General features: G+C 46.3%; 4 protein-coding genes across 10 annotated transcripts; 2 read left to right on the forward strand and 2 right to left on the reverse strand.

Moving 5' to 3' along the window:
• Positions 1 to 3968: 3968 nt before the first annotated feature.
• Positions 3969 to 21889, reverse strand: P3h1 (prolyl 3-hydroxylase 1). 2 transcript variants are annotated; one of them, XM_048351049.1, is made up of 15 exons: positions 21373 to 21889; positions 16655 to 16807; positions 15789 to 15978; positions 15462 to 15593; positions 13518 to 13657; positions 11350 to 11439; positions 10771 to 10823; positions 10478 to 10599; positions 8726 to 8853; positions 8499 to 8594; positions 7871 to 8021; positions 5569 to 5686; positions 5208 to 5283; positions 4816 to 4956; positions 3969 to 4392 (listed from the first exon to the last, which is right to left on the reverse strand). In XM_048351049.1, the coding sequence occupies exons 1-15, from the start codon at positions 21835 to 21837 to the stop codon at positions 4255 to 4257; spliced, it is 2193 nt and encodes a 730-aa protein (XP_048207006.1). In that variant the 5' UTR covers positions 21838 to 21889; the 3' UTR covers positions 3969 to 4254. The 2 variants fall into 2 exon arrangements, with proteins under 2 accessions (XP_048207006.1, XP_048207007.1); XM_048351050.1 differs by lacking the exons at positions 3969 to 4392; positions 5569 to 5686.
• Positions 21890 to 22090: 201 nt separating this feature from the next.
• C7H1orf50 (chromosome 7 C1orf50 homolog) lies at positions 22091 to 32839 on the forward strand. 2 transcript variants are annotated; one of them, XM_048351054.1, is made up of 5 exons: positions 22091 to 22198; positions 22292 to 22407; positions 28324 to 28410; positions 31563 to 31694; positions 32155 to 32839. In XM_048351054.1, exons 1-5 carry the CDS (start codon positions 22135 to 22137, stop codon positions 32338 to 32340), a joined length of 585 nt encoding a protein of 194 aa, XP_048207011.1. In that variant the 5' UTR covers positions 22091 to 22134; the 3' UTR covers positions 32341 to 32839. The 2 variants fall into 2 exon arrangements, with proteins under 2 accessions (XP_048207011.1, XP_048207012.1); XM_048351055.1 differs by having other exon boundaries at positions 22104 to 22189.
• Positions 32840 to 36739: 3900 nt separating this feature from the next.
• Positions 36740 to 50285, forward strand: Tmem269 (transmembrane protein 269). Of its 2 annotated transcripts, none has more exons than XM_048351056.1 (6): positions 36740 to 37176; positions 40823 to 40961; positions 44485 to 44582; positions 45240 to 45383; positions 45965 to 46165; positions 49946 to 50285. In XM_048351056.1, exons 1-6 carry the CDS (start codon positions 37074 to 37076, stop codon positions 50065 to 50067), a joined length of 807 nt encoding a protein of 268 aa, XP_048207013.1. In that variant the 5' UTR covers positions 36740 to 37073; the 3' UTR covers positions 50068 to 50285. The 2 variants fall into 2 exon arrangements, with proteins under 2 accessions (XP_048207013.1, XP_048207014.1); XM_048351057.1 differs by lacking the exon at positions 36740 to 37176 and adding an exon at positions 39856 to 39951.
• A 2886-nt stretch (positions 50286 to 53171) lies between these two features.
• Positions 53172 to 58832, reverse strand: LOC125355013 (small vasohibin binding protein). 4 transcript variants are annotated; one of them, XM_048351061.1, is made up of 3 exons: positions 58663 to 58832; positions 58083 to 58257; positions 53172 to 53584 (listed from the first exon to the last, which is right to left on the reverse strand). In XM_048351061.1, exons 2-3 carry the CDS (start codon positions 58194 to 58196, stop codon positions 53498 to 53500), a joined length of 201 nt encoding a protein of 66 aa, XP_048207018.1. In that variant the 5' UTR covers positions 58197 to 58257; positions 58663 to 58832; the 3' UTR covers positions 53172 to 53497. The 4 variants fall into 4 exon arrangements, with proteins under 4 accessions (XP_048207018.1, XP_048207015.1, XP_048207017.1 ...); XM_048351058.1 differs by having other exon boundaries at positions 58083 to 58230; positions 58663 to 58795; XM_048351060.1 differs by having other exon boundaries at positions 58083 to 58230; positions 58653 to 58775.
• Positions 58833 to 63317: the final 4485 nt, after the last annotated feature.

Here is a 63317-nt window from a genome sequence, read left to right on the forward strand (position 1 = left end):
CTGGGGGGAAGCAGGGGCCTGCTGTGAGGCAGCCAGCGTCCTCCCCCACAGCCACAGCCCCTCTGCGGGGAAGAGTTCCCAGCCTGCTCCTGGGCATTCTTCACGTGGCTATGCAAACGAGGGGGTGCCTGGCACTGGCAGACAATGGCAACCCTGTGTGCCCGCCCAGGGTGTGGGCCCTTGGTATGGCCCGCAGCTCCAGCCCAGGCTGGGGGAATGGTGGGGGAGTGGAGAGGGGGGGGTGTTGGCCTGCAGTGCTGTATACTGGGTCCCTCTCTGGTCCTCGGTGCTGGGTCAGAACCATGTGGGTCTGTGTACACACGGCTCTGTTTCCTGGGATGGCCTGCCATTCCCCAAATGCCAACAATGAGGTCCAGAGCAGTGGCAGAGAGTTCTGTGTTCAAATTCTGCTGCAGTAGTAGGGCAGTAGAAGAAGGGGAGCAGAGAATGTGGGGTGAGTTGCTACAAAGACAAGATTCTGGGGAGGCAGCGAGCCCCCTGCATGCTAAGTCTTCTACTCAAGGCAGCCTTTCCGGGTCAGGCTCTGGGAAGTGGCTGGATGTTTGGTGTTGATGCCTGTGGCCCCTCCCCCACACCCTTGCCTTTCTGCCTTTTGGCCCAGGAAGGAAGGGGGCTGAGCTTCATTGATGTTCCCTCCCCAGGGCTCTGCTGATGACCCCATGGCCTCTGGGTCCTTACCTCTAAACACGCAGCCAATATGGGAGTGACTTGTGGGGAGGGGGAGAGCACGTGGCAGCTTCTGGGCACAGGCTATTTCAGCAGTGAGGGCCTCTCTGTGAGGAAGATCCAGGGGTCTCAGGAGCACTGCAGGATACCTGTCTGCCTGTCCATGCTGGGTACCCAGAACTCCGCACTGGGGACTCACCATGACACTCACGTCTTCCTCTGAAGCTCTTCTGGTCCTTTCGTTACCGAAGGTTTTGAGTGTGCCCTGTCCAAAAATCCTTTTCTACCCCAACTGCCTCCCCTTACCACAGTTCCATAGCCTTCTGGAATTCAGGTCCTGCTTCTGAAGTGATACTCCCCAATCTGGCCCAGCTTCTCCCCCTACCCCCAGGCACCTCCCACTGCGGGTGGCCCTGCAGCCCGGTGCCCCCCACCCCCACCCCATGCAGGGACAGCAGGAAGGCGCACAGAGTCCCACCCCGGCCTCCCATGAGAGCTGACTGGAAGCAGTGCCCTGGGGTACCACGCACCATGGCTTAAAATATAGTTTCTCGGGGCTGGGGATATAGCCTAGTGGCAAGAGTGCCTGCCTCGGTATACCCGAGGCCCTAGGTTCGATTCCCCAGCACCACATATACAGAAAACGGCCAGAAGCGGCGCTGTGACTCAAGTGGCAGAGTGCTAGCCTTGAGCGGGAAGAAGCCAGGGACAGTGCTTAGGCCCTGAGTCCAAGGCCCAGGACTGGCCAAAAAAAAATAATAATAAAATAAAATATAGTTTCTCTTATGATAGGAAACCAATTGGTGGCTGAGGCAAAACCTTGGTTTTCTCAGCTTGGTTCAACTGAAAAAAAATGAAAGGGACACACTTCCCTGAGTGGATAATGAAGATCACCGGGCTCAAACAACAAGCTGAGAACCAAACAACAAGCTGTTGGAACCAAAGAATGCCAGGAGAGCCTGCTCTAGAAAGACTGCCCTGGCTGGGCCTCCTTATCCTGGTGTGGCAGACTGCCTGGACCCGGAACTCCTGGCCACTTCCAGCAGTGCCTGAGGAGGGCGTGGTCTCTGAGTATGAATTGATCATTGACTTGACTAATGTGTTTGCCTTTCCCCTAGTGAGATGTCTAAGACATAGATATCCAGCTGCCTTCCTTGCTGGGTAATTCAGCACATTCTCTGCAGCCACCAAAACTTTGGAGGTTCACAAGTGTTGCTGGTCTTATTAACCCCAACTCCGTCTGAGATTCCTGCACATCCCAAGGCTCAAGGACCAAGATGAGTTGCCTTACACCTCACAGACAGAAAGCTGTACACCAAATGACTGCCTGACCAACACTGGCTAAGCCCTTGGTCTGGAATTCCAACTCATGGAGCCTGACAAGCCATTCCCTGCTATCTGAGGATAGGAAACATCTTAAAGCAGAACTAGAAGCTTCTAAGTCCTATTATCTAAACACCTCAAAGGTTTAGGTGGTGCCCGGGGCAGTCCAATGGTACTGCCATTTGCCCAGTCCTGGGTGCCCTCCCAAGTGCTCTGCCAGCTTCCTTGGGTGTGCTCTCTTCACAGGAAGCAAGCTTCCTGTCATTGCTAACGTGTCCTTATACATACTTTACCAAATACAAACGAAGCGATCACAGTGGCATTTCTCAGTCAGGACCCGGCCATCATCCCTGCCTCTGAGATGACTTGTTGGATCTAATTCTATATATTTATCTGGTCCTGCTGCCACTGAAAACATTGGGCCTTTCGTGAGCTCAGCAGACAGTCCACTGTCTGTATATGGTCATACATTGAAATTCCAAAAGTTATCTGCCTTGAGGTAGAAACTTTTGGAAATCCAGAATGAGGCTGATAATTTCTGTACTGTTGGGTCTCTACCATTGAGCCAGGTGCTGTGTGAACATTCTCTTTTTCATACCCTTGACTATTTGGGGCTCAGTCAACAGGGAACCCCAGGGTCCTGGAGACGAAGCACACACTGTCAAGCGGGGAAAGATCATATCAATCAGTTCAGGGCACAGGTAAAGCTCATGAACCTTCCTCAGCTGCCTCCTACAGTCCTCTGTGCAGTGGGTGAGTCACGCACAGGTAGGATGAAGGGGACCAATGATGACAAAACAGTGACCATCGGCCTGGATTGTTTCCCTGTACACAATAACACCAGGACTATCTCCCAGCCTGAAAAATAATTGTTTCTTGGCTGGGCTCCAGTAGCTCACATCTGTAATCCTAGCTACTCAGGAGATTGAGATCTGAGGCTCAGGTTCAAAGCTAGCCTGGGCGGGAAAGTCTGTGAGGCTCTTATTTTCAGTGGACCAGCAAAAAGCTGGAAGTGGAGCTGTAGCTCAAGTGACAAGTACCAGCTTTGAGCAAAAAAGCTCAGGGACAGCTCATTTATGTAGTGCTGAAGAATCGGACCCAAGGCCTCATGTTTGGTAGTCAAGCACTGAGCCACATTCCCAGCCCTCCCAAGTCTTTACAGTGACCACTAAGGCCCCTGATTATTCAACTCCTCTGGGCTCATTTTGCTACTATTCAGCTTCCTTGTCCCTCCCTTTGGGGTCCTAATTTGCTTTATTTTCTATCTCAAAGGATTGTGCACACTCACACACCCATGCACACATACACACAGTGTATACAATACAAGTGTATGTAGACTAGGGTTTGTTTTGTTCCCTTCCCTCTACTTAGCACCAGGCTTTTAGGTGCTGAATAAATAAATACTGTTTGACTAATGACTTGCGTACCGGTTCCTACGCTGTGTGCCCTGTGGCATCTCAAGCAGTGAAGGTGCTGGGCTTGGTGCCAGGGATGTGACCAGAGGAGCTGAATCTCTAGTTCCATGATTTGTCTCTTACAGGAATCATCATGGACACAGAGGCCTCGAGGTACAGGGGAAGACAGCTGATAGAGCAGGAAGCATGTGGCTACCAGAGGGGCAACGTGCCCGAGCACTGCTGATGGCCACTCCTGCCAGAAGAGGATTAGGAATAATAACCATTCACCCCAAGCTTTACGCTTCCCGTCCGATCCTCCATCTGTGCCACACAGCTGTTCAGAGGACAGGCACAGTGAGGACTATGATCCTCCGTACAGAAGACAACCGCAAGGCATCTGGGTTCAGTGCTTGGTCTGAGGCCGCCCAGGAAGCAGCCCAGCTGGGTCCTCAGGCAGGCCTTCTCTAGCTGCTCTGACCACCCTGCCCAGAGTCCTTTCTACCAAGCAGGGCTTCTGGGCCCAAAGGGACACATTTCCACTCTCTGAACAAACCACCCGAGGAAACCCCACAAATCATTTATTCTTTGGTTGTCTATGCAGACGCTTAAATACTGGGCTGCTGTTGTGCAGGCCCAGGGTGGCTCTGGGCCTGTGTCCTCAGCCTTCAGTGAAACCCAAAGGAGAGCAGTATCCTGCAGTGTCCACTCAAGAGCAGCGGTAGCACCATTCAGAAGGCTGGGCAGGCTCCCCTTGGCTCCACGGCCTTAAGAGGATGGCCAGTCCCAGGCATAAGACAGAACTCCACCTCATGGGTCCAATCTCATCCACACATGACCTAGACGCTCATCATAGTTCATCCTTGGCTCTCGATTCCTTGCCTGAGAGAGACTCTTCATTGGGTTGGGGGTGGGGCTGCTCCTGGGGAAGGTCCATCTCTTCTGGGCTGAACAGCATCTTCACCAGGTCGTCTGCCTGCACTCTGTCCTGCAAGGTAAACACGGCCCACTCAGAGGGGCTGGGACAGATGCCATGCCCTCTCTCAGCTGTGCTTCCTGAGAGGATGATGAGGTGCCACCACAGGAGACTTCAAGTCCATCTCCTTCCCAGTGGACCCTAGGCTGATGAAACAGATGAGGAAGGGCCTGAGGAGAGACCCAAGGGCTCCGCACTGCTCTCAGCTCGCCGTTCACCTCATTGTGACCCTGTTTACAGGTCAGGGGGAAGCTCCAGGAGGACAAGGCAGTGTGAGCACCCTCCTATGCCTGTCACTCCAGCAACAATTCCAGACTTGGGTTCCATAGCCCAGGGTGCCTTTCATGACTTTGCCACTGACAGTGGCATTTGGGGACAGAGGAAGTGAACCAGGACTCTTCCAGGAACAGACCCCAGAAGCCCAACACCTCTTACCCGCTCACTGTGTCGAGGATCCAGTGTGAACCACAGGGCAATGGCACAGCGCTGCCCTCTGGTCACAGCCTTCACTCCGTGTGGGTTCTCAGTGCCTGAAGAGAATCCCACTGCCCTTCCACACTGGGGCTGCACCTCTGCCTGAAGTGGACAAAAGCAGGGGGACATCAAAGACTTGAGAGCCATGGGAGCTAGGACTGAAGGCAGCTTCAGCTTGGCTGTTCAGAGGCCATTGCTAAAGGTCAGCTGTAGCATCTCAGAGCCCCTGCTTAGGGGCAGAGGCCCAGGCCATAGGGAACACCCAGCCGGTCATTCTGTGCACAGCACTATTAGGATATCAGCTCCAGCAAGCAGGTTTCTGTCCCCAAGGGATGCAGACAAGCAATACTCACCGTCACAGTCTTGGCATCTAGTTCAGTGAAATAGAAGTTTCCTCCATCGAAATCCCCATTGAGGTAAAGGATGGCACTAGGAAAGGCAGAGACGGCGGGACAGAACGTTTCTCTAAGCTGCAAACATGGCCTGCAGGCTCACCCTGACTCACCCCAGAGACTCAATCATGCTCCTCTGGGTGCCCCAGTGCCAAACCCACTCACACCTTCATACTCAGCCCTCCACCTGGGGCCTGAGGAAAGGGATGAGACTCTAGGGACAGCTAGTCTGGCCTTTGCATGGGCACATGTGCGCTGAGGATGAGGTGGGGTGTAGGGCAAGCACAGGCTTCCTTTCAGCCACACCTGCCACTGCATTCACCTGTAGTCCCGGAAGGTATAGGCAGGGGGCTCCTTGATGCACACGAGGGTCTCAGCATTCAAGATGCAGTTGTCCACGTGGACTGGGTGGCTACTGTCCTTCCTCTCAGCCTGTGCCTCTGGGGCCAAGGGAACCCATAAGTACTGAAGCACGCGCACTGCAACTCTCCTGCTGGTATTGCATATGGGGCTCTCATTTGAGTCTATTGAAATAGTCAGAGAACTGGGAGTGGATGGTCTCTGGCCAAGCCTCAGCTTAGGGGTGAGGACAACACAGGAGTAAGCAGGGTGCAGCCCACATGAGTACAGGGCTCCAACAAGGCAGCTCTTGGGCTAAGTGGTAAAACCCCAATGTGGCTAGACTATGAAGCAGGAAGAGGGAGACGTAGGTGCAGGGAAGAGCAACTCAAACCTCCAGCAGGTCTATCGCAGAGGGAAGGATGAAGGAGAGAAGCGAAGAATGCCAGCAAAGGTGGAGTTAATTTTGGGCATAAAACAAAGCAGGAGCCAGGCACTGGTGGTTCATGCCTGTAATCCTAGCTACCCAGGAGGCTGAGATCTGAGGATCAGCATTCAAAACCTTAGCAGGAAAGTCTGAGATACTCAATTAACTACCAAAAAGCTGAAAGTGGAGCTGTGACTCAAGTGATAGAATGCTAGCCTTAGGCACAAAAGATCAGGGATAGTGTCTATGGCCCTGAGTTTAAGCCCAGGCCCAGTACACGCACACACGCACGCACACACACAAATAAATAAATAAAAACAAAGTAGGGCAAGTATACAAGAGAACAGATGCGCTTACTGTAAAAGGCCAGCAGGCCTGTTTAACACACTGATGCTCCGCTCCCCACATGTACAAAGTACGCCCTGTGTGGGGATGGCAGGTGCATCCTCCTCTATCCCCACCTGTCCAGCCAAGCACCAGCCCTCGCCATCCTTCTGATACCATTCCCACAGCCAGTTCCAGACGTCAAGCTTTCCCCCTTGTCACCCTAGGTCATTGCTCAGCAGCTCCCTTGCTTTGATGAACTTTCCAAATCTCTCAACACTGCAGCAAAACTACTGTTTTAAAAAATAAAGGTCTTGGGTCTGGGAATATGGCCTATAGGGTGGCAAGAGTGCTTGCCTCATATAACTAAAGCCCTGGGTTCGATTCCCCAGCACCACATATGTAGTTTATTTGTTTTGTTTTTGTTGCCAGTCCTGGGGCATGGACTCAGGGCCTGAGCACTGTCCCTGGCTTCTTTTTGCTCAAGGCTAGCACTCTACCTCTTGAGCCACAGCGCCACTTCTGGCTTTTTTCTATATATGTGGTGCTGAGGAATCAAACCCAGGGCTTGCTTCACGTATACGAGGCAAGCATTTTACCACTAGGCCACATTCCCAGCCCCAGCATCACATATATAGAAAAAGCCAGAAGTGGCGCTGTGGCTCAAGTGGCAGAGTGCTAGCCTTGAGCAAAAAGAAGCCAGGGACAGTGCTCAGACCCTGAGTCCAAGCCCCAGGACTGGCAAAAAAATAAATAAAGGTCTTGCCAAGTCTTTCACTGTCTGATGACTCTTCCTAGCTTGTCGCTGGCTATGCCGGTGCTCTTCCACTGTGAGGCTCTGGGACACAGTCTTATGCCTGACACATTCCTTTGGGTGTGGCCAGACTTTCCTAGAACTCCAGACATTCTGAGGGAGATAGAAGCCCTCTAGTTCCCATCACCTACCACGAGTGTGTTAGTGCCAGGGGCCCTCAGAAGGCTATGGCATGACTGAGGGCAATATGGCTGGCTGTGGGCCATGCATGATCTCTGCAATCTGGCTGTACTTCACCCAGCTTGGGAAAGCAAAAGGATTATGAGAGGAACAAGGAGAAACCTCACTGTTCTCTGACTTGTAAATTAAATAGCTCTTCCACAAACTGGGTACTTAATTACTAAGAGAGAGATACTAGTAATTCACCTATGGTCTAGTAGATCATAATTAGTTCAAAGGACAAGAGATACACTCCAGAATGTAGTTCTCTGTAACATGGCATCTTTCTTGGTTCCCTTAGTGCCACCATTATTTCCTGTGAATCCCACAAACACATTTATCTGCAAAACTGCCATCATCTCCTCTGAAATCCTTCTTGTCCCCTACTAGGTGGGCTGACTGTAATTCCTCCACATTGTTGTCACACTTGCACTTGGATATCACCTGTGTGTTTGCACCGGTGCTCCAGCTAGGATGGAGGGCCCTTATCCTGTCTTTCTGTCCACTGGCTGCCTGGGCATGGCCCACTCAAGGGGAAGGTCTAGGGGGGGCAACACCCACCTCTGATTGCAGTGCGGCATACCAGGTGAGAGTAGGAGAAGTAGAGCGGAGTGTCTAGGCGGAAGTAGGACTCCATGACCCGCCGCACCTTCTCGGTCACATTGTAGTACAGGTGGGCGCTCTGAAGAGGAACTTTCCCTTCCTGCCCCAGCTAAAACAGGAGACTGGTGGTCAACTGCCATGAACACCTCTCTTTGGGCTGCCAGGGGCACCAAGGCACCAGGACTCATGCTGCCAGCCCACACCACCTTGCTGCTAGAGGCGCTGTCTTGCCACCCCTACATTACCCTTTCCCTCTCCTTCACACCCCTTGTTACGTGTAACCCACACACAGCTCTTTGGAATCAGCTGTTCTTCAGATAGCATCCCTGCGGCTCTGGGATCAGCTCTGTCTTGCTCATCTCATTTTATTACATTCCATCTAACAACCAGGATTCAGAGGTTCACCTCATTCAGCATAATTTACCCACACTCCCTTGTAGCTGGAATGTTAGCAATACGTGCTTTGTTCCTTTCCCACCACTATCCCCAGCTCTTCCCCAAAGCTTCAGCTTCCCCTTCCTGCTGCCCCTCAGACAGGCAGATTCCCCTCTGCTCCACACTCGACCATGCCTAGGATCCATTTTACCTTGAGGGCTTTGAAGACAGTGACACCATAGAACTTCTCATTGGGGGTATGTGGGGAGGTCTGACCTCGGTAGCCATCTCCTGAAGTTGCTGCTGCCTAAGAGGTGCAAAGACAACAGTTAGCCAGAGCAGCTGAGGTCCTGAGAAGAGAGCAGGCTATGCCTAACAGGTACTGGAAAGGCAGGGATATCAGATAGACCATGAGGAGAAGATGCAGTGGTCCCTTACATTGGTTAGTCTCTGCAGCTCCTGACACTCGTTCTCAGAGATCAAGCCATCCATCACAACCCGCTGGGAACCATTCAAGACTTTGGAGTTCATGGTAAGACTGATGCCTTCATACAGCAGGGGGCCTCCTGAAAAGCAATGGCAAGGCTGGTTAAATCCAGCAGCAGCTGCCAGTCCTCCTGGTAACCAAAGAAATCTCTGTCACTTCCTAAGGCAGAGTGATTCAGAGGATGGAGCTTGGAGTTGAAAGATGAGATTCAAGTCTTAGTCCCAGCTCCACCACCAAAAAGGTCTGGCTCCTGAGCCCGGCACATATACATTCTCAAAACAGGTGCTCCAAAAATCAGGAAGAACTGAGTTTGATCTCTGGCTTCTCCACCTATTAACTATGTGACTTGAGCAAGTTGTTTAACCATTCAGGTTAATTTTTAATTAGTTAACTTGTATGTTTTTTTTAAAACAACATCCACCTTAGAAGTTTGATGCTAACAATAAATAAGTGAAAGGCTTAGCTTAGTAGTTGGCTTGTAGTTAGTGCTAAAAAAAAATGGCTGCCATGGTAACTCCAATCATGATCACCATTTATGTAAAAATAAGGATCTTATCATCTGCCCAACCCATCTTGAAGTAGTTTTAAGAGTCAGAAGTTGTGGTAAAAGGTCCAAGAAAGCAAGGAATGCTGAACACATTCCTTTCACATGCTGATCTGGCTAAATTTACCTCAGTCAATTTAAGCAATGGTAGGGCAAAGGCCAATGTTTCTTCCTAAGGAGCTAGGGTAACTCTCTGTGTTGACATCAAACACCCAACCCCATCAATATGCCAAGGCCAAAGGAAAGGGGCTAACACTCCCCCCACAGTCATGCAACATCCAGTGAAAGGCAGACTGCAAAGCCCGCTGATGATCAAGGAAGATCAAAGGGAAGCTTTGTATGCTATATCTAAGGCACTTTCTTTCTTATTTATTTACTTATTTTGCCAGTCCTGGGGCTTGAACTCAGGGCCTGAGCACTGTCCCTGGTTTTCTTTTGCTCAAGGCTAGCACTCTACCACTTGAGCCACAGCACCACTGCTGGCTTTTTCTATATATGTGGTGCTGAGGAATCGAACCCAGGGCTTCATGTACACGAGGCGAGCACTTCACCGCTAGGCCATATTCCCAGCCCTCTAAGGTACTTTCAAGGGCAGAGATGATGGGAAGTTTATTAAGAGGAGGGACATGCAGGGAGAAAGATGTGTGGGCCAAGGGCAAGCTCAGGGAATGAGGAGCAGCCCCGCTCCACTTGTTACAGAGAAAGGGTGGGACACACATGTGAAAGCAGGCTTAGGAAGATGAGCCTGGACCACAGTGGAGCCATCACAGTGGGTCTTCCCTAGTCTGGAGATATGGACAAGGGAGGCAGAGGAGTACTGGTATCAAGAGAGTGGTGGTGCTCAGGAGCACAGGGTTTGCAGTGCAGAGGTTTTGGAAGGATGAGTTTTGTGTCTTCTGTAACTTACTGAAGTGAACACACTAGTCTAAGTGTGACCCAGGAGTCTTACTTCTTAGCCAAAGGCCCATTCTTAGGGCTCTCTTGAGCTAACAGTTCTCTTGGTGAGTTTGGAAGGATGCTGAGGCAAAGGTAATTCTACATGTCTGTCACCCACTGCTGGGTGGGTGACACCCACTGGTGGGTGCCAACTGGTGAAGGTGGGAAGACCTGCCTGGCTGGGTTCACAACCACCACATGTGCCTGAGCTCCATCCTCTCACCTTCCCGGGTCAGTCTGCTAACATCCAGTGACTCCTTGGTCTTCTCTTCCACAAGGGTCTCGATCTCCCTCATAAGGTTGCCAATCTCCTGGGAGATGCGGACAGCTGTTTCCCGTTCCGACCTGTGAGCACATGTAGCTCTGAGGGCAGTGCTGAAGTCAACCGTGGCTCCCACTCCATCTTCCCAGCCTGCATGTGCCCACCCCTGCCCAGGAGTTCCCATCTGCCTGGGCGCAGGAAGCCTCAAGTGCTTCGTCACTGATCCAATCATGCAGTTTCTTCAAGGCCCTCACTTCTGTTTTTCTTGCAGTCTCTTGGGAATGACCTCTTCTGGAGTCCATGAATCCTGAAGTGTGTCAGCATAACAAACAGTATGATTTCACTGAACTTCTAGGACTTAGTGCATGAAATGGGGCCTCTAGGAGCAAGCTGCTCTCTGCCTCCCTTTAGGAGAAAGGGTGGGAGCTCTCTGAACCTCAAGGATGCAGTAGATTCCGGGCCCAGGGTCCCTCTTGGTCTCCCCCCTCTCTTTTTAAAATTTTTTGCCAGTCCTCGGGCTTGCACTCAGGGTCTGAGCACTGTCCCTGGCTTCTTTTTGCTCAAGGCTAGCACTCTACCTCTTGAGCCACAGCACCACTTCTGGCTTTTTCTGTTTATGTGGTGCTGAGGAATTGAACCCAGGGCTTCGTGCATGCTAGGCAAGCATTCTACCGCTAAGCCACATTACCAGCTCCTCCCTCTCATTTTGAGGTCCACATAACTCATGTTCAGCCCAACAGTTTTCTCCTCAAGAGTTGTACAGGGAGCCACTCCCCTACTTTTTAGAGCTCTTCCTCCTTTCCCTCTCCCCTCCAGTTCCCACTCTGACTCACTGGATCCACAAAGGGAATTCCGAAAACATCGTAAGCGAAGAAAAGCAGCTCTTTCTCCAGCAGGCTGCGCTGTATGTACTCCTGGGCACTCTGAGGAGACAATGGGGAGGAATCCTCTAGAACTTGGTGTTGCAATATCCCGGGTGGTCCTGGGTGGTCCTCCCAGGTACTCTACAGTCTTGGGTGACCAGAGCCTCTTCTCCTCATCGTCATGGGATGTCTGCTCCCCACTTTGGGTGTCAAAGGCTTCTCCTGACTGCTTACAAGCCTTCTGAGGGTGACATATCAAGTTTCCCATAAAGGGAAATGGTCCCTTGACCCCACTTCCATTCATCGTAGAACAGAAGATCCGATGACCCTCAGATGTGCAATGTGCCTTATAGGAGGAGGCCTTGGCTTCCGTGGAGTCACATTCAGGCAGGAAGCCAGGCGATAGGCCTTTCCTGTGGCACTCATGTAATCTCAGCCAGCTCTCGGCTGGCATTGTGATCTTCATTTACAGGTGGAGAAACTGAAGAGCAGAGGGATGAATACCTTGTTTAAAGTGACACCACAGGAAACAGGGGAGCAGAGACCTCACTCCAATTCAGGTCTCTCAAGTCCTCAGGTCCATGTGTTTCCTACTCTTACCACCCCACAGGCTGAGCAGACCCTAATCTTCCCAGCAGATGGATGGCTACAGAATGGCCAGACCCAGCACTTTGCCCTCCCATATGTACTCAGGAGGTAAGGCTTACCCTGGCAGGGAAACTGAGTCCTTTCTGGGTCACATTTTTCCCTAGGTGCCCTGCTACATTCCAAGCCGCAAAAGGAAGGAAGAGAAAAAGACATCAAGTGAAATCAAAGATGAGACAGTTCAAAGAGAAATTGGTGAGTCTTGTCGACTACTGTGATAACCCAAGAGGAAGGTGGAAGTTTTCTCCTAAGGAGTTTAAATTATTGGCATCCTTCAACCCCCTCCTACAGTATACTGAAGCCAACCCCACTGCTTTTCACTTATCCCCCAACAACCACTTGCTAACTTCAGCTATGTGTTAGCAACCATGTCAGAAAAGAGTCACCACTAGCTAGCCACAGACCACTGCACAAACTGCTTCCTGTATACATCCTCACCTGTTACAGTGGGCAGGGGAGTGCCCACCTCACAGGGCAGCTGGATAGATTAAACAAGAAGATGGCTGAGACCACCTAGTACCGGGCTTAGCCTGGTCAGGGGCTCAAACTTCTATCTGGAAAGAGCTCTGGTTAAACGTGGTAGTTGACCATGTGGGTTATTTTCTATCCCTTTTCTAGACTCACTAATATCATATTAAAGAAAAAACAAACAAACACTTAGCTGGATGCTGGTGGCATATGCCTATAGTCCTGGCTACTTAGGAGGCCGAGATCTGAGGTTCAAAGCCAGTCCAGGCAGGAAAGTCTGTGAGATTCTTACCTCTAATTAACCACCAGAAAACTGGAAGTGGAGCTATGGCTCAAAATGGCAGAGTGCTAGCCTTGAGCAAAAGTAGCTCAGGGACAGTACTCAGGCCCTGAATTCAAGCCCTATGATCACCACCACCACCCCCGCCCCCCCCCCCCAAAAAAGGCAATAACCAAGCAAGACAAAGAAATAGGAAAAACCTTCTTAAAGTCAGATGATCACCATCTAGTGGCCAAAGAAGAAAACTACAAAGAAGCTGATTTCCATACAGAAAAATTGCAAAAGGATTATTGCTACTGGACACTGGTATTTTATAGCGACAAAGGAGGAAGCTTAGTCCCCCCCTCCCCCCCAGAGTAACAGTCTTTGTACTACCTAGACATTCTCTTTGTTTTACAGTGAGATGGAAAAGGCACAATGGGGAGGAAAACAGAGAGAGAAAACAAGTGACTGATATGAAGGCAACAGCGATGCCAAATGGCATTGTGTCCAAGTGAGGGTGCCAAGAGGGACGGAGCAGTCTGCTCTCCAGTTTTTCTTTCTGTGCCAACTCAGTGATGCATGTCTGTGTCCAGAGGATGCCATGAGGCTCAACGTGTTCCCCAAGTTCTCTGTATCCTTTCCTCCTCTGGGAGACATGCTGAGCCCAGACACTCACCTCACCCTGAGTTGGCAGCAACTCTTCTGCCCTTTTTTGGGGATTTACCTGACAGTGATCCCCTACACACACAAGCAAGGTTCTTACCTCACGGGGACTGATGGAGTTGGCCTGTTCTTCTCCAAGTGTAGCTGCATAGTAGGCCAGATTCTGGTTCATTACTTCATCATTAGGGAAGAAGAGGAGGTAGGTCTTGGCACATTCAATAGCTTGTGTATAATTATCAACTGCAAAGCAAGGAAAGAGGCTGAAAAGGAAGAACCTAATCCTGGAGACTAGGAACTACTCAGTGTGTGGTCTCAATAAAACTTTGAGGCACCAATAACAAGTTAAGTGGCTTTTGCTACATAATGTCCTGGCTCAGGGAAGGAAGTTACAGAACATACACAGAATACATAATGTTCTACGTCCTCAAGACCAAATACTATTGAAAGGAAAAAGAGCTGGAGCTTTCTGCATGCCTTCACCTTTAAGAATTCACAACTTAAAATAACTGCTGATATTCTGCCTCAATACACCCAATCCTTGGACCAATTTCAGAACTGTTCTCCTGTCCTTTGCCTTCCTTTTTCTTATGGCTTTTCAGCACAGAGAGGAAGATGACAACAGTAGATTGCTTTTTCAGTAAAATATGTCCTGTTTCTGTAATTCTCAACTCATATTTTATATATATGTGTGTGTGTATGTATATGTGTATGTAATATGGATATATATATATGTGTGTGTGTGTGTGTGTATTAAACTAGTTCTGGGGTTTGAACTCAGGGCCTTATGGTTGCTAAGCTTGTTTCATTGGATTGTTTTCTTTGCTTGTTTGCTCTGCTGGTACGCTACAATTTTAGCCATGTCTCTGTTTTTTGCTGGTTATGCTTTGGAACTTGAGTCTCTCTGACTTTTCTGCCTAGGTTGGCTTTTTTAAGGGGGAGGGAGGGTATTTTTTGTTTTCTGTCAGTTGTGGGGTTTGAACTCAAGAGCCTGGGCACTGTCCTTGAGCTCTTTTGCTCAAGGCTAGCACTCTACCACTTTGAGCCACAGCACCACTTCTGGTTTTCTGGTGATTAGTTGGAGATTACAGTCTTTTAGACTTTCCTGCCTAAGCTGACTTTGAACTGTGATCCTCAGATCTCAGCCTCCTGAGTATTTAGGACTACCAGCATGAGCCACCAGTGCCGGCTTTAGGCTGGCTTTTAATTGCCATCCCCTAGGTTTCAGCTTCCTGCATAGCTAGGATTACAGACATGAGATGCCAGCACCTGGCCAATTCAGTACTCGTGAATTCTGTAAGGTATGTTAGTGCCCAGTAGGCACACAGCAAAGCCATGCTTGCTTCTTGGTTTTTTTGGGCACTGACAGTCTCTTCAAGTGGACCAGTGCTATACCTTCTTAGGGAGGAGGGCTAGAAATGTCCTGTGAGCTGGTTTAAACATTAGCACATCTTACTTTTGCTATTTTATTTCAAATGCAAAAGTAAGATTAAAATGGGACAGAAGGCTGAGAGTGTAGCTTCATGGTAGAGAGCTTGCCTAGCATGCATGAAGCCCTGGGTTCAATTCCTCAGTGCCACATAAACAGAAAAAGCCAGAAGTGGCACTGTGGCTCAAATGGTAGAGTGCTAGCTTTGAGCAAAAGAAGCTCAGGAACAGTGCCCAGGCCCTGAGCTCAAGCCCCAGGACTGGCAACATAAAATATAACAGAAAGAACAAGAGAAGAGGAGGAGAGGAAAAGGAAGAGGCAGAGAGGGAGAAGAAGAAGAGAGAGGAAGAGGGAAGAAAGGAGAGAAAGAGGCAGAAGAGAGGAGAGAGGGGAGAGACAAAGCCAGAAAGACCAAGAGAGAAATCCTAGAATCCCCTGTTCCATTTTCTGGTTGCTGGACTGGCTTCCTGGGCCACAGGCTTGTAACAAAGCACCTGGAGATCACATAGTGTCTCCCATAGCCTCAAGAAACCAAACTTGAAGACAATAGCTGTAGGCCTGGCTTTGCTTCATAGTTATGGCAATGAAGAAATGGGGGAGGAAAAAAGCAGGCCTTACTGTTATAATAGGCAAACTGCAGATAATTATAATGTGAGGGAAGGAAGTCTTCAAAGGGCTTTTCTCGGCTTGGGTGGGAAGCCAGCTCCATGACACAGTTCTGCTTACAGCTGAGGACCTGGATATAATGATCTGAAAGGAACCAAAGACAGGGAACAACTATGAGGTTAAGTATTAGGGTGTAAATTCTGGTGAAGATGGGCAAATCCCAATAGAACTCTATTTTGGTCAGACTCCCAGACTTAACAAGTTTAGGAATGAGGCTGCAGATGCTGTATCCAGGTTATGGGTACATTGACCTCACAGCCTGGGTGGAGTTGCACGCACCTGTGATTGCCTGGAAGAGGTCGGCGTTGTAGTCCAGGTAGTTGTAGCCATCGTAGTCATAGGGCCCCTCGCAAAGAGCACGACACTCCTCATCTGCCACAAAGTACTCTCGCAGAGCTGCCTCCAGGTGGGGCACAGCTTCCTGCGGCTGTTCCTCAGAGTACAAACGCACGCCCAGCCGAAACTCATGCTACTGGGGGAAAGGAGTACTCAAAAGCGGGTCCCAGAGGAAGCCCTCTGGCTTGCCCTTGGCCACCATCACCTGGGTCTTAGTTCCAGCTTTTCAGTTATGGATGGAAAGGGATAAGTAACCTGTGTGGCTGCTTCATAATGAAGGTCTTTTGTAAATTTACAAACACTTAACCCTTAATGTGGGAGGAAATAGGTTAAGATCATTATATCTTTCTGTTCAGCTTTAAGTTTTAAAATTAACACTTTTTTTTTTTGGTGCTGGTTCTGGGATTTGAATTCATGGTCTGGGTGCTGTCCCAGAGGTTTTTTTCCTTAAGGATAGCACTCTGCCATTTGAACCACAGCTCCACTTGAGCTTTTGGGTGCATGAGCTTTTGGAGATGAGAGTCTCAGGGGCTTTCCTGCCTGGGCTGGCTTTGAGTCCTGATCCTCAGATCTCAGCCTCCCGAGTAACTGAGATTATAGGCATGAGCCATCAGTACCTGGAGAGGGAAAAGGAGAGGGAGAAAGTCAGATTGGGCATAGTGTGATCTCAGTAGTACTGGGGAGGCTAAGGTCAGAGGATCATCAGTTCAAGGCCAGAATGGGCTACCTAGTGAGCGCCTGTTCATCAATAAAAACACAAGGAGAGAGAAGCAGGAGATGAGGAGACAAAGAGTGATAGTCTTCTTCACCATATGAGGTTTGGCCTCTAGGTCCTTGAAGTCGGCCTCCTTCACTCCAGACATAGTTTGGTAGTAGTCTAGGTTCTGCCGCATCTCCATGTGCTCAGGATTGCCCACGAAGAAGGTGTGTGCTGCTGCTACAGCTTTCTCCAGCTTATTTATCTAGGGTGAAGCACAAAGGTGTAACTCTCACATCTAAACTGCTCTCAGCCTCCCAAGCAGCCAGGAGGAGTGAACCACCATCATCCAGCTTTGTCTTGTTTTTAGCCCCAGACTGGCCTAGAATTCACAGTCCTCCTGTCTCAGTGTTTTGAAAGCTGGGATTCCAAGTCTTCACTCACTACTATACTCAGCTATTACATCTGAAATGCAAGTTTACAGTACAGTCCACAATAAACAGGAAATCCCAGCCTCCCTGAGACTGTCTGATCCAGTATTCACCCAGTGTGCCCCACCTCTGTCAGCCCTAGAAAACATACTTATTGCTTACTATAGGGACCACATACTAGAGTACTGACAGCACAAAGACCTGGGCAGACTGGCAGATGTTGCCAAAACCAAGTTTAGGGCTTCCCAAAGTACATGAGTTTCAATGGTATAAATGTTCTACCTTAAAACAAAGAGCACATTGTAAGAGGAGTGCTATGAACACTAACTGTCTAAATAAGAGTTGTAAGATTCAAATATATGTAGTGACTGAGCTAAAAAACAACTCTAAGGCTTCAAGGATTTAGGAATAGGGCAAAAAGAGCAGTTGTTGGGGGGAGTACAGTTGACTCCATCTTGATTAGGGAAACATGGTAGCAATTATTAAAATGAAGTTAAATATTAGGTCAACCTGACTGCAAAATTCTGCTTCTGTAAATGGCTTGCTTAACTAGTTTGTTGCTTGCTCTACCCCCTGCATCAGCCCCCTACATCTGTGCTTGCTTTTACCTTTATAAACCCCAGCTCCAGGACTGTGAGGGGTCATAGTGTTAGTTCCTGAGTCTGCACTGTGTCCCTGGCTGATCGGCCCGCTTTTCACTGCAGTTTCAGCTCCCGAGTCTGAGCTGCGTCCCTGGCCAATCAGTTTGCTTTTTTCTTCCCCAATAAATCCATCTTTGCTTGAGACTGTCTCTGCGTGGTGGACTTTGGAGGGACGTGTGTTTGAGTCTGGCTTGGGGTACCTCCGCCAGGCCCCGTAACATTAATGATTCAACTGTGCCTAAGAATTCTCCCTGAATTTTTTTTTAATATAAAATGAAATCAACTGGGTGCCTGTGGCTCATCATTGTTATCCTAGCTACTCAGGAGACTGAGATCTTAGGATCATGATTCAAAGCCAATCTGGGCAGGAAAGTCTATGAGACTCTTCTCTCCACTAAACTACCAAAAAAGTTGGAAGTGGACAGGGAATATGGCTTAACGGTACAGTGCTTGCCTTGCATGCATGAAGCCCTGGGTTCGATTCCACTGCACCACATACACAGAAAAAGCTAGAAGTGGCTCTGCGGCTCAAGTGGTAGAGTGCTAACCTTGAGCAAAAAGCAGCCAGGGACAGTGCTCAGGCCCTGAGTTCAAGCCCCAGGACTGGCAAAAAAAAAAAAAAAAGTTGGAAGTCGAGGAAATGGAAATAAGAAATAATTGTTTTTGTTTTCTTCTTGTCTTGGTTGTTCATTTATCTGTCTTTGGGAGGGTAAGTGCAGGGCACAGAAATGGAGGGACAAAGTGTGAACAAATGCAGCAGGGCATTCAGTAGACACTATGTTGAAAATGAACTATTCAACTTGTGGGTGGAGACCAGAGAAAAAAACTGGGAGAAAGTGAGGGAAGGGGTGACATTGTCCAAAAAGAAATGTACTCATTACCTGACTTATGTAACTATAACTCATTTGTTCATCACCTTTATAATAATAATAAAAAATTTAAAGCCAGAAGTAGACCTGTGGCTCAAATGGAAGAATACTAGCCTTAAACACAAATGCTTAGGGACAATACTTAGGCCCAGAGTTCAAGCCTCACGAACAGCAAAAAATAAAAATAAAAAAATTGGTTGGCTTGAACTCAGGACCTGGGTGCTGTCCCTGAGCTTTTTTACTCAAGGCTACCACTCTACCACTTTGAGCCATAGTGCCACTTCTGGTTTTCTGGTGGTTAACTAGAGATATGAGTCTCATGAACCTTCCTGCCTGGGCTGGCTTCAAACCACAATTCTCGGATCAGCCTCCTGACTAGCTAGGATTACATGTGTGAGCCACTGATGTTCAGCTAGGATTTTTTTTTTTTTTCCCAGTCCTGTGGCTTGCATTCAGGGCCTGACCACTGTCCTTGGCTTCTTTTTGCTCAAGGCTTGCACTCTACCACTTGAGCCACAACATCACCTCTGGCCTTTTCTTTTGTGTGGTGATAAGGAATTGAACCCAGGGCTTCATGCATGTTAGGCAAGTACTTTACCACTAAGTCAAATTCCCAGCCCTAGGATTTAAAAAAATACATTCAGGGCACTGTTTTTGTTTTTGTTGTTGGTTTGTTTTTTTGTGAAACATCTCAAGATCCTTTAGACAATCCTGACATGTTATTTTCTAACTCAAAGCCAAGAGCTTAAAAGGTTAAAACAAATGGCTCGGAAAAAAAATCTGAGAAAAGTTGTGCTATATGCTGCAATGATGCCTTACAGCAGTGAAATCCAACACATCAAAATAGCATAGTTTATATATGGAACCCAAAATAAATAAATGAGTATTTAGTTGACCTTGGTATCAGACAGGTCAAGAACAAATCTAGGCTTTAATGACTCACTTGCTGGCCTTTATACAAGTTACTTTGCTCTTCAAATTCAGTTCCCTAATCTGTTATCTGTAGAGCACTCCAGATGAAAATGAAGGAGATGACAAATACACAGCTTCAAATACACAGTACCCTGACTTGACCACCAGTACTAGTAAGCATATACTAAAGAAATTAGACCACAACAGGTAACCTCAGGAATAATGACAAATCTCTGTATCTCAATTTGGGGGGGTTGGTCAGTCATGGGGCTTGAACTCAGGGCCTGGGCTGTCCCTGAGCTTTTTGGCTCAAGGCTAGCACTCTACCACTTTGAGCCACAGCTCCACTTCCATATTCTGGTGTTATTTGGAGATAAGAGTCTCACAGACTTTCCTGCCCGGGCTGACTTTGAACCATCATCCTCAGATCTCAGCCTCCTGAGTAAGATTATAGGCATGAGCCACTGGCACCTGGCTGAATTTACTCTCTTCTTTCAGCATAGTTCCAGGCCTTTCTGGGTTCTTTCTTAATCTGTTTTCCTCCCTCAGACTTTCTTTACATTTTAGATACTGGCACATGACTTCCTCCATTGGATTCTGGTGGATAAAGGCATGGATCTCCTAATTCTTCTGTTTACATTGCCACCACTTTTCCTTTAAAGAATTATTCCTTGTGACTTCCAAAATTACTAGTCCAAAATCCAATTTTGATGATAACTGTCTGCAAAATTCTCCTCTGGATATTCCTGGCCTCACTTAAGTTTTTTTTTTCCAATTTTTAAAATTGTTTTTATAAAGGTGATGTACGACTAGTCACCTCTCCTGAGACTCCCCACACTCATTCAGACATGAGTCACAGAAAAGGCCTTTTTCCTGAATACGGCAAAATTGGGTTACACTTCTCTCTCTATAGGAAGGGCTATGCATTCTCTGTCTCTAGAGATATTGAGGACAGGCTCAGTTTCACCTCTTCTAATTTCTTGGAGACAAAGTTTGATTCTCCCTCCTTGGTGCTCCCACCACCTATCTGCATACTCCTACTATAGTGACTCAGCAACAAAGACAAAATAAAGAAATAACCAAACATTTTCATCACCCCAATAATTGACTTCAATAAATATCAAAGAATTTTAAGTAGTACATTTAAGCGACATAGCCCAATTATTTTGGACTTGCAAGTCCAATGCTCCTCCCAGTAACTTAGGAGGACTGGAAGGGAACTGCACAGCAGAACGCCCATGTAGACGTGAAAATCGCAAGTCCATGAGTCTCTAAGTGTCTTTAGGTCTGTTAAACCACGGATATAGTAGATACACAGCACAGCTCCTTTCCCCTCTCCTCAATAAAATGAGACTAATATCATCTACCTTGCAAGGGCAGCGTGAGGAACAGGGAAAATGAGTTAACACAAGCAAAAGGTTTAATACAGTGCCAAGGAAATGCTTGCTGCCAATCACCACCATCACACAGCCTGGTGAGCTCCAAGCCCATTTGTTTGCCTGGACTTAGGACACTGTGGCATCCTTAGGAAACATTCATTTTCTTTGGAAACTGACAGGCTAGTAAGAGGTTCCCCCCCGACAGGAAGGAGCCAGGCAGCCCCTGCTGGCGACGTGGCAATCCCACGTCCTGAAAGAACGCGGCTGGATTCGGCAGCAGGAAAAGCATCATTGGAGAACCAATCGGAAGGAAGACACTGTACAAAGCTTCTGGCTTCTCATTTGGACACTTACAATGAGAGACCCAAGCTGCCGTTTCCATTCCTTCTAGGAGCTCAAACCCCAGGCTGGACCTATGGGTCGATGAGAAAAGAATCGGACAAGACCGATCTCCTGCGGGCAGGCTCCTTGTCCTGCCCGGGCCCGCGGAGAACTCCCCAACTCTACCCCAGACACCCCCTCCTCCAAGTTCCCCCTGCGTCTGCGAGCACTGTGGTCGATCACCCCCCCGATCACCCAGTCCCGGGCAAGCCCGCACCTTGAAGTAGGCGACCTGCAGGTAGTTGTAGGGGCTCCGCTTGTGGAACTCCAGCTCCAGCTCTTCGCTGAGCGAGTGGGCTGCCGGCGGCCCCAGGCAGCGGCGCAGGCAGGCGGCGCGGCGCAGCAGGGCCTCGAAGAAGCCCAAGTCCTGCAGGGCGGCGGCGCCCGAGGCCTGGGCGAGGCTCGGGGACGACCCGGGATCAGGCTCCCACGGCAGGTCGGCGGCACACCGAGTGCGGCAGCGCAGGCGCAGGGCGCGCAGGGCGGCCCGCGAGCGCAGCGCCCGCTCCATGCTCAGGACCACCCCGGCCCAGTCCCCGCGCGCGTAGGCCGCGGTCCCCTCAGCGTAGAGCAAGTCAGGCGCCACTATGTCCAGTCCTGCCTCAGACTCCACCTCGGCCCGGGAGGCGGCGGCGGCGATCGCCAGTACTACGGTAAGAAACCTCCACACGCGAACCGCCATCGCCTCAGCAGACCTAACGGGGCCCCGGGACACCCGCCGCGGACGCCTTAGTCCCCACCCCCACCAGAGTTCCGCCCCCGAAAGAAGCCCCTCCTCTCGAGCCAGACACTTCCGGCCTTGGGTGCCCGCCTCTTCTGCTTTTACCCAATTAGGACCCGGAGCTTCAGTTGGAGCCCCGCCTTCGAGCTCAGGCTGTGTCCAATGGCTAGGGAATACGGGAGCTCCGCCCAGAGTCGCTGTGAGCATTCTCTTCCGGCTGGCTCGGCGGGGTGGTGGTGGGGCGTTTTGCGGTCTGTCATGGAGGCCTCGGCGTCGCCTGGGAGAGCAGAGGGAGGGACAGCGAGACCAGCCGGTCAGGCGGGTACGCGGGGAGGAGAGGGGCTCTTTGGGGAGCAAGGAGGCCCCGCCGGAGGCCGAGGGAGGGAGCTTACGCCTATCTTCCTGTGTGTCACAGGAACCCTGGTGGAGCCCTCCCGGACCCCCGGCGACCTGGCCCTGGTGAGCCCCTACCACACCCGCCGCGTCGGGGACCCCTTGGACCTGGTAGCGCTCGCCGAGCAGGTGCAGAAGGTGAGGAGGCGTGGCTGGGGAAGTGAGGAATAACTATCTTCATTCGCAGTCTGCCCCGCGTCTCTCGGCTCGGATCTCACCGCCTCTTAGAAGGGAGTAGCGCTTGTTCATGTCTCAGGTTTCTCGGGGAAAGCCCACTGTCGTCGTGAGCGGCTGTCCGTCTCCGGCTCTCACCTTGCGAGACTGGAGACCGAAGACTTTTTATCAACCACCCACCACCTGAGCTCCCACGACCTCCTTTCGTGGGAGACGTTGTAAAGCACTTTCGGTATTCCTTATTTCATTTAAACCTTCTCAAGTACAGAAGTACCTCTTCCCAGGCCACACGTGACGAAAACTACTGTAATCCATGCTGCTTCCCATCAGATTTCTATCAGTTACCCAAAAACTGGGTGCAGTAGGGACTCCACATTTTGTCCTGTGTCCTCATTCCCCTAGACACAATAGCTTAGATATCGATTGCCAAGATAAAAAATAGGAGGAAAGGCAAAATAATGGATAAAGCACTGGAAGTTTGGGCATGCTTTTTTGTGTGTGTGTATGTGTGCTGGTACTGGGCTTGAACTCTCTCTTTCTTCCTTAGCCCTTTTGCTTAAAAAGCTGACACTTCCAGCTTTTTGGTGTTTAATTGGACATGAAGGTCTCAAAGATTTGTCTGCCCCCTCTGCTCTCAGGCTCCTGAGTAGTTAGGATTACAGGGGTGAGCTACCATGGACTGGCTTGGACACAAGTCTTAAACCTCCTTTTAATATTAGCTTCAAGCAAACGACTTATCTCTCTCATTCATTCATTTATTATTTTTGAGAGTACTAGGGATTGAGCTTCAGGGCCTATGCGGGAAGTTGAGCTTCACTTCCAGCCTTGGACTGCAGCTACTTTATACACACTCGTGGAAAACTAAATTCAGTGAGAAGCTAAATTCGTTCTCATCTCTTATCAAGATTTTCTCTTGTGGATCCCTCTTAAGTATGCACAGATTTAAGGTCTGGCTGCTTAAACCTTAGAAACAAATAAGAAAGTTTTGGTGTTTTTTTTCCAAATTAAAACCTTGTGTTTTCTCTTCTTTAGAGAGGTAGTAGCAAAGTACAGCTTTTATGGATTAGGAGAATATCATGTGTCTGTTTAATCAGATCACTTATTGGAAGGATTGCTGCCAGAGACAAAATGTTGGATCAACAACATTTTTTTTTTTTTTTTTGCCAGTCCTGGGCCTTGGACTCAGGGCCTGAGCACTGTCCCTGGCTTGTTTTTTGCTCAAGGCTAGCACTCCGCCACTTGAGCCACAGCGCCACTTCTGGCCATTTTCTGTATATGTGGTGCTGGGGAATCGAACCCAGGGCTTCATGTATACGAGGCAAGCGCTCTTGCCACTAGGCCATATCCCCAGCCCCTCAACAACATTTTTATGTGTTACTGAATGACTATCATGTTTATCACAATGGCCCAAACTAAAGGAAGAAAGAAGAACCCAGTTTTTGTCTTTCATACTACAATGCAGTTGAAATATAAAGGATACATTTTGTGCTGCCTCAATTTCCCCAATATAACGTTTCCAAGAACATGAAGAAAAAACACTCTACAGACAAACTGAATCAAACATATTTACTGTCTGTGTACTGAAATAAATAGTCCTTCTTCACAGGACTAACCTCTGTTATTCCACTTAATGTGTGTTCACATGTTCACAAGTGTGTTCACATGTGTGTTAGGAGGTTTGATATTAAGGTGTGAATTTTGAAATCTGACTGAACTAGGTTCAAAATCACCTATCGTGTGAGCTGTGAAAACTTAGGTTGCCACACAGTATTACTAATTGAATGGATATAGGATACATGTACATTGCTCTGAGTCTTAATTCCTAAAATGAGGAGGTGTAGTTATTATCTCTTAACTTCATAAAGGTGTCCTGAGAGGTTGGGAGTAATTCATTATAGGAATTCTTCATTTCTGTTTTAATCAGGCTCTTTTTTTATACAAACTACTACCTTTAAAAAAGGAAGATGTAGATTTAGTGTAAGAATACTCCTAATCCAGACCTGCCTTAGCTCTAGAAACTACCTGCTCTGTCATCAGCTATATGGCTCACCTGTCCTAGGAACAAAATGTAGGATTTGTTTTCCTTTTGTTTGTTTTGCCTGTCCTAGGATTGAACTAAGGGCCTGGGCTCTGTCTCTGAGCCTCTCTGTTCTCGAGGCTGGCACTCTACCACTTGAGCCACAGTGCCACCTCCAGCTTTTTCTATTTATAAGGTACTGAGGAATCAAACCCAGGGCTTCATGCATGCTAGGCAAGCATTATACTGCTGAGCCATGTTCCCAGCTACTTTTTATTTTTAAATCAAGAGTTATAAGGCCCTGATGCATCCATCCTTGCACTCCTCTTTCTTCTGCTGAGGCTGGCCTTAAACTGTAGACTCACAATCCTCCTACCTCAGCCTCCTGAGTAGTTGGGGCTACATGTGCACACCACTGCATCAGGCTCCTTTTTTTTTTTTTAAGTTAAAGAAAAAGAAACTTATTCTGTAATTTCCTCCTCTCACCATTCTCCAACTGTGTGAGCCTCAGAAATGTCTGAAGCTTTTTCCTACTTGCTTTGTGACTGATCCTTCCCTACCTTTAGGTCTCATTTTTGACCTTCTTATCTGAAGAATGCCATGCCCCATTCCATTCAAAGATAGTATTGCTAGCTGAATATTAATACATTTGAGCCACATGAACGTTTCAGTTCTTACATTCTTCACCACTCCTTATTATGCTAGTTATTTTATTCATTTGTTCATCTTTGACCTGTGCTGTCACATAATTATAGTACATTATAGTGGCTTTATATCTTTATTTCTTTTTGTTGGTATTAGTCATCTAAGCTGTTCTGAAAAATATGGTGGCCACCAGTTACATATGGCTACTGGACACCTGGATTGTGTGATTACTGTGACTGAGGCACTGGATTTTTATTTCATTTGATTTGTGCTGGTACTGGGGCAAAACTCAGAGACTCAAGTCTTGATCTACTTTTTCAATTACAACTAGTGCTCTACAACTTGAGCCAAACCTCTGCTTCCAGTCTTTTGTTGGCGAATTGGAATCCCAAGATTTTGTCTGTCTAGACTGGGTTTGACCAAAGCTTTCAGGTCTCAGTCTCCTGAGTAGCTAGGATTATAGGGGTAAACCAACAGTGCCCTACTTGAATTTTAATTTAATTTTAAATAGTTTGAATTTTAAAACTTCTTAGTTAATTCATTGCTGAAACTTAAGTATAGTTGCGATGGTTTGAGTATGTGGATTGTGTGTGTGTGTGTGTGTGTGTGTGTGTGTGTTGTGTACACAGGTCCTGGGGCTTGAACTCAGGGCCAGGGTGCTATCCTGAGCTTTAGTGCTCAACCATTTGAGCCATAGCTTCACTTTCAGCTTTTTTAGTGGTTAAATGGAGATAAGAGTCTCCTGTCTGGGCTGGCTTCAAACCATGATCCTCAGATCCCAGCTTACTGAGTAGCAATGATAACAGGTGTGAGCCACCTGTACCAGGCATGGTTTGGCTTTTTAAACTTTTTTTTAAATGAAGTCTAGATACGAAGTATTTGAAGTATTTGAAATATAAAGTATTTCTAGTGGAAAGTTTAACATCCATATTGAGACGTACTGAATATAAAATATAACATATTTTTAAGTAACCTTTACTTAACATGCATTACAGAAAACATGTAAGCAAAATATATCGTATTTTGAAGGCTTTTTAATATGACTTCTGTATATGTGTGCTGGAAATGGAAGGCAGTGCCTTGTGCATGTTAAGCAAGTGCTCTACCACTGAGCTACATCCCAAGACCTTCTTACTAACAACTTTTATTTTTACTCATTCACTTATTCATTCATTCATTTGTTTATTTTGTGCCAATCCTGGGGCTTGAACTCAGGGCCTGGGTACTTCTCCTGAGCTTGTTTGCTCAAGGCTAGTTAGTGGTTTACTCCTGGAGCCACAGCTCCACTTCTGGGTTTTTGGTGATTAATTGGAGATAATATTATCAGGGACTTTCCTGCCTGGGCAGGCTTTGAATTGTAATTTTCATATCTCAGCCACCTGCGTAGTTAGGATTAGAGGCTGAACGACCAATACTTAGCAACAATTTTTAAAATTTGATTACATGTTGAAATTTTAAATATAGTTAGTTTTACCCATTTTTGCTTCTAATGTGGTTACTAGAAAATTTTAAATGTTTATGATTTGCTTCACATTTCTGCTGGGTAGTTGCACTAGACGGTGTAGACAACTCAGAGAGCTGTTTGCTCATGTGTAGAGTGCCTAGTGTGGCTGTCAAAGCAATTGCTGGATATGATTTTGTGGAAATGATTGATATCATTGACATGTATCATTTGTCTTTAGTTATACTACTGGCTTATACCTGACTTTACTGTAAGATTCCTCAACTAACCCGAAAATTCTTGTAATGTTTCTTATCTTACTAATTTCCTTAAAAAAAAAAAAAAAGTACTAGGGCTTTGAGCTTTCTAAGCAAGTCCTCTACCACTTTAGTCATGTCCTCAGCCCTGACCTAGTGATTTCTTTTTCCTAATCTAATTGGGTGCCACTGGAAATAAATCTTTTCTTGAAAGTAAGCTGGCAGTTTTTCAGCGTTCTGATGCCTGAATGATACTCCTTCCTACTAAATGAGTTGGTCATGAGTCTCCTAGATTTGAAAACAGTTTTAAACAGTTTTCATTGCCTTCAGTTTCATTTCTTAGCATGATGGGCAATCTTTTTTTGGTTGGTTATGGGGCTTGAACTCAGGACCTGGATGCTGGCCCCCGGCTCTTTGGCTCTAGGCTAGTGCTCTACCACTTTGAGCCACAGCATTACTTCTGGTTTTCTGGTGGTTCTTTGGAGATAAGAGTCTCAAGGACTTTCCTGCCCAGGCTGGCTTTGAACTGTGGTCCTCCATCTCAGCCTCCCGAGTAGCTAGGATTACAGCCATGACCTATGCATATTTGTATGTATATCTGAATTAGATTTTTTTATTTTCTGTGACACAGTATCTGTATTAATGTTAGCTCATGGTTTGAGAGTGTTCTGTTTATAGTCCTCAGCTCAGTTGATTCCAGGCCTGTGTTGAGGTAGAACATTATGGTGACATGATGAGGTGGAGCAGAGGCTATTGACAGAAACAAGGGAAGACAGAAGGACTGTTCTGCCTGGCTTTCTCCTTTTCTCCTTCTATGTGAGCACCCCAGCTGGGAGACGGTGACACCCACATTCACTACAGGTCTTTCCCCTTTGTTAGTCCTCTGAAAATGTCCTCAAAGACACATCCAGAGGTGGGCTTTTTTAATCTCTTAAGCATTCCTCAAGTTTCAAGATTAACAATCACAGTGTAGCTTTTTTCAAGTCTGTAAAATAATATTGGTTTTGTTTGTTTGTTTAGAAAAGGAGTATCACTATGATTAGCTTAGTCTCCTTATTACTCAAGGCTCAAGCAATGTTTCTCTCTCAGCTTCCTGAGTAGCTTGTACTATATAGATGTGTAACACTGTACTATAGTGTCAATTGAGGTGTCCAGCTTGATTATGTAGCCTTTTAAAATACATCTCATAATCCTATATTTGGTATCAAGAGAGAAGGACATGTTGGAAGACCAAAGAAGTTCAGTACTATTAGAGTTCAGGTAGAAAGCAATGGAAACAGACTAGAAGGAACACTTTATTCTGTGGTGAGGGATGATGACAGGGTAGGCATTTCCTAAGCAGTGTTATTTGAGCTGGGCCTTTGGATGGGTGGGAATTTACATGGCAACAGTGAGAATAGGAGTTGTATTTGAGGCATTAATAAAGATGTTGTCTTAATTCTTCACATTGGACTCTAAATGAGAACATCATAGAAATATCATCTTTTTTTGCCCATAGTTTGGTTTTCTCTCACCAACAGGCTGATGAATTCATCCGAGCAAATGCTACCAACAAACTGACAGTCATAGCTGAGCAAATTCAACATTTGCAGGAACAAGCAAGGAAGGTAAGAGAAACCTTTATACAGGCTTTCATCTTCTTTAGTTCATAGGATTGGCTGAACTTGCTTGTAATCACTGTAACTTACTTGTTTTTTAGTTCCTCCGTCATGTAGAGTATTCTGGTAAAATAGGAGTAAGCCTAAGAGGTTGTATTAGTCTGTTTTGTGTTAACTATGATAAAATACCTGAGGCAGACTAGCTTTATTTATTTTTATTTTTATTTATTAAATTATTTTATTTTATTTTTTTTGCCAATCCTGGGGCTTGGACTCAGGGCTTGAGCACTGTCCCTGGCTTCTTTTTGCTCAAGGCGAGCACTCGACCACTTGAGCCACAGCACCACTTCTGGCCTTTTCTATATATGTGGTACTGAAGAATCGAACCCAGTGCTTCATGTATACAAGGCAAGCACTCTTGCCACTAGGCCATATTCCCAGCCCTGCAGGCTAGCTTTATAAAGAGGTTTATTTAGCTGATAGTTTTTAGGTTTAAGATAAAAGTCTACTGTATATGTTCTTTTTTTTATTTTTATTGATTGGACATAATTTTTTTTACAAGGTGTTGTGCAAAGAGGGTGCAGTTACATAGTAGGGCAGTGTGTACATTTCTTGTGATATCTTACGACCTGTTTTTCTATCCCTTGTCTAGGTCAGGTTGACATATATGCAATATACAATGTATCAAGAACATATACAGTATTCACAGACTTGGTCTCTACTGTCTCTCCGTCTCCCTTTGTTAACAGTCATATATCAGGGAGATCATGCCCCTTTGTTTTCTGTGTTCTAGGCTTGTCTCACTCAACATTATTTGTTCAAGTTCTGACCATTTCCCTGCGAATAACAGTATTTCACCATTCCTAATCGCTATGTAGTATTCCATTGTGTATAAGTACCATATTTTTTGGATCCATTCATCTGTGGAGGGGCATCTGGGTTGTTTCCATATTTTGGCTATTGTGAATTGTGCCGCGATAAACATGGAAGTACAAATGCCTTTTTTTTTTTTTTTTGGCCAGTCCTGGGCCTTGGACTCAGGGCCTGAGCACTGTCCCTGGCTTCCTTTAGCTCAAGGCTAGCACTCTGCCACTTGAGCCACAGCGCCACTTGTGGCCGTTTTCTGTATATGTGGTGCTGGGGAATCGAACCCAGGGCCTCATGTATACGAGACAAGCTCTCTTGCCACTGGGCCATATCCCCAGCCCTACCTACAAATGCCTTTTTGATATCTTGGATTTTGCTGTTTAGGATAGATGCCTAGGAGTGGTATGGCTGGGTCATAGGGTAGGTCTATATTGAGCTTTTTGAGAAACCTCCATACTGTTCTCCAAAGTGGTTGTACTAATTTGCACTCCCACCAACAATGGAGAAGGGTTCCTCTTTCCCCACAGCCCCTCTAGCATTTGTTGTTTCCTGAGTTCAGAGTATAGGCCATTCTAACTGGGGTGAGGTGGTATCTCAGGGTTGTTTTTATTTGCATTTCCTTTACTAGCAGGGATGTTGAGCATTTCCTCATATGTTTCTTTGCCATTTTTATATCTTCTCTTGTGAAGTCTCTCTTTAGCTCTTTTGCCCATTTCCTAATAGGTTTATTGGGCTTGGAGGGGCTTAGTTTTTTGAGTTCTCTGTGGATGACCGATATCAGGCCTTTGTCTGTTACTGTGCTGGTAAATATTCTCTGTATATGTTCTTGATACATTGTATATTGTATATATGTCTACCTGACCTAGAGAAGGGATAGAAAAACAGGGCGTAAGATATCACAAGAAATGTACACACTGCCCTACTATGTAACTGTACCCTTTTTGCACAACACCTTGTCAAAAAATTTGTGTTCAATTAATAAATAAATTAAATTTTAAAAAAAAAGGTAAAAGTTGCTGGCATGGCTTGGCTTGGAGCGAGGCCTGCTAACTGCATCTAGTCACTGCAGGAACATATGTGTGAGGAGAGAGCATATATCTAAACAAGGAGCCAGAGATTCAAGGGTTAGGTTCAGGCTCTTATAACAACACATGTTCACTCATGCTTTCATTCTTTTTTTTTTTTTTTTTTTTTGGCCAGTTCTGGGCCTTGGACTCAGGGCCTGAGCACTGTCCCTGGCGTCTTCCCGCTCAAGGCTAGCACTCTGCCACTTGAGCCACAGCGCCGCTTCTGGCCGTTTTCTGTATATGTGGTGCTGGGGAATCGAACCTAGGGCCTCGTGTATCCGAGGCAGGCACTCTTGCCACTAGGCTATATCCCCAGCCCCCATGCTTTCATTCTTGATGGTGTGTAACTCTCATCCTAGCACTTAAGAGAGTGGAGGCAGGAAGATCACAAGTTTGAGATCACAAGTCAGAGCTTCAAATAAAAACAAACAAAAAAGTAACTCCTTTTGGGAAGCTGGTATTGCCTTGTGTGTGTGTGTGTGTGTGTGTGTGTGTGTGTGTGTGTGTGCGCATGCATGCACACCAGTACTGGGGTTTGAACTCAGGGCTTCTCACTCTCACTTAGGCTGGTGCTCTATCACTTGAGCCAAATCTTCACATCTTCGTTTTTTGCTTATTAATTGGAGCTAAGAATGGGGGTGGGGAATGGGCTGGGAATGTGGCTTAGCGGTAGAGTGCTTGCCTAGCATGCCCTGGGTTCCTCAGTACCACATAAACAGAAAAAGCCAGAAGTGGTGCTGTGACTCAAGTGGTAGAGTGCTAGACTTGAGCAAAAAGCTCAGGACAGTGCTCAGACACTGAGTTCAAGCTCCAGGATTGGCAAAAAAGAACACACACACACACACACACACACACACACACACACACACACACACAATCAGGGGGATTTGTCTGCCCATGCTGGCTTCAAACCTTGATCCTCAGGTCTAATTCTCTTGAGTAGCTAGGATCACAGGCATGAGCCATTAGTGCTCAATTCAGTAATGCCTTCTGAGAACAGCATCTTAGAAGGAACCTGTGGGGTCTCCTGTTAGGCCCCTCCCTTCACATAATCATACTAGAGACATCAGGTCCTTTTCTTTGTTCAGAAGCTCTATTATTGCCTCAGTCTCATTGCTTGCAAATACTCTAGGTGGTTTATATCCTCTTGGTTCAACTTTGATCTCTGTGTATAAGTACCTGTTACTTATAATCCTTCATTTATTTATATGCTTCTGTGAATCTCAGGTACTAGAAGATGCTCGCAGGGATGCTGACTTGCACCACGTAGCTTGTAATATGGTAAAAAAACCTGGCAACATTTACTACCTTTATAAGCGAGAGAGTGGTCAACAATACTTTTCCATTATTTCCCCAGAGGTAAGAACATTTATTCTTTACTTCCAGAGCGACTCCAGCCTTTGAGAAATTTTTGGCATATGTGTATGAAAATGTAGGCATGTGAACTGGCATATTATTTCTTAGAATATTGAGGCAGATATGGTGGCATACCCCTTCAATCTCAGCACTGGGGAGGCTGAGGTAGGAGGTTTGCCAGATCACAACTGACCTGGGCTGCATGGTGAGTTCAGGGCTCCAAAAGCAAAGCAAAAAAATAAACCAAAAAAAATTATTACATTAAATTAGCAGGAATGACTAAAAGATGTACATGCTTAAATTATCTCATTAGCTGTGATAAGGAGAGGATCTGATGTATAATGTAACCTCTTTCCAAAGATGGTTCCAACTAATCTGAAGCAAAAAGCCCAAAAAGAAATCTGTGGCTTACGTAGGAAGAGAATCCAGTTTGCTTACCTTCTACCCTCCTTTGCTTCTTTAGGAGTGGGGAACAAGCTGTCCACATGACTTCCTTGGTGCCTACAAGCTTCAACATGATTTGTCTTGGACTCCATATGAGGACATTGAGAAGCAAGATGCTAAAATCAGCATAATGGACAAGCTGCTAAGCCAGCCAGTGGCCCTGCCCCCAAGCACTGAGCCTACCTTCCAGGGACTAACTCACTGAATGTGGACTTTGGCCAGCAACTCTCATGACAGGGTCCTAACTGTCACTTCCTTGTTGCCCCATTCTCTGCCTTGATGGTAGGAGTCATGAGAATCAAGGACATGTAGGTAAATCAGCTCCATCTTGGATGGAATATAAATGTTAGTGTTGCTCTCAGATGGGATGGTAAGGACTTGCAGCATTCTCTTGGGGGATCTGCTTGGGGCTACAGATACTCAGCCAGTCTGTTTCAGAGGATTGGCTAGTGTAGTTTCCTTATTCATCTCCAGCGGTTCTTCCCTTAAGCCAAAGTGTTAGAGAAGGAAGAGTCTTCATTTCAGTCAGGTTGGTAGGTCATCTTCCAGAGGAGCACATTTTCAGTCTTTTATTTGAGACTGAGGTGGAGCTGTCTCACAGCTGATGCAGCCAGCTTTTGATTCATTCAAGAACCACAATATTACATGTATGAGGATGATTCAAACCACAACAGACAACCAAATAAAACCTCAGTATGGCTGAATCAAAGTGAGTGAAGTTTCTGGAGTATTGGCAAGGGCTGGCTTATCTTTCTGCCCTTTCTACCTAGGAGAAGTGGCCAGGGAATCTGAGACAGTGGTAAAGGGCACATTTGGTGCAGGTGGAGTAGGGTAGTCATCCTTAAACTTCATTGAGTTTCAGACTTGGAAGAGATGTAGAAGGCCACCATTAAATTACTACATAATCCACTGTGTAGCTTCCTTGAGACAGAGAGGTTGAGTTCATCCACACATGGCTGGACAAACCCAGTAATAATGTAGCAGTTTTAGGGAATTGTGGAAAAGGACAGTGGGAGAGAGGAAAAGAAAAAGAGACAACCTCTCTTCTCAGATTATGAGGCAACTCAGATAGAAACTCCTAATTCATTAACTAAATGAGCTTTTTGGCTAGATTACTCTTTACTCCTGACTGGGTTCTTGTAGGACTTTATTCTGTTTGTTCAACCTAACAGACTACACGTTTGATATGTCCAGCATGGCTATACTTGAACTCATAGTGCTCAAGTTTCTTCCTGAAGATGAATATCCCTTGTGTTGATCTACTTGATTACATACAAACTCTATCCTGCTGTTCATGAACTTTCCTTATAACTTCCTATCCTTGTGAGCTATAAACCATCCTAGACCAGCATAAAGATCTAGTAAGGTCACACAGATGATACTTGGTCACTCAAGTTTGTGGAATGAAACAATGAAAGGCTCTATCTGGGATGCTGTAGGACCAGAGGGAAGAGATGTTAGCAGCACAGTAGTTGATTCTGACATAGAAAGTATCCTAGGTCTTTAGAATAGTCTGACCTGTATATAATGACACATTTTGAGCAGATGTTTTATTTAAAAAACAAAAACCAACAAAACAACAAATGGCCACAGATTTAGTGGTTTAAAACAACAAACATGTATTCTGTCAGGTGTTGTTTTTTTCCCTCCCTGATTGTTCTGAACGTGGATTCTTTTTTTTTGGCCAGTCCTGGGTTTTGGACTCAGGGCCTGCATACTATCCCTGGCTTCTTTTTTTGCTCAAGGCTAGTACTCTGCCACTTGAGCCACAGCACCGCTTCTGGCTGTTTTTTTTTTTTTTTTTTTGTATATGTGGTGCTGGGGAATTGAACCCAGGGCTTCATGTATACGAGGCAAGCACTCTTGCCACTAGGCCATATCCCCAGCCCGTCAAACATGTATTAATTAGGTCATAGTTTATAGGCCAGATGTTCAACAAAATATCACTGGGTCTTCTGCTTTAGGATTTCTCCCTGGGAAACCCTGCAAAGGCTGCTATCAAGTAAGCTAAGGCTGGGCTCTGAAAGCCTTACGACGTGCTTCTGAGCTCACTTGTGTTGTTGGTAGAATTTCAGTTCTTCACTAGTTCGTGGTGGTTGCCCTCACTTTCTTATCCCATGAACTTCTACGGCATGGCATTTTTCTCCATCAAGGTGGAAAGAGTCTGTTAGGATGGAGGTTGCAAGCTTAAGTATGAATTCTTACATCAGCCCACACTAGGGAAGAAATTACATAGGGGATGCGTGTGAGGAGGCAGGGGTCATTGCATCATTGAACACCTATTTATGTCTGCTACAGTGCTTAGTTAATTAAGAGAGGAATAGAGAACTTATTTGTGGATACAAGAGGCAGCATTATGAAGTGGTTAAGTGTGATGATACTGAAGGAGCCATCCAGGATCCAGAATTGATTCTTTGTTTTGGGGTTTTTTTTTGTTTGTTTGTTTTGCCAGTCCTGGGGTTTGAACTCAGGGCCTGGGCACTGTCCCTGAGCTTGTTATACTCAATGCTAGCACTATACCACTTGAGCCAATGCACCACTTCCTGCTTTTTCTGTTTATGTGGTACTGAGGAATGGAACCCAGGGTTTTGTGCATGCTAGGCAAACACTAAGCCACATTCCCAGCCCTTGATTCTCATTTTGACTAGGAAAACTCCCAACTAGCATTTCTGCTTTTTCCACAAGTCAGCTTCTCCAGTTAATTGGGCTTACAGACATTAGATTGATCCTTTGAAAATGTAAATCATCCTTGCCCCCTTTTTTTTTTTTGGTCATGAGTCTTGAACTCAGGGCCTGGGTTATTGTTGAGCTCTTTTGCTCAAGGCTAGCTAGCATTCTACCACTTTGAGGCACAGCTCCCCTTTCAGTTTTGTGGTGGTTAATTGGAGATAAGAGTCTCATAGATTTTCCTGCCGGCACGGGCTTTGAATTGTGATCCTCAGATCTCAGTCTCCTGAGTAGCTAGGATTACAGGTGTGAGCCACCAGCACCTGGCCACCACTCTCACTTCGAACAGAGCAGTGATTCAAAAGAAAACTTCTCCTGCACCAGCCACTAGGTAGTGCCATTTCTCTTCCCTGGTTAAGCCAAGTACCAGCTTCAGCAAAGACTACTACTACTGGTGCCAATGGGCACTGGTAGCTCATATAATCTAGCTAATCAGGAGGCTGACATGTGAGGCTTCAGCTTTGAAGCCAGCCTGGGCACGTCCCCTAAACTCTCATTTGCAATTAACCAGCAAAAAGTCGGAAGTGGAGGTGTGGCTCCCAAGGTGGAGGCCAGCTGTGGAGGAAAAAGCCTAGCAAGAGCACAAGGCCCAGAGTTCAAGCCCCAGCACTGGCAGCAACAGCCAAAAAGTCATTTGTATGCTTAAACAGTGGAACAACTATACAGACAGCCCCCTCTGGCATGAAGCTGGTATTCGAGGGGACCCTTAATGTAGACCCAGTCATCCCTTAAACAGGCCTATCCTCCTTACCTGCCCCCCTCCCCCAGGGCATTCTGCACCCGGGAATTTGCTTCGGCAGTCCTCCAGACCCGCCAAGATGGAGGGATTCCGCTATTGCCCGCCCCCCCCCCCCCCCCCCCCGCTTCCCTGCCCCCCACCAGCCACCTTGCCTTTGTGTAAAATCCCTCAGCCCCTCCCCTGCCCTTGGGATTGTGAGCTAAGAGGCCGGGGTAAGAGGCCTGGTCTCAGCGGAGTGCCTCCACCTGGGCTGGCCCTCCTCCACCGCACAGGCAGCCCCACCCCCATCTAGGAATGTCTGGTCCCCAGGTAAGCATCCACCGAGGCCAGTGCTTCAAGGCGAGGAGGCCCCACCAGCCCCACACATCTTCTGCCATCTCCTGGGTGGTTCCAGTGGCAAGCTGGGTCTGGGCAGGCCTCCAGATAGCTGGGGTGGAGGGCGGGGGTCTGACCACTGGCCCCTAGGGAAGGGGTAGGGGTGGCCGCGGAAGGAGCATAAGGGGAAGTTAACTTGGTGGGAGCGATGCCCCTGCTGGAAAGCCCTCCACATCCTCATTTCAGCACCCCTGCTTCCTTTTCCTGGGAACCTCAGTCATGATTAACTCTGCCTTCACAGCACCCCCGCCACTTCTTCCCACCCTCATCGCAGGCGTCCTCCACCCTCCACTCCCTGCCTGTATTTGGCTCCCATCCCAAAGGTTTCACCGCTGTCTGCACTGCCCACGGATTTCCGGCTGTGGTTTCCGGTCCTCTAGGCACCAACACCATCTGTTCTCTCCCTATCAACTTCACTTGTAGTCAGACACCAGCTGGGCCCGGCCTGGGACCCAGCCGCCTCACTCCCACCTGCAGTTCCCTGGGTGCACCCAGAGCAGCTGGCACATGCCCTTGCTCAACATGACCCTTGTCCCTTCACAGGGTTGTAGACTCCAGACTCTAGCTTTTTTTGGGGGGGGGAGGGGGGTGGTGGAGGAGGTTACAGTGAGACAGGATTTCACTATGTAACTTAAGCTGATCTTTAACTTAAAATCTCCTGCCTCAGCCTCCCAAGTGCTAGGATGACAACTGTGCCCCCGTAATACCTGGCTAGATTAACTTCTTAAGGGTGTCTTCTGGGTCTTTTTTCCCCAAATACACGAGCAAAAGAAGAAAAGAGAATTAATTTTTTTTTGGCATTACTGGGTTTTGAACTCAGGACCTCATACTTGAGAGATGAGAACTCTATCATGTAAGCCATGCTCCTAGTCCAAGAAAAGAGATTAAGCAAATAGAAGATCATAATGACTGAACAGCTGCTAGCTGTATGGAAGGGAATGGATGGAAGGGAATGGATAGTTCATCTGAGAAGGCTTCAAAAAGCCCACAATGAACAGAGTTAAAGTCCAGATTCCTAGATTATTCTGCAGTAAGAGGATCTGGGGAGAGTAGAGAGGCATATTAATCATGCCAAATTCCTTCTATTGTCAGGCCTCATGCTGGACCCAGAAGACTACTGCCTGCACTCATGTTGCACTTGCCGAAGCAGAGAAGGGAAACATGGTAGTCGATGCCAACCCAAAGTGCCAAGGGTCCCAGGTGAGCACAAGAATATGACCTTACAGAGGAGGGACACCTACAGGCTCCATGGGGTGTCAGGCTTCCCAAAGAGGACTTCCCAGCCCAAGGCCCTAGAGAGGTCCCTAGAAGTAAAGAAGGATTCTATCCTATGGACATTCAAGAAGCTGGGATGTGCCATATATCTTCTGAATGCCAGGCCTGTGTAGGCCTCTCTTCTCTGCTCCCTGAGTAGCCTAGTTCTAGTTTTCTCTGTGTGTGTGTGTGTGTGTGCATGTTGGTACTGAGGCTTGAACTCAGGATCTGTGCACTATTCCTTAGCTTTTTCACTCAAGGCTGGCATACTTACAGCTTTTTTAGTGACTAACTGGAGATGAGTCTCATGGATTTTCCAACCCTGGTGGTCTCTGAAATATGATCTTCAAGTCTCCGCCTCCTGAGTGGCTAAGATTACAGGTGTGAGCCACTGGCACCTGGCTCTCATGTCCTCTTTTCTGTGTGGGGTTGAATCCTCATGTCTTATTTCTCCTTCAGAGATGAGACTAGAGTTAAATGTCTATTTCAAGCAACTAGGCACCAAATCTTGAACAAATGTTTGCTGACAGATTATTTCTTGTTTTGTAGATGTGTATGATTTTTATTCTCAATTCCACATCCTCTCACTCCTGGGACCTATGCATTATGCTGCAAATAGCATTTAATTCAGAAAGAGGAGATCTAGTTCAAGTCTTGGCTCTACCATATACTGGGGCAAATGAATTAGCCATCTTGAAACCTCTGTTTTCCTATCTGTAAGATGAGACACCACTTTGAATAGAATCTGTGTATAAGCCTCATTTCTCTGGATAAGCTCTTACATTTTTGAAGTCAGAGAACCTGGGTTGTGCAACTCTGTTTCTTTTTTTTTTTTTTTTTTTGGCCAGTCCTGGGGCTTGAACTCGGGGCCTGAGCACTGTCCCTGGCTTCTTTTTGCTCAAGGCTAGCACTCTGCCCCTTGAGCCACAGCGCCACTTCTGGCCATTTTCTGTATATGTGGTGCTGGGGAATCGAACCCAGGGCCTCATGTATATGAGGCAGGCACTCTTGCCACTAGGCCATATCCCCAGCCCATGGGTTGTGCAACTCTGTAGCTCAGGCCATTGCAACGTTCAGTAGTATTGCTCAGGAGTTGGTAGAACACTGAGGAAAGAAAGCTCAAGGCATTAACTTAATTTTTTAAAATTTATTTATTGTCAAAGTAATGTTCAGAGGGGTTACAGTTTCATATGTATGGCAGTGGGTACATGCCTTGTACAATTTGTTACCTCCTCTCTCTTCCCCACCCCCCTCCTCAAGGCATTAACTTTTGAGTCTTATCCTGCCATTTCCAGGTTGACTTTGAGCTAGGTCATCCCTTCTGAGTCTTCTTTGCCTTACTTGGAAAGTGGAGATAACCTTTTGCCTGACAGAGCAATGGTATCCTAAGTGTGAAAGTGCTTTGTGAGTGTAGTAAACAATATAATGGATGATTAATTAGTTATTAGTTAATTAAAAGTAAACAGCTGGCAGCTGGGAATGTGGCTTAGTGTAGAATGCTTGCCTAGCATGTGTGGAGCCCTGGATTCGATTCCTCAGCACCACATAAACAGAAAAAGCCAGAAGTGGTGCTGTGGCTCAAGTGGTAGAGTGCTAGCCTTGAAAAACAGCTCAGGGACAGTGCCCAGGCCTTGAGTTCAAGCCCCATGACTGGCAAAAACAAACAAATAAAACTAAAAATAAATAAATAAATAAACAGCTGGGGTCATGGCCCATACCTGTAATCCCAGCAGTTTAGGATGTGAAAGTAGCAGGATTATGGTCTGAAGCCAGACCTGGGCAAAAGTGTGAGATCTAAAAATTAACTAAAGGCTGGGAATATGGCCTAGTGGCAAGAGTGCTTGCCTCTTATGTATGAAGCCCTGGGTTCAATTCCCCAGCACCACATATACAGAAAACGGCCATAAGTGGCATTGTGGCTCAAGTGGCAGAGTACTAGCCTTGAGCAAAAAAAAAAAAAAAAAAAGCCAGGGGCAGTGCTCAGGCCCTGAGTCCAAGCCTCAGGACTGGCAAAATAAATAAATAAATAAAAAAAATAAAAATTAACTAAAGCAAGAATGGCTCTGGTGTGGCTCAAGTGGTAGAACCATTGCCTAGCAAGCATGAGGCCCTGAGTTCAAAACCTACTGTCACCAAAAATAAAATAAAATAAAACAGCTGTGATGTAGTACAGATGAGGGTCAATTTTGAAAGCCAGGTGACATGGTTGTAGTATGGCCATAGAGAGGCCATAGAGGCATCTGTTCCTTTATTCCCTTCCCTCCCAGCTTTCTTTAGGATCATATAGTTTCCTGTTTTAGCATTTGGAAGGACCTGGCATAAGAAGGTCTTAATTCTTTTTTCTTTTTCTTTTTTGCTGATCCTGGAGCTTGGACTCATGGCCCGAGCTTCTTTTGCTCAAGGCTAGCACTCTACCATTTGAACCACAGGGCTATTTCCAGCTTTTTCTGAGTAGTTTATTGGAGATAATTGTCACAAGGACTTTCCTGCCTTAGCTGGTTTGAACCATGATCCTCAGATCTCAGCCTCCTGTGTAGCTAGAATTACAGGTGTGAGCCACCAGCACTGGCAGAAGGTCTTTATTCTGATGGCTATGGTCACACAGCTCTTGATTACTTTGATGAATAGGCTGCCTGTGAGACCTGTGAACCCTGAAGTGCTGCCTGGAGAAACTTCAATCCCAAGCCTTTGTGGTCCCTCTCTGTTTCAGACATTTTGTTGGTAAAGTTTACGGGAAAGAATGTGATCTGTCTCAACTCCTGCTCAGAGCAGAGGGTCTGGGGCAGTCCAGAGGGACTGGCTGGAGACAGAGCCTCAGTCTCAAATTGGGTGAGGATTAAACAAGTAAGCACACACAAGAACACTTTGGTACTCGTGTACTTCATTCAAACCCAGGACAGTATATATGGTTAGTGTGTTTACCCTAAGCAGTAAGGCTTTTCTGTGTCAGAGAAGACTGGGTCTGTTTCACCAACAGTGTATGTGTAAGGAGTACATATGTTTGGTCTTAAAGCAAAAACAGAACCAAGATATGAACAGATGGTCAGGATGGGCTGCTTCCTACCAGGAGCCAATGGCCTAGACAACATCTACTCCTGGATAGGGAGGCTGGTGCTGCACTGTCCCGCCCCCATACCTCCTCCCACCATGATATCTGCCCAGCAGAAGCAGCACCAGACTTAGAATCAAGCAAGCATGATTTGGTTCTACTTACTCGATGTGTGATTTGGGGCAAATATATCCACTTCTCCTTCAAGCTGGTCCTTAGTTTTTGACAAGGACCACATCTCAGCTGGTAGCCTTGGGAGTACCTGGAGGACTAGAACTGGACTAGAAGGAGGTCTACATGTCATGACAGGAGTGAACCAAAGAGAGTGAAAACTATGGTGTGTGAGTTCATCTATTCTACATCTGAGCTTTCTGGAGACTCTTCCTTCACCTTCCTGTGTTTCCTCCTTATACTGTCAGTGAAAAGAATGCTGGGGAGGGTACAGTTTTGGGACAAGGCACAGGAAGGCACAGGAACTATCAGGGCTCTGGGAGCCTCTCTGTATTCCTTGACTTGGAAATCCTTTCTCTTTCCTGGTCCCAGGAAAATGCACCAATTTCTCCTCGAACCATGAACAGAGCAAGTTCCGGATGACTGATTTGTCCTGGAAGGATTTTATCAATGCCTTATCCCTGGCCAACATGGTCCTGGGGATCTTCTCTATCTTCTGTAGCTTCAGCAGGTAGGTCTGGGCCCCATCATGCTCTTAACCAAAAGCTAGAATTTAATGGCAAGAGGCAAGGTTGTGGGGGCTGGGGGCGTCTAGAGAGCCAGATACCATGCCTGTCACAAGGGTTGACTGGAGAGAGGCAGGGAAAAGTGCATGATGTGCAAGTTAGGGGTCAATATCCTGGTTTCAATTGTGACACCAGCCTGATATGTGACATCTGTAAAATGAGGAGTTTGCATTATGATCTGTATAGTTCCTTAAGTGATGGCAATCTAGGATGGTTTTTATGAGAAAAACCACAGGAGTCTACGTACCTTTTGTTATTTTCATTCTTAAATTAGAACACTGGCCTGGCAGAATATTTGAAATTAGCCCTCTTCTGGAAAGTCTGAAACACATGTATGTGTTTCCCCAAACTATAAGCAGTTGTCTATAAATTAGTCATATTTCAATGCCTTTGAAGTCAAATTCTTTATTATGCAAATAACATCTGCTTAATAACTTCTTTCTGGGTTTGCTCTTCATTCATTTATAACAAGAGCTTCTTACTTGATAAAGTTCAGTTCCCTTTTAGCTTGAGATTTTCATGATTTTCTAAGTTTGGATTTTTGGAATCTTAATCATGTGGAAGGTGAACGTTATCAGCAGCAGAAAAATCTCTGTCTTCTGAGTTCAGCCAGTTCTCCTGGAGTGTCAGTGTTATGCCACATGGGAGGCTTCATATTTTCTTCAGCCTCCATCCCCTTTAATACTTAGGTATGGACCTAAACAAGTGCAACGCAGAGTCAGGCACTCTGCTTCTGCTGCACCTGAATCGAATTGATACTCATAGTGACAACTTTGGGGTGGCCTCCAAGAGAAGGTTTACTTGGGACTGTGGTGACTGCTTCCAGAGAGACATGTGCTAGACAAAGGAAAGAATCCAAGAATGTGGGGTTTGATAGCATCTAAAACTTGGGAGAACTACAAGAAAAAATAGATGAGTCCACTATCCTAGTTGGAGATTTTTTTTTTTTTTTTTTTTGGCCAGTCCTGGGGCTTGGACTCAGGGCCTGAGCACTGTCCCTGGCTTCTTCTTGCTCAAGGCTAGCACTCTGCCACTTGAGCCACAGCGCCACTTCTGGCCATTTTCTGTATATGTGGTGCTGGGGAATCGAACCCAGGGCCTCATGTATACAAGGCAAGCACTCTTGCCACTAGGCCACATCCCCAGCCCCTAGTTGGAGATTTTAACACCCCTCTTGTCGGGGTCTCTCTGGGACCCCTCTCCCCACTTCTCCAGGGGAGATGCTTGAATTCTAAACTATGAAAGAAGACTCGGCTTTGTCCCTCTGCCAGCAGAAGGCAAAGCGTGTTCTAATGGATTGTGCTAAGTTGAGGAGAAATACCAAGACCCCCCCCCACCCCGTCACCTTACGTGTGGAACGGTGGCGGAGAGAGAGACATCGGGGAGTTCGATTCGATGGTCCATGTGCCTCAGCCGCGCCGAGGGCGGGCAGAAGAATTTATTACGATGACAAAGGCGGAAGGGGAAGGACTTAGGGTGACTGACTGATTGGCTGACTGGGCTGCCCATCAGGTGATGTCATGAAACTTCCTCTGTGGGCGGGGATTACAGCCCCCCAAGAGCTGGGTCTCTGTAGAAGTCCCCGCCATGATGGCAGGCACGTGTTCGCCCCCCAGGGGCGGGGGCTTTTCTTCCTGTTACAGGTGGAAGGGGAGGGGACAGGCTAAAGCCAGCTGTGGCCTCTTAAAGGCACAGCTGTTCCCAACACCCTTTCTTGGATCCTGCAGGTAGAAAATCAGCAAGCCAGAAAATCGAACTCTGCAGTCCCATCAATCTGCTAGATATTGTTGACATCTATAGACAAGCTTGTCTAACAGCAGCAGATTGTTTATTCTTCTCATGTTCTCTTGGGACACTCACTTAGAACAACCATATTCTAGGCCATAAAACACACACATTAACAAATTTAAAAGAATAAAAATGGGCTGGGAATATGGCCTAGTGGCAAGAGTGTTTGCTTCCTATACATGAAGCCCTGGGTTCGATTCCCCAGCATCACATATATAGAAAACAGGCAGAGGTGGCACTGTGGCTCAAGTGGTGGAGTGCTAGCCTTGAGCAAAAAGAAGCCAGGGACAGTGCTCAGGCCCTGAGTCCAAGGCCCAGGACTGGCAAAAATAAATAAATAAAAGAATAAAAGTCATAAAGTATATCCTCAGATCACATGGAATTAAACTAGGAATCAAAAACAGAAAATCACTAGATAATATTGAAATATTTGGAAGTTAACATCTAAGTGATATGTGGATAAAAACTCAAGTGAAATTTAAAATATTTTAAAGAAAAAGAAGGTAAAAATACAACTACTAAAATTTGTGAGATGAAGGGAAAGCCATGCTTGTAAGAAACTGAGAACATTGAATGTGTATAACCTCACACATGGCTGAGAAGTACAGTTCATTTTAAAATAATTTAGGCACTATTCATAAATTGACATGTTGGAACCCTTTTGTATACCTACTTAAAGATAATAATTATTGGCTGGGGTGTAGCCCAGTGGCAAAGTGCTTGCCTAGCAAGTGCAATGTCCTGAGTTCAATCGTCAGTACAAAAAAAGATGAAAGAAATAAAATAAATTGAAAGAATAATTATTATTAAAAAATAATTTAGGGGAAGTGGTGCTGTGGCTCAGGTAGTAGAGTGTTAGCCTTGAGCACAAAGAGGCTCAGGGACAGTGCTCAGGCCCTGAGTTCAAGCCCTAAGACTGACAAAAAAAAAGATTCAGAAATATAAATATGTTGTTTCCTCTCATATGTGAAAATTAGATTTTAAAAATGAGACTAAAGCAGAAAAGGCGCTAGTTGGGAAGAAGAGGGGACCATCTGGAGGGGAAAGGGAGACGAGAAGGCAAAGGAGACAAATATAGTCAAATGACACTACATGCATGTATGAAACCATGGAACCTTTTATTTGGTACAGTTAACAAATGCTAATGAAAAGAAGGAAAGGAAAGAAGAAATCATTTAGCCAACATGTTTGTAATTCCAACACTGGAGAGGCTGAGGCAAGGTTTATGTGATCAAGGCTAACCTAGACTACATAGTGAGATCTTCTCAAAACAAGTTGAATACAATCCCCTCATTTTACAAATGGAGGAACAGAAACCCAGAGAGTGGGTTAGTGATTATCTGAGAAGTCACAGTGAAGATGGTAGCAGAGTCTAGACTAGGACCTAGGAAGGGTCCCTGAGCCATCAAATATGTCTGGAATTTAGAGTTGAAAGAGACCACAGTGGTTGCCAAGAGGATCTAGGGGTTGGGAGTTTGGCAAAGATGGAGGCATCTGTGAGGGTGGAAGGGATGTGTAGAGAAGCATATGTCAGAAAAGTTGTGGATGTAGGCGATGGCCTTTGGGTATGCAGGTGTGGGCAGGTGTAGGAAGTGTTGCATAAGATTGTATCTTGTAGAGTGGCTATCCAGTGGAGACTATGAAGAACTGCCCTGTTCTGACCTGCTGGCTTCACTTTAGGAAATACCACTGTGCTTCCTGGATGCTTCTGATCAGCTTCCTGTTAGACATGGCAATAGGGACGATGGCCAGACAACTCAACATCTCCTGCAGGTTGGGTGAGTCCAGTCCTGAGGACCTGAGTTCCTGTCCCCTGGAGTGCCCATCCTTGGTCAACACCTATTCTCTAAAGTCCAGCAGGCTTCCATCTGTCACCCCCTCCTATTCCTGTGAGAGTAGCAAAAACAGCCCTGGAGCAGGAGCTGGGGAGCCCCCCAGTCAAGCCTCAGCCCCTCTGCTAGCCCAACCTTATCCATTCTTGTCCAGTCCTGTCCTGGTGTTCCATGTCCTTATCTGCTCTGCTTCCCTATTCTGGGCTGAGGGAGGTATTGGAGAGGTGAGGGAGAGGAGAGAAGAAAGAAGGTCAATGAGGAGAGGAAAAACTACCACTAGCTAAGTAAGTGGTTTAAAATCTCATGAGCGTTCCCTCTAAGGTCTTGTTTGAAAGAAAAAAAAATCCGGTGCTTTTCAGTGTGCATCAAATTGTAGCACAATCCTTGCATACTAAATGACAACAGCCCCGATATCTGGAGAGGGAAAGACTTGCCAGGCTGCAAGGGTTCAGAAGCAGAGCTGGGAGGACATCTCAAATTTTGAGCCACAGACAACGTTGGGGGAACAGCAGTTATGCTTTAAGACCTCAAGACCCTGCTGTCGTGGCTTCAGAGGGAGGCTAAGATCTGAGTGTGAATTTTGACACTTTATCTCTGGAACAGGAGCGGAGCTGAATGACTTTGCTGTCTTCACTTCCTTCGGCTTGGCCTCAGCTCTGCTGCTTGGCGTGGAAGGGCCTCTCAATGGGTTCCTGGCCATCATCTATGTGTTAACAACTTCTTTCCGCCTGTGTTTTTATTCATCTGGTAAGTGGAACCCTGGTAGACTTAGGACTTCAGGTAGGGGACCACAGAGAGGGAAGAGCTGCTGGAAGGCAGAGGGCATTCCTTCCCTCCTCTTTCCTTCTTGCAAGCCCCAGGCCCATTGTAGGTTGTGCGCTGTGTTGGCAGAGCCCTAGTCTGGGAGGCAGGAGTCCTCATTTCTTAGAGCAACTGCACTTTGTTCTCTGTATGATCCTTGGATGGAGCAGAGGTGGCTTCATGTACTGTACAAATGGAAGTTGCTCTCCAATTCCTCAAATAGGAGAAACTGTGCTATGGGGAGGGCAGTGGCCTTCCTGAGGCCACAAAGTGAGGGAGTGTGGATGGACACCACACCGAGCTTAGAGTAAACCTGGAAGCACCCTTTCAGCAGAGACTGGGCTGGGACACATCTTTGTCCTCACTGCTGCCTACTTTCCCTTGGAAGCCCAACATAGCTAAATAAATAGCTGAATGATTTACAGCCTGGTACTGCCCTGGGATAAGGAAGCTTGATTGGCTGGGTAGGAGAAGACTAAGGAGAGAATGGGCCGGTGGTGTTGATGTGCTGGTTCTTTCCTCTGCAGGAGTTCCCTTCTCATACAAGGGTCTACCGTGCCCCTACGCTTCCTGTGTTTTGGCTTCCACCTCCCTTCTGACCAAAGGCAACACATTTATTCTATGCTGCATGGCCTCACTCATGATTCTTTTCATGATCGACCAGAGCTACTACCCACGTGATGAAATCTTAGAATCTGAGAACTGGAAAAAAATGGTCTATATGGGAGGTAAGGGAAAATACCACTTTCAAATGTCACTGATGGACAATTGATTATCAGTGCTTTTCATAGTCATCCCATACCTGGCCCCAGCATCCCCTATCCACTTTACCTTGGGCTTTATTTTTTTTTTATTTTTGCCAGTCCTGGGCCTTGAACTCAGGGCCTGAGCACTGTCCCTGGCTTCTTTTTGCTCAAGGCTAGCACTCTACAACTTGAACCACATAGCGTCACTTCTGGCTTTTCTGTTTATGCTGTGCTGAGGAATCGAACACAGGGCTTTGTGCATGCTAGGCAAGCACTCTACTGCTAAGCCACATCCCCATCCCCTGAGCTTTATTTTTTTAGCCACAATATTTATCATTTGTTGTCTAGACCTTGCTCTCATTAGAGGACTCTCTTTAGAGCACTCTTTGAATAATGCCTATCACATAGTAGAGACTCCAAACATATTTGTTGAATGTTAATGAGTTCAATGGAGATTTAGGGAGCACCTACCACATGCCTAAGTGCTGGAACCAACTTGGTAAACTAGACATGGTCCCAGCTCAGAATCTGTAGTCAAACAGGGAGAGAGTCACCAGACATATAATGGCAAAAGTAACTGGGAATATGTTTTTGATGTGCTAGATAAGTGCAGGATGTTCTGAGAGGTGTCCCAGGATGACCTAATTTCTATTAGGGCGGCACGAAGGAAAGGAAATGGATTCTTAAGAAAGTGATTCTTAAGTGAGACCTGCAAGATGTGTGGCTAGTTGAGTAGGAGGGGACAGTTTAAGCAGAGGACACAATATTTTATGACAGTTTGGAAGTTGGAAGATGCTGGAAGCATCAGCGAAACAGTGTGGCTGGAGCTTGCTGAGAGAGCCAGTGATTAAAAAACAGGCCAGTGAAGTAGACTGGATGGTACCTACATAGGAAGTGACATAATCAGAGTGACAGTTTCCAGGATTACTTTGATTACAACATGGAATGTAGGTGGTAGAACACCAAGATTGAAAGTTCAGAAATAATATGGGGCTGGGAATGTGGCTTACTAGTGGAGTGCTTAGCATGCATGAAGCCCTGGGTTTGATTCCTCAGTACTACATAAACAGAAAACACTGGAAGTGACACTGTGGCTCAAGTGGTATAGTGCTAGCCTTGAGCAAAAGGAGCTCAGCGACAGTGCCCAAGCTCTGAGTTCAAGCCCCTGAGCTGTCAAAAAAGAAAGAAAAAGAAAAGAAGTGGTAGTGTGATGGAGATAGTAAAGAGAAATTATTAAAGAGTTGGAAATATAATTGCTGTTGTGGAAGGAAAGTTCAAATTTAAGCAACAGAGAACTGGGTTTCGAGGCCTGAGATTCCAGTCACATTGGGAGCCTGGCAGATGTCTCCCTAGAGTTCACCTGATTTGGTTGGTGTCTCAAGAAATGTGATTGCAGGGCTGGGAATATGGCCTAGTGGCAAGAGTGCTTGCCTCATATACATGAAACCCTGGGTTCAATTCCCCAGCACCACATATATAGCAAATGGCCAGAAGTGGTGCTGTGGCTCAAGTGGCAGAGTGCTATCCTTGAGCAAAAAGAAGCCAGGGACAGTGCTCAGACCCTGAGTCCTAGCCCCAGGAATGGCAAAAAAAAAAAAAGTGGTTGCTTTTTTTCTTCCTTTTAAATGTGCTCAGTAAAATAAGACAGGATATTAAGTTCTTCTATTATTCTCTTGTGAGCCCAGTCTAGCATATAGAATCCATGGTTCCTGTTTATGTTCATACCTTGGTAGCATTAGTACCATCCTTGCTACCGGGGTGCTGGGTGCTGGCTTCTCCCACGTCCTCAGTGGCAGAGGCAGAATGATGCTAAGAAGAATCTGGAACTAAGCAGATCTGAGTTCATGTTGTAACTTGAGCATGGACTAGTTGTATAAAATTAGGCTATTACCATTTTTATCTTTAGAAAAATGAAGCTAAAAATCCCTGCCTTGCAGGATCATTGGAATTAAGCAAAATAATGTTCTAATCTCTTATTGAATACATGGTGATTCTCCCCATGAAGTACTTTTGGCACTGGTGTGTACTAAATGGTAATTCCTAGCCTCCATCTTGTCTCCCACCTTCCCCTTTCCTGTCTCATATGTGACAGGATTTCCCCATTGTTCTCTGCTCCTATGGATACTACAGATCTCCACTTCTCAAAATAACCCACACAGTGGGCCTTAACCTTTTGATGAGTAAAGGAGGAAGCTGCACCTCACAGATTTTGATACAGGCCTATTTGGACAATTTCGAAGTAGCTGTTGCTGATAGTTCCCCAGCCTGCAGCACAGCCCCATTTTAGATGAGTTCCCTCCTCTCTCCTGAGCTCCTGAGAATCTGGTTTCCTATAGCTTCATCCTCTGCTGATTTTACTTTTTTTTTTTTGGCCATTCTTGGGGCTTGGACTCAGGGCCTGAGCACTGTCCCTGGCTTCTTTTTGCTCAAGGCTAGCACTCTACGGCTTGAGCCACAGCGCCCCTTCTGGCTTTTTCTATATGTGTGGAATCCAACCCAGGACTTCTTGTATATGAAGCACGCACTCTACCACTAGGCCGTATTCCCAGCCCCCTGGTTTTGCTTTTTGTATCTTTTTGCTCTAATCAGTCTTCACCATGAGTAGGACAACATACCGAGTTCTAGGTTCTCCTGGCAAGGCACAGACCCTGGAGACAGTCTTGGGGACTACCAACACAATTCCAGTCTCAGATTTATCAACAAAAGGGTCTCTACATTTTGTCTATTTCACACTAGATATTCTGTTATGTGTAAATATGTGTAAATTATTTCACTTATCCTTCATAATCTGATTTAGATTAAAACCATGTTTCCCAAATGATAAAATAGAGGGGAAATAGCTGTCATAAGTTTCCAATCCTAAGCCATGTCTGCCTGATTCTAAAAACTAGACACTTAAACTGCCTCAGACCTCAAAAAGAGGTTGAAGAGTGAGCCATGGCACTTCCATGGGAAGAATCACCATCTGTTCAGTAGTAGATCAGAACATGATCTGACTAAAGACCACAGGGTAAGGAGCAGCAAAGGAAGTGTATTGGAATTTTGGAATAATACATATGGAGAATAGCCACTGATCTGTTGAGGCAGAGACAATATATAAAACCAGCATTTTCCAGGAGTTCTCTCCCAGTTGCATTCTCTTCTTCCAGCACTGAATTGTGATAATTCATGTAGGGTATTACCTGCCAAGAAAGTTCATTAGAGACTTGGTACTGGAGCCTTTAATTAGTAGCCAGTCATGTAGACATCCACTGTGTGGCATATATCCAAATTTTAGATGCCCAGAAATAAAGCAGGTAGGTGCTCAGCATAAACCACATGGTTGCACAGTGTGGGCACAGTGAGCCACCTTAATCAGTTAGAGAAAGCTTTCTGGGAGTATGGGAACCATCAGCTAAAGCCAGCTATGAGCAGGCCTTTCTAAGGATAGCAGTCCCAGGATCCTGTGTTAAATCTTTCTGTATGCATACAGTATTGTATGCATACTTAACTTGAAATGATTACGTTTCTTTCCCCCTAGCAAAAGATCTGAGTAACTCAAATGTATTCTTGGCTAGGACTGGCTTCTGATCTGAAATTCTGATCAGAATGGAACCTGAGATTGCATTATTATTTAATTGTGAGATTATCTGTATTTACCAATCTGAATTTGAAGATGGGTTCCTATCTCCTTTTCCTTGCTGAATGAGAGGGTGGGCTGGAATGCATATAAGGCAGCTTTATAACATAAGAACTGAGTGTCTGTGTTTTTGCTTCTTCTAGGTGTCATCATGCTGTTTTTCTTCCCATTCTCTCTCACTGCTTTTTACTGCCTGATGTGGTCGCTCTCCTACATCTTCTTCCCTGATTCCCTGTGGGGAACGGCAACATGTCATGGGCTCTAGCAGCAAGGAAGCCCCAGCTCCAACTCCTGCTGGCCTCTGTGGGGACTGCACCAGCATGTTGGGCCAATTCTTGCCTGTCCTCACTAAAGCTTTTCTTGTGCCTGTGTGGTCAATTCTAGGTACATGCTATCTCTATTGTTTTGGACCACAGCAACTCACATAGGCACTGCAGATTTTTTTACTTTTGCTGTTGCTGCCGCCGCCACCTCCTCCTCCTCCTCCTCCTCCTCTTCCCCCTCCTCTACCACCACCACTGCCTCTTTACCTCTCCTCTTCTTCCTCCTCTTCCTTTTACTAGGGGTTGAAATCAGGGCCTTTCACTCTCACTACTACTTGATCCAAGCCCCTGTCCAATAATTTAGTGATTAACTGGACATGGAATCATACAGGCTTTTCTGCCTATAGTAGCTTTGAATCATGATCCTCCAGATCTCAGACTCCTGAGTAACTAAAGATTATAGGTGTGAGCCACCAATGCCTGACTTCTTTATCTTTTTTCAGAGTCATGACTCCCTTTTGGGCAATATACTGTATATGGTATGTATGACACATTTTTTTCCAAGCTAAGTTTGGACTGGGATTGAAATCCAACTCTCACTAGCTGGGTGACCTTGTACACTAAGGTTCCTCCCTTGTAAATGAGAAGAATCCGTGTGTGTGTGTGTGTGTGTGTGTGGGTGGGTGTGTGTGTGTGTGTGTGGGTGGGGGCTCACTAATGCTTTTTTTGGTAGTCATTTGAAGTCAGAGCCTTGTACTTGTATTGCTAATCAGACTATTTAATGCGCGTGCATATGTGCACATGCACACACAGAGCTTTTTTTTTTTTTTTTGGCCAGTCCTGGGCCTTGGACTCAGGGCCTGAGCACTGTCCCTGGCTTCTTTTTGCTCAAGGCTAGCACTCTGCCACTTGAGTCACAGCGCCACTTCTGGCCATTTTCTGTATATGTGGTGCTGGGGAATCGAACCCAGGGCTTCATGTATGCGAGGCAAGCACTCTTGCCACTAGGCCATATCCCCAGCCCCAGTCTCATGCTTTTTGTCCAGCATTCTGCTTCTGACTGAAGTCCTATCTTTGTCTTCCACATAGCTTTTTCCTGGGCTAGCCATGCACCACCATCCTCCTGTCTCCACTTCCCTAGTAGCTGAGAATGCAGGTGTGAGCCCCACACCTGGCCCCTCACTAGCAGTTATTATAGCTGTACACTCTGCCTGAGAGCAGAGCTTGCCTATATGGAATGCATGTAGAACTCTGCAACTTAAAACTTTTGTATTTTAATGGTGCAGTCTTTTGCTTCATTTAGCAATGAGATGTTGACAGCAGGAAGGTATTACTTGAGTGTAGAATCAATCAGTAACAAAGCTTTGAACTGGTGATTCTCTTACCTCAGCCCCTGGAATCCTTCAACTACAGGTATACCTCACCATACTTGGTAAAAAGTCAGTTTATTAAGTTGATTTTAAAACCACATGCAGTGTGAAAACTTTTGCCCTACTTGGGTGCTTTTACATGCTAAGAATATACCCAAGGCTGAGGCATGTTACCCCAAAGAGTGCTATACATTACTTAGTTGTCTGAAATGATGTTTTCCCTATAAAACAATATGAAAAGTGGTTGGGGAGGAACATATTCTGTATACCATGTAATTTATTTCTGAAATGATCCTGAAAGAAAACATTATGTAGGTGAGGAAAGTGAGGCTCTCTGAGCCTCTTAACTCAGGTCATTTTGTTTCCAAACAGGGCTCTATCTAGTTCACTACTATAATAACATTTTCTTATGTTTAAAGGGTAAGTTCCCTACAATCCTCCACTCTTCAAAAAAAATTTCAACTCAATTGTAGTGGGCACTATAGAATCTAGTTACTGCTTATGGGGATAATCTATGTAGAGATTATCCTTAGCTGCAACTCAGGCACTCAAAAGCATCTTCACTGTGGGTTAAGTTTCTAACACCTCAGTTTGTTCCTCAAATAAGCCACAGCAGTTAGGACTATTCTCAGTGACTTCAAGGTTGCAGGGACACAGAGATGGGACATCTTGAGTTCTCAGCACACAATAGGGAAAATACAGGTATTTTCAGCTGTAAGAGGTGGCAGTGTTTGGCTTATGTGCCCTGTGATCTGCCTTGTTTCCATCTCCCTTCAGCTTCCTGAAATCCACCTCTCCCCACTCCCCAATAAAATATCCAGACAGAACAATTTCCTTTTGTTCAGTAAAATCACTCTGGCATTAACATGTTGCTATGAATCTAGTTCTGAAATAAGTGTCTGGGGCAGAAAGAACTTTATATTTTGATCTCCAAAAATGGCAGTTGAATGGTAGGAGTTTGGCTTCTAAGGGATGAGTCTGATAGAGCAGCCTCAAAGATGCAGAACAAAGGTTTACACTGTCTACCATCAAGAGAAGGGGAAAGGCCAGGCACAGGTAGCTCATGCCTCTAATCCTAGCTACTCAGGAGGCTGAGATCTGAGGATCGTGGTTCAAAGCCAGTTTGGGTAGGAAAGTCTGTGAGATGTTTATCTACAACCACTAGAAAACTGGAAGTGGCACTGTGCCTCAAGTGATAGAGTGCTAGCCTTGAGCTGAAGAGCTCAGGGACAGTGTGCCCAGGCCCAGAGTTCAAGCCCCATGACAGAGAGAGAGAGAGAGAGAGAGAGAGGTGGAGGAGAGAAACCCAGCTTCCAGCTCCTAACCACATTTCTACCTGTGTGATTGAAGACTTATGATAGCAGAGTATGCAGAACTTTAGTCAGTGGGAATGAAAATTGACAACAGTCATCTTCTCTCTACCCTGCTCAAGGACCAGGGTCATTTTGCTTGCTGAGTGTTTCTTTTTTTTTTTTTTGGCCAGTCCTGGGGCTTGGACTCAGGGCCTGAGCACTGTCCCTGGCTTCTCTTTGCTCAAGGCTAGCACTATGCCACTTGAGCCACAGTGCCACTTCTGGCCGTTTTCTATATATGTGGTGCTGGGGAATCGAACCCAGGGCCTCATGTATACGAGGCAAGCACTCTAGCCACTAGGCCATATCCCCAGCCCTGAGTGTTTCTTATTGTCCACATTTTTACTCCTTTCTATGATTCCCAACCTTAAGTGTGAGCAAATAAACATTTCATTAGTATTTTATTTGTATTTTTCAGAGAAGAGACAGTTTTTACAAGAAACACTGATTTTTCTCAAACAATAGAAAAGTTTAAAAAAAATCTATTAGAAGAAGACAAGTTTCTTCAGCAAACACTGGGTGATTCAGAGTTCACTAGGTCCTCACTGGAAGACTCAGTGAAGCAGAAATTACACATAGGAAGTTCAGAGTTATCCACTAAAGTCTTCTTGTCTAGTTCTGTAAGGCTCCAAATAGGCCATCTCAGCTCAATACTGGGCACAGGCTCGCTCACAAGGCTCCAAGGTCTCCGTGTGAAACCCAGGACTGGCTCATTCCCCGGGCGGCTGCATCTGTTTACAGAACTCATCGAACTGCTGCTGCTCCAGCTCTGTCATGACTCTGTTGAGGGCATAGATCTGAAATGAGAAACAGATATGTTAGCAACAGAAGCAGCTGCTCAGACGGCCTACACACCAGAGGCCAAGTCCTCTGAAAATGCTGAACTGTACCAGAAACAGCATCAACAGCAACTTGGGAACAGGAAAGCAGATAGTAATTCCATCTGGGGAACTAGAAAGAAGCAGTGAGGCAGGCAGCTTGGTCTTTAGGGGATGGTAGGATCTGAACAGGGTGGTAAAGTGGAAGATGCTAGGTGTAAATAAATACAATGGGAAAGTACAGGTTCAATTCTGGAAACTTCCAAATACACTCATACAGAGCCTACAGAGTCCAAGGTGAGTGCTGGGGAAAGCAAGACAATGGAATGCTACACATACATATATACCCTTCATTTCTTCTACAAACTGGGAAGTTTCATGATTAGTTTCAGTTCTCTAGTGAATAATTACAATGAAATGTCTCTTGCAGTTTTCTTTCTAGCACATTTCTAGTACCATGGCCTGCCCTAGGCTATAGTGCCTTGCCTTCTCCCTGGACCAGGGTAACCGATGCCTCCTAAGTGCCAGATTACCCCCCTACCCTCAAGGCATTTTGTGTGCTCCTTACACACTTCTCTTTGCTGATTTTCCAGAGTCTGCAGCTAAAGTCCAGATCCCTTGGCATGGCATTAAAGGCTCCAACATAGTTGTTTGCTTTCTCTAGCTCCCCAATCCCTTCTCTATATTCTCCATCATGTCTATGCTCTATTTCTTCAGTTAGGTAGTTGATACTTTCTTCTTCCCCTGTGGGGAAGTTTGGGGGTTTTAACTCAGGACCTTATGTTTGCTTGGTAGGTACTCTACCACTTGAGCCACACATCAGCCCTTTGTGGCTCTAGCTATTTTTAAGGACTGCCCTCTGACCACCATCCTTCTAGTTATATCTTCTGCACAGCTGGGATTACAGTTGTGAGCCATCACACGTGGCTCATTTGCTGAGCAAAACATCATTTTAACTTTTTGCCTAGGCTGACCCTGAACTGTGATTTTCCCTATCTCTGCCTTCCAAGTGCTTCCTTGATCTACACTCACCCTCTACCCCATACATGCTTTAAAATATACAGTTTAAAAAATAACCACCTCTGCCTCATTTATTAAATAACTAGTAAGCATTTGAAATGTGCATCTCACTTTCTCAGAGGCTGAAAAGGATATTAAATAACATCTTGCAGACCTGAACAAGGAGGCAAAGAGGCAAGATGTTACAGGGAAGAGAAGAATAAAACAACCAAGAGAAAGAAAAGACTACAAATGAGAGAGGGTGTCTGAACTAAGAAATCAAAGACTTGGTCAAGAAAGAAAGGGTCACTAACAGCGCCAAATGGAAACTCCATTCCTGTGACATTTTCTTTTTTTTTTGGCCAGTCCTGGGCCTTGGACTCAGGGCCTGAGCACTGTCCCTGGCTTCTTCCCGCTCAAGGCTAGCACTCTGCCTCTTGAGCCACAGTGCCGCTTCTGGCCGTTTTCTGTATATGTGGTGCTGGGGAATCGAACCTAGGGCCTCGTGTATCCGAGGCAGGCACTCTTGCCACTAGGCTATATCCCCAGCCCCCTGTGACATTTTCATTGTAGGAGATGACACTAGGCACAGGGTAAAGAAAACAGCAAGGCAGCTGGAGGGTCAAGCCAATGGCAGCAAAGGTTGGAAGGCTTTTAGAGATCTAACTCCCACACTCTGGTCACAACATGGCTTTAAAGCAAGGAAAACTCTCTTGCTTTCCAGGGGCATATGCTTTATACATTCCTGCTTTATTCCAGGAAGGATTTGGTAAGAGTAAAATGGGAACTTAACACCTGCCTTGGAGTGGGTCTGCATGTGTTCATTCATGCATGTACTGGCTGAGCTCCAAACTGGCCAAGAACCCAAGGGCCAGCTGTCACTAGAGTACAAGCTTAAAATTACATCTCAGCAAGTGACCATCAACACAACCAGTTGTTAAATTTAGAGTCCACAAGAAAAGCACAGGCTGCAAGAAAGCACAATGCCTCCTGATCATAACTGCTGTCAGTTGTTGTATGCTTTCTCAAATACTGCTTTGTTTTTATGGTACTAAAGACAACCCAGGAAGGGCCTGGAGCATCTAGGCAGGTACTTTTCACTTGAGCCTCATCTCCAGCACTTTTTTTTTCCTTTTGTGCCAGTCCTGGGGCTTGAACTCAGAGTTTGGGCATTGTCCCTGAGCTCTTTTGCTCAGCTCAAGGCTAGTGCTCTACCAGTTGAGCCACAGCTCCACTTCTAGCTTTTTTGACAGTTGGTTGGAGATATGAGTTGCATACTTTCCTGCCTGAGCTGGCTTCAAACCATGATTCTCAGATCTCAACTTACTGAGTAAGTAGAATTACAGACATGACTCACCTGTGTCTGGTAGTATTGTTTTGAGACAAGGTCTTGTCACTATCTTTGCCTGAACTGGTCTCAAATTCATGATCCTCTTGCCTCCATCTCTCCAGATGCTGGATTACAGGTATGCACCACCAGCCCCGATTACATATCCTTTCTGTTCCTTACAACAGTGAGACAGACTCACTTTACCAAGAAGGTTCAGAGAAGTTCAGTGTTGTATCCAAGGTCACATGTAAAGAACTGGGAGTTGAAGTCAGACAAATAATTTTAAACTGTGGTGCTTCCCAGGAAGTATGTCAATAAGGAATGAATAATGTCCTCAGCACCAATCTCTATAGTATTTGGAGAGGACAGTTGCAGAGGGAGGTTTCTTACATCACCCCTAGAACTGTTCAACATAGAACAGAGCAATAAAAGTCATCCCAAGGCCTGGATCCAGAAAAATACCAAGACCACAGCTTTAAGACAGTCTGCCTTAGTTCCAAGGATGACCTCAGCTCATTAGATTAACTTCAAACATGCTATTTAGTTTATTATGTTTGCTGAAATGTAAGCTTCAAGGAGGCAGGGATTCTTCTCTGCCCAGGCCAACCCAGTGTCTCAAGTCCCTGTGTTCCCTAGCACAGAGAGCAGCTCAATATTTGTTAACTAATGGACCTGATTTTTAAAAAATAACAAAAAGACGTATGTCATGGGCTAGACCAGAAGGAAGGAATGAGACCCTTTTATGTTGCCAGTAGGGGAGCAAGAATTCTGGAAGAAATTTGGCAATGTCTAGTAATATTGTTACTGTGAGCTGAGCTGGGAACCAATGGCTCATACCTGTAATTCTCACTCTTCAGGAAGACTGAGATCTGAGGATCACAGTTCCACGCTACCCAGCGCAGGGAGGGAAAAGTCTGTGAGACTCTTAACCAGTTAACCAGCAAAAAGCCAGAAGTGGAAGTGTAGCTCAAGTAGTAGAGCAATACTCATGTACATGACTTTGAGTTTAAACACTAATACTAGCACACACACACAAAAGATTCTTGTCCTAACATGAATAGCTCTAAAAAGCAATGCAAACAAATAAAAAATAAATGGAATTTTATTAGCATAAGGTTGTACATTCAAAGATATCAATGTATTTGAATGTAATGGTATTAAAAAAACAAAACAAAACAAAACAGTGCTTACCCATGAGGAAGGGAGTAGGGTGGAAGACAAGAAATAGATAAGGGGGGGCTGGGGATATAGCCTAGTGGCAAGAGTGCCTGCCTCGGATACACGAGGCCCTAGGTTCGATTCCCCAGCACCACATATGCAGAAAACGGCCAGAAGCGGCGCTGTGGCTCAAGTGGCATAGTGCTAGCCTTGAGCGGGAAGAAGCCAGGGACAGTGCTCAGGCCCTGAGTCCAAGGCCCAGGACTGGCCAAAAAAAAAAAAAAAAAAAAAATAGATAAGGGGGACTTCCCAGTACGTGTGATTTTTATTTATGTGATTTATAAGAGTCCAGGCAAATATGACAAAATGGTAACTACTACCAATTTGAGGGGCTGACAAGTAGGTGTTTGCTAGTTAATTGTACTTTTTAGTCTCAAAATAAGCAGACAAAACAAAGGGAGGTAAAACATCTGCAAGGGTTTTTTTGGGGGGAGCGGGGATGTTAAATACTATGTACTTAATACTAGTACTGTACCCGAGCTATAAAGCTTTTTCTTTTCACATCCGGTGTTGGAAGAACAAAGGAACCCCCTGGTGGGCTAAAGCTAGGCCTTTACCTGGTATTTTCGGCGCCCAATCCAAAGCACATGCTGGGTGCTGGGATGCTCACCCCTCCCTCGCTTGCACTTAACTTCTTTTGCTCCTTTCCTCAGGTATCTCACACAGTGCCAGGAGTCATCTGGGGACCTGGCACTGCTTGGGATTCGGACACTAACTTGGCCTGTGACTCTGGGCTGCCCTGTCCGGGTTCTGGAGCTCTCCTGTCTCTCTCAGTCTGCGAGAACCCTCCTCTTTCCTGTGGGGCAAGCAAGACACACCCCCTCCCATTACGGCTCCCCACTCCCCTCGCCTCTCCCCACCCCCCCCGTTCCTCTCTCGCAGCAGCCTGCCGGGCACACGGAAGCCCCCGAGCCCCAGGCTCTCGCTCACCTCTGCTCTTTGTCTCTGCTTCAGCTCCTGCTGAGCGGATTTCTGCTTCGCTTTCTCCACCCGGCTGACAGGTTCTTTCACTTTGGATTTTTCTTTCCGTGTAGGTGGATCCATGGCTTGGCTGCTGAGTACTTCGTGGTCGGCTGGTCTGGAGGGTTCCGAAAGCAGCAGCTCTCTACCAAGAGGGACTTGCCAGTCACCCCCCCCCGCCCCCGCCTCCAATGCCTTCGCTGGGCCCTACCTTTGACAGGTGAGGCGCAGAGCACAGGTGGCAAGAGTAAGATCGGAAGCCCTCGGTCCTGCCTCGACTTCCCCCCTCGGTCAAATGGGACCACGGTCACTCCCCCGGCCTCCTTAGACAGCTGCCGCGCGGGCCTCCGCCGAGGCGGCCCGGGGACAGCGGCGCTCCGAGGCCAGGCCTGGGCCCGGGCTTCCCCCGCAACTGTCCGCGGGGACAGCAGCCACCCGGGGCCCGGCGGGCCCGGCGGACCCCGCCAGCCGCGCGCAGCCCCGCCCCGCCCCTCCCTCCCCTCCTTTGCCTCCCAGCCCCGCAGCAAGATGGCGGCTCACCACTCAGTACCTTTCTCTACCTGGCCTGGAGCTTCGGGTCTTCGCTGCGTCGCAGACCGGGCCCCAAGCCGGGGACACCCTCGACTTCCCCTTCCGTGGGACCCCGAGAGCCGAGCCCGCCGCCCTCGGACTGGGCGGGCCGCGCCGCGGAGGCGGGATCGCGGCCGCAGGTTCCCCCGCCCGCAGGAACCTTGGCGCGTGCGCTGAAGGCATTGGGCGAGGCCTGGCGGGGGCGTGGCCTGGCGGGGGTGGGGCGGGCATAGGGCCCGTAGGGGATTTACTGCTCACAAAAGGGTTTTTTTGTTTTGTTTTGTTTTTTTTTAACTCCCCCCCCTTCCCGACCTCCCCGAATATTTTCGGGGACAGCTGCTGGGGCTGGAAGGGTAAGAGCTGAATCCTGGGATTGGAATTGCTCAGTGCTGGAATTCTGAGCCTCGGGTTCTTAATTCGAAAAGTAAGGATGGTGATTGCCACCTTCCTGATTCGAGAGTTTTATCAGGAGGGCCAGCCAAGGGAGGCCCTGTTTGCCACAGTGCTTAGTCAGAAGAACTCTTGGCAGTACAAAAACAGAGATGTGTGGTCCACGGATAATCAAGGAGGTGTAAATTAGAATCGTTGCCTATTATTCCATTTGTTAGGCTAGCAAGGATTGGCCAGAAGGAGATACATAGTAACAATGACAGCTACCTTTCTTTAGACCTTCCCGTAGTTCAGGCACTGTTTCCAGTTTAATAGTTACTTATGTAGATACTTATATATGTATAGTACTTATATAGCGACAAGCTATTATTATCTCCACTTCACAAATGAAAGAGAAGTGACTTGTCCCAGGTCACTTCTAGCAGTGCTAGAATAAGTATTTCAGGCAGCATTCATGGGACAATGGCTTATCCAAGGAAAACAGGTCAGGCCACCACCACCTTTGTTCCAAGTAGAAAACACTGAAACAAATGACCCGGTGTTAAGCATGTAGTGAGTGGGTAGCCCTGATGAATGCTTACATACTTCAGTCTAATGATAAATTATCTCCTTTCTGGGGACCAGTTTAGCACTAGATGTTAGAAGCCTTAAAAATGAGCACAGTATACCAAAAGATCATTCCAGCCCCGATTCCATTTATATGAGGGATCTGAACTAGTCAAATTCTAAAAATTAAAGTGAATGGTGATTGTCAGGGAAGGGAGGATAGCAAACGGGAGTTATTGCTCAATGGGTATAGAGTTTGGTTTGCAAGATGAAAAAGTTCTAGAGTGTGGCACAGTGATGTTAATACAGTACAATAGTACTGTACACTTTTGTAATTAAAATCATCTTCAGGCCTATTAACAATCACTACAACCATTGACTGAGTAGTTTCACTTTTTTTTTTTTTTTTGGCCAGTCCTGGGCCTTGGACTCAGGGCCTGAGCACTGTCCCTGGCTTCTTCCCGCTCAAGGCTAGCACTCTGCCACTTGAGCCACAGCGCCGCTTCTGGCCATTTTCTGTATATGTGGTGCTGGGGAATTGAACCCAGGGCCTCATGTACACGAGGCAAGCACTCTTGCCACTAGGCCATATCCCCAGCCCGTAGTTTCACTTTTAAGAAGTTATCCTGAGAGACAGCAGTTCCATTGTTGGTAAAAACAGACTCCAACCCCCCCTTCCCCCATCCTACCCCCACCCCCCACAAAAAAATCTCTCTTCAACCATGGGAATGAGCTGACTGAAATCAATGAGAAGCTCCTAAGTTTCTCATCCTGCCTGGGAGGACTATGACCAAAGACGAACCGGTTTCAATCTTAGAGCCAGATTCTTGGTGCTTGAATCTGCTCTCTGTGCTCCATCGTGTGCCATCCCAGTCTGGCTACCAGACCATGATTAGCTGGAACAGGATGAGAATGTTGGTGGGGTAATCACCCTGTTCTCATCATGAAGGAGAAGTAGGAGACCAGGTTCCTGTGCAACTCCTCCAAGGAGTTGGAGAAAGTAGGAGTTGAGCAGCTGCAGCTCAGCACAACTGACATGCCCGGGGTGCCCACATTGGCTGGCCTCCACAGAGGAGTCCAGTTTGTTCTCAGATACCAAAAGCAAGAGTGTCCACCTGCTTTGTGAGGCTGGGCACTCCAGAACTACCAAAATGGTGATAGCATGTCTCATTCAGTGCACAATTGGATTCCAGAAGAGACTCTGGGAGCCATCACCAAGATCCTGTCACACATCTACATCAGACCTGTCCAGTTGAAAGTTCTTAAAAAGCTCCACAAGGAGATTTCTGCAAGGGCAACAGAGAATAAATAATACTAGGCACAGATCAAACACGTCACATCAAAAACTCAAGATGATGGGGTGCCATCTTGATTACAGGCTCATGCCTGTAATCCTGGCTGCTCAGGAGGCTGAGATCAGAGGTTCAAAGCCAGCCCAGACAGCAAAGTCCATGAGACGCTTATCTCCAATTAACCACCAGAAAACTGGAAATGGCTCTGTGCCTCAAAGTGGTCAAGCGCTAGCTTTGAGCAAAAAGATTTTGGGCACAGTTCCCAGGCCCCAAATTCAAGCCCCACAACTGACAAAATAAATAACAGCTCCCAAGACAGTCTGTTTTTTTTTTCTTTTCCTTAATATATAATTTTATAGTTTAAAAAAGAAAAAAAGTTATCCTTCTGAGTGCTGGTGGCTTAGGCCAGTAATCTCTGTTACTCAGGAGGCAGAGATCTAAGGATCATAGTTCAAAGCCATTCAGGGCAGAAGGGTTGAAAAGTCTGTGAGACTATTATCTCCAGTTAACCATCAAAAAAGCCTGAAGTGGAACTGTGGGTCAAGAATGCTAGCAGAATGTGGCAGAATGCTAGCCTTGAGCAAAATAGCTCAGGGTCAGAGCCCAGGCCCTGAGTGCAAGTCCCAGGATATGCACAAAAATAAAAAATAAAAATGGTTTAATGCCTCTTTTACACGTGATTGATAGATTTCCAGGTTGGAAATCACTTTCCTTCAGATTTTTATTTTATTTTTGGCCAGTCCTGGGGCTTGAACTCAGGGCTTGAGCACTGTCCCTGGCTTCTTTTTGCTCAAGGCTAGCACTCTGCCACTTGAGCCACAGTGCTCCTTCTGGCCTTTTCTATATGTGTGGTGCTGGGGAATCAAACCCAGGGCTTCATGTATACAAGGCAAGCACTCTTGCCACTAGGCCATATTCCTAGCCCTTTCCTTCAGAATTTTAAAGGCATTAATTTATTATCATCTAGCTTCTTATAGGCTAGATACTTTACAAGTCTGAATTCTGTTATTTTCTATGGAAATTTTATTTGCTCATTTGTTTCTGAAACCTTTAGGTTGTTTCTCCCCTTTGATCCTTAATATTCTGAATTTTCCTATGAGCTTTTCTCAGTTATTATGCTGAGTACTCAGTGGCCTTTTCGAATGAGAAATATAGACTTTAATTCTAGGCAATGTTTCCTGAATTCAATTCTCTCTCTCTCTCTCTCTCTCTCTCTCTCTCTCTCTCTCTCTTTCTCTCTCTCTCTCTCACTATGTAGCCCTTGTTGTGACCTCAAACCCACCATCCTCCTTCCTGCCTTAGTCTCTTGAAAGGTGACAGGTGTGCACCCCTTGTTTTTAAATCTTCACTCTTATGTTTTATTTCTTGGTTTATTCTACCAGATAAAAATCTTTTCTCCAGATCCTCTATTGATTTTTTTCAATCCTACTATTTTAAAAGTATGTTGTTGTTGTTTTTTAAAGGAGTACTGAGAATACAGCCCAGGAAATTTCTACTTCCCTAGTCCCTTTACTATAAACATTTCAATTTCCAAAAGCTTTTGTGTTTCCTGGCTTTTCTTTTTCATAGTCTCTGTGCTTGCATCATACAGTCAGGATCTTCTCTTAGTTTCCTGCTGATGAGGACATTAATTGTAATTTTCTGCTGTTTATTTTTTTCCTGTCATCTAAATTGTCTGTCTTGTTTGTTTGGGTCTCTGACTTTCAAGTTGGAATCTTTCCTCAAACCATAATAATGGTCACCATTCACTGAGTGTCAAGCACTGTTCTAAATATTTGGCATATTTGAGCTAATTTAGTCTTTACAACCACCTAGTGAGGTAAAACATGTCCTAGGCCCACCCATCCCAACCCTGAAGGTTGTCAGCTGGGAATCAACTTTGTTCTTGCCAGTGTCCCCAACCATGCAGGCAGCTGGTCAGAGTCCATTCATGACTCTATTCAGTAGTCATTGGTCTGCTTCCCTTCATTCAAAAATGTTTTGAATTTCTATTCTACAGTTGTTTCCTGGCCTATTCTTTGTATCTTTATAGGCTTTTCCTTTTTCTTCCAACAATTTCATTTTGATGTTTCAGGAGATAGAGATGTTTTGATGTTTCAGGAGTTTCAGGAGATAGAGATGAGCATTTGCATTCACCGATCCATGTTTATTTAACTGGAAGTTTAAAGCTCAATCTCCCCCTTCAATTCAGAGAATAGACTGATGTCATGGTACATGCCTATAATCTTAGCTCTGAAGAGGTGGAGGCAGGAGGATGGAGAGTGGGATGCCCACTACATTGCAAGTTCAAAGCCAGCATGGATTACATAGTAAGACATTGTCTCAAAAGAACAAAAATACCTGGGCACCAGTAGCTCACACATGTAATCCTAGCTACTCAGGAGGCTGAGAGACTTTCCTGGCAGGA

The sequence above is a fragment of the Perognathus longimembris genome, chromosome 7 (genome assembly GCF_023159225.1).
Source record: "Perognathus longimembris pacificus isolate PPM17 chromosome 7, ASM2315922v1, whole genome shotgun sequence".
NCBI classification, from domain to species: domain Eukaryota; kingdom Metazoa; phylum Chordata; class Mammalia; order Rodentia; family Heteromyidae; genus Perognathus; species Perognathus longimembris.

Coding starts and splice junctions, on each gene's coding strand:
- LOC125355013 (XM_048351061.1), bottom strand. CDS start 58,196: ATGGATCCACCTACACGGAAAGAAAAATCCAAAGTGAAAGAACCTGTC. Junction 53,585..58,082: donor AGCAGAGACAAAGAGCAGAG/GTGAGCGAGAGC, acceptor TTCTCATTTCAG/ATCTATGCCCTCAACAGAGT.
- C7H1orf50 (XM_048351054.1), top strand. CDS start 22,135: ATGGAGGCCTCGGCGTCGCCTGGGAGAGCAGAGGGAGGGACAGCGAGA. Junction 28,411..31,562: donor TGCAGGAACAAGCAAGGAAG/GTAAGAGAAACC, acceptor TGTGAATCTCAG/GTACTAGAAGATGCTCGCAG. Junction 31,695..32,154: donor TTTCCATTATTTCCCCAGAG/GTAAGAACATTT, acceptor TTGCTTCTTTAG/GAGTGGGGAACAAGCTGTCC.
- P3h1 (XM_048351049.1), bottom strand. CDS start 21,837: ATGGCGGTTCGCGTGTGGAGGTTTCTTACCGTAGTACTGGCGATCGCC. Junction 16,808..21,372: donor TGCAGGTCGCCTACTTCAAG/GTGCGGGCTTGC, acceptor GCTTCACCCTAG/ATAAATAAGCTGGAGAAAGC. Junction 8,595..8,725: donor AGCTGCAGAGACTAACCAAT/GTAAGGGACCAC, acceptor TGCACCTCTTAG/GCAGCAGCAACTTCAGGAGA.
- Tmem269 (XM_048351056.1), top strand. CDS start 37,074: ATGCTGGACCCAGAAGACTACTGCCTGCACTCATGTTGCACTTGCCGA. Junction 40,962..44,484: donor ATCTTCTGTAGCTTCAGCAG/GTAGGTCTGGGC, acceptor GCTTCACTTTAG/GAAATACCACTGTGCTTCCT. Junction 45,384..45,964: donor CCTGTGTTTTTATTCATCTG/GTAAGTGGAACC, acceptor TTTCCTCTGCAG/GAGTTCCCTTCTCATACAAG.